Source organism: Nicotiana tabacum, chromosome 9, assembly GCF_000715075.1.
Source record: "Nicotiana tabacum cultivar K326 chromosome 9, ASM71507v2, whole genome shotgun sequence".
Classification (NCBI taxonomy): Eukaryota; Viridiplantae; Streptophyta; class Magnoliopsida; order Solanales; family Solanaceae; genus Nicotiana; species Nicotiana tabacum.
In genome coordinates this window covers 122566487-122628667 of record NC_134088.1, presented here as the reverse complement: position 1 = coordinate 122628667, position 62181 = coordinate 122566487, and the positions used below count along the sequence as shown (strand labels likewise).

General features: G+C 34.8%; 3 protein-coding genes across 5 annotated transcripts; 2 read left to right on the top strand and 1 right to left on the bottom strand.

Moving 5' to 3' along the window:
• Nucleotides 1–11700: 11700 nt before the first annotated feature.
• Nucleotides 11701–19807, bottom strand: LOC107763844 (stomatal closure-related actin-binding protein 1-like). Of its 3 annotated transcripts, none has more exons than XM_075222177.1 (13): nt 19504–19807; nt 18241–18535; nt 17885–18013; nt 17170–17262; nt 16617–16757; nt 16131–16199; nt 14977–15060; nt 14378–14555; nt 13799–13915; nt 13603–13661; nt 12659–12793; nt 12127–12276; nt 11701–12036 (listed from the first exon to the last, which is right to left on the bottom strand). In XM_075222177.1, exons 2-13 carry the CDS (start codon nt 18520–18522, stop codon nt 11992–11994), a joined length of 1482 nt encoding a protein of 493 aa, XP_075078278.1. In that variant the 5' UTR covers nt 18523–18535; nt 19504–19807; the 3' UTR covers nt 11701–11991. The 3 variants fall into 3 exon arrangements, with proteins under 3 accessions (XP_075078278.1, XP_075078280.1, XP_075078279.1); XM_075222179.1 differs by having other exon boundaries at nt 19508–19806; XM_075222178.1 differs by lacking the exon at nt 19504–19807 and adding an exon at nt 19264–19383.
• A 10973-nt stretch (nt 19808–30780) lies between these two features.
• Nucleotides 30781–35091, top strand: LOC107763033 (uncharacterized). The gene is made up of 3 exons (XM_016581440.2): nt 30781–31626; nt 33271–33434; nt 33539–35091. The coding sequence occupies exons 1-3, from the start codon at nt 31017–31019 to the stop codon at nt 34628–34630; spliced, it is 1866 nt and encodes a 621-aa protein (XP_016436926.1). The 5' UTR covers nt 30781–31016; the 3' UTR covers nt 34631–35091.
• Nucleotides 35092–46573: 11482 nt separating this feature from the next.
• Nucleotides 46574–49243, top strand: LOC107763032 (early nodulin-like protein 18). Its single transcript, XM_016581439.2, has 2 exons — nt 46574–46883; nt 48624–49243. Exons 1-2 carry the CDS (start codon nt 46685–46687, stop codon nt 49124–49126), a joined length of 702 nt encoding a protein of 233 aa, XP_016436925.1. The 5' UTR covers nt 46574–46684; the 3' UTR covers nt 49127–49243.
• Nucleotides 49244–62181: the final 12938 nt, after the last annotated feature.

Sequence of the window (62181 nt, the reverse complement as noted above, 5' to 3'; positions counted from 1 at the left end):
CTGAATCTGAGAAGAGGTCCGGTAAGAATAGGTACGAGCCTTATATGGGACCTTCGGGGCGAGAAGCTCGTTCCAAATTCTAAAACACGCGGGCTGATGACAGGTTCGCAAATAGAGATTCAGGTTCGTCATCGTCGAGATTCAGCAAATATTGAGGTGAACGCAACAGAGATGCTAATACAAACGCAAGGATTGGGGACTATAATTTTAACGTAAGTACATCCGAGTTGGTCGTTGTTTTAAGAAGCATGGGGGATAAGGTACGATGACCTAAAGAGATGAGATCAAATCCAAATAGAAGAAACCTAGACTTTTGGTGTGAGTTCCATAATGACCACGGCCATAGAACATCAGACCGTAGATTATTACAAGGTGAGGTGGAATATTTATTGAAGCAGGGCTATCTGACAGAATTGTTCAGCGAGAAAGGCAAACAAGCTTACATGAAAAATAGGCAAGAGCCCCCAAAACCTCCATCTCCAAAGAGAACAGTAAATGTGATAAACGGCGGAGAAGAAGTCAACGGCGTAACCTATACAGCTGCGAGAAAAACAACAAAGTTCACAATAACTCACGGGAAGCGAACTCGCCAAACTTTGGAAGACGGCAACATAACCTTTGATGATGCAGATGCCAATGGATTAATGATTCCTCACAATGATGCATTGGTAATATCTTTACTTATACATGATACTAATGTAAAACTAGTTTTGATTGACTCAGGTAGCTCCGTGAACATTATTATATTACGAGTGGTGAACGAAATGATGATGGGCGATCGTATAGTTCCAAAAGCACGTTCCTTATCTGGGTTTGATAACTCAACCGTTGTTACAAAGGGCGATATTGAACTAACCACATACACAGAAGGGGTCATCAAAGAAACAAAATTTCAAGTGATAGACACGGATATGATCTATAATATGATTCTTGGGAGGCCGTGGATTCATGATATAGATGTTGTGCCATCCACATTACACCAGGTTATCAAATTCCCTTCAAAATGGGGAATTCAACAAATTCGAGGAGATCAACAAACTTCAAGGAGCATCAATTCGGTGATACAGCCAAGTCAAAAAGATACGAGTGCAAGTCAAAATGATGCGGGTGTGAGTGAGAAAGATGCGGTAAATCAAATTTCAACAGAAACTATATCAAAACAAACAGACGTGGATTCCAGACCACATGTAATTCAAGAGCCAGAGGAGAACGAAAACATTAAAACAACAATTGAGGAGCTTGAAGTTGTTCCACTTTTCGAACAATGGTCAGATCGAAGAATTCATTTCGGAGCAAGGTTAAACCTAGAAAGGGGAGGTAAGTTAATTGAATATTTAAAAGCTAACGCTGATTATTTTGCATGGTCCCATTCAGATATGACAGGTATACCTCCAAAGGTGATGACTCATAAATTAAATGAAGATCCATCATTCATACCTGTCAAACAAAAGAAGAGGAAGCAAGGATCATTCAAAAATCAAGTGATCGATAAAGAGGTACAGAAACTCTTAAAGATCGGTTCAATACACAAGGTAAAATATCCTAATTGGTTAGCTAATACTGTGGTAGTTCCGAAAAAGAAGGTAAATGGAGAGTTTGTGTAGATTACACTGACTTAATTAAAGCATGCCCGAAGGATTCATTCCCTTTACCACATATAGATCAGTTGATTGATGTTACCATGGGTCACGAATTATTAAGCTTTCTAGATGCGTATTCTGGTTATAATCAAATAAAAATGGACCGCTTAGACGAAGAAAAAACTTCATTTATTACAAACAGGGGGACTTATTGTTACAAAGTCATGCCTTTTGGCTTGAAAAATGTTGGAGCCACGTATCAGAGGTTGGTGACCAAGATGTTCCAAGAACACCTGGGGAAGACGATGGAAGTGTACATTGACGATATGTTGGTCAAATCTACACAAGCGGAAGATCATTTTCAAGATCTTTCAACTACCTTCGAGATCCTCCGCAGATACAATATGAAACTGAACCCAGAAAAGTGCGCTTTTGGCGTAGCTTTAGGTAAGTTTCTAGGCTTTTTCGTATCTAATGGAGGAATTGAAGTAAATCCTGCACAGATTAAAGCTATTGAAGAAATACCCTATATACTCACAAGCAAAAAAGAGGTACAAAGATTGACAGGTAGGATTGCAGCTCTGGGAAGATTCATTTCAAGATCTTCAAAGAAAAACTTTAAATTCTTTTCAGTATTAAAGAAGCAAAATCAGTTTGAATGGACTGAGGAATGCCGACAAGCCCTCAAAGATTTGAAGGCATACTTAACAAATCCTCCCCTACTGTCTAAACCAAGGGATGGAGAAAGACTATTTGTATATCTTGCAGTTGCAGAAGTAGTTGTAAGCACAGTTTTAGTAAGGGAGGACAAAGGTAAACAATCTCCTATTTATTATGTTAGTAAATCTTTATTAGATTCTGAAACTAGATATCCTCATCTAGAGAAACTAGCTTTAGCATTAGTCATGGCAGCTAGGAAATTGAGACCATATTTTCAATGCCATCCTATCTCCGTAGTAACTGCATATCCATTAAGGAATATTTTACATAAACAAGAATTGTCAGGCAGACTAGCCAAGTGGGCAATAGAACTAAGTGAATATGACATTATTTATCAACCTAGAACAGCAATAAAATCTCAAGTTTTAGCAGATTTCGTCGCAGATTTTAATACAAAAATAATTCCTGAAGTAGAAAAGGAGTTATAAATTTTTACTAGAGCTAATCCAGGTACGTGGACTTTATTTATTGATGGCTCTTCAAATGTCAAAGGAGCCGGTTTGGGTATTGTCTTAATCCCACCCTCAGGTGAAAGTATAAGACAAGCAATTAAATATTACCCTATTACTAACAATGAAGCAGAGTATGAAGCTGTAATTGCAGGTTTGGAACTAGCACGAGAACTCTCTATAGAGCAAATCATGATTAAAAGTGACTCTCAATTGGTAGTCAATCAGATGCAGGGGACTTACACTGTTAGAGAGCCACGAATGCAACAATACTTGGAAAAGGCACGAGAACTAGTCAGGCAATTCCAATTATAGAAGATCGTGCAAATACCCAGGGAAGAAAACGCAGAAGCAGGCGCGTTGGCTAACCCTGCTTCAGTTGTAGAAGTAACGAGTGAAGAAAATGCTATTGTAATACATTTATTTCATTCAGCACTTGACCAGGATAAACATGAGGTAAGCTTTAACAATTTAACCTGGGATTGGAGAAACGAGATTGTTAATTTTTTTGCAGTACGGGATCGTACCTGAAGGCAAGAAAGAATCTCAAGTGCTTCGACGAAAAGCTGCTCGTTACTGCCTAATTCGAGATAATTTATATCGAAAAATATTTGGCGGTCCTTTAGTAAGGTGCCTTGGACCCAATCAAACGTTGATGAGGGAAGTACATGAAGGACATTGCGAAAATCACGCAGGTAAAAGTTCTTTAGTTAAAACACTAATCAGGGCAAGATACTACTGGCCTAAAATGGAAGAAGATGCAGAAAATTTTGTAGCCAAATGTGATAAGTGTCAACGATATGCCAACAATATGCATCGACCTGCAGAGTTATTACATACAGTTATTTCCCCATGGCCATTTATGAAATGGGGAATGGATATAGTAGGGCCTTTACCACAAGCTAAAGGAAAGGTACGGTTCTTATTAATATTAACAGATTACTTTTCAAAATGGGTAGAGGCAGGAGCTTTCAAACAGGTACGAGAAAAGGAGGTGAAAGACTTCATTTGGTGAAACATTATATGCCGGTTTGGAGTTCCAAAAGAAATCGTATGTGATAATGGCCCACAATTTATAGGCTTGAAAATCACTGAGTTCTTTCAAAGTTGGCAAATCAAACGAATAACCTCTTCACCTTACTATCCCGTGGCAAATGGACAAGCTGAGTCAACAAATAAGATTATCATAAATAATTTGAAGAAGAGACTAGAAAAATCGAAAGGGAATTGGCCTGAAGAATAACCAGGAGTGTTATGGGCTTATAGAACCACAGCAAAAACAGCCACGAGAGAAACTTCATTTTCGCTTGTGTACAGTTCAGAAGCTTTAATCCCGGTTGAAATAGGAGAACCAAGCATGAGATTCACATTGGCAACTGAAGAGTCGAACGATGAGGAATTAAGGACAAACTTGGATTTACTCGAACAAATAAGAGAAACAGCTTTAATACGGATGGCAACACAAAAGCAAATCATAGAACGATATTACAACAGAAAGGCTCACGTCAGGTACTTCAAAATTGGGGACTTCGTTCTTAAAAAGGTTTTCCAATCAACGAAAACAACCGGAGCAGGAAAGTTAAATCCAAATTGGGAAGGACCCTATAAAGTTTGAGGTATCGCTGGAAAAGGTGCCTACGAGTTAGAAACCATGGATGGCAAGGTTTTACCCTAGAGTTGGAATGATGTTCATTTAAAGAAATACTATTTCTGAGCAAAAGAAATACCCACAGTCAGGTATCGTTCAATTGCGATTTTTGTTTTGTACAGTTAAAATTATACTAACAATTTTAGATGATAGGCAAAAAGCTAGCCCGCGCCAAATGATGATATTAGACCTGAAGGACATGCGGAAGCAACATTATTCTCGGTCTAGGGTTGCAACCTTTTTTATGAAAATATAAAGGGTTAAGCAGTCATCATCTAAATTATATATACCTCCGAGTCCCGTATGTTTTTCCTTTTCAGGAAATGGACCACATGGAAGAAATAATCAAGTGCTCGAGATTTCATACTTCAAAGCTCAAAAACTTGGGGGACTATATATATATAAGGAAGGCAAAGAAGACTGGAAAAGTCAGAATTCAGGTCAAGCCTATGGTCTACCCAACAAATCAAAAGTTAAGAGCAAAGTCAAGAGCCAACAACGCAAGCGTGATTCAAAAACTTATAAAGAATACACTCGTGGATGTAAACTTCAAAATCTTACAAATGTTTAGGTTAAAGGCAATATTTAATCATGGGTTGCAATATATACCCTTGAATTTTGTAAAATCTGTTGTAAAAAAATAGTTACGAAAGAGTTATAGATGATACTTGAATACATGTAAAGTATTATACAATTTGAAAGTTCGAATGATACAAAACTTCCCCAAAGTTATCCAAAGAAACGTGTGTGTTCCTATTTCTTCTTTAGTATGTTTACACCATTATGAAGTTGAGACGGCTTCTTCATTAAGTGTCGTTTATAAAAGAGCCCTCTTTTATAATTCGTACATGTTCAAAAAGTCAAGGAGTATTGAAGCATTTTTAAATGAATAATAAAAGAGTAGAACAGAAACTCAAAATAAAATATTATAAGAGTAGAACAGAAACTCAAAATGAAATATTATATAAACCCGGTTAAAACTAAGTGTAAACTTAGTTCAAACCAAAGTATTTGATATTGAACCCCAAAACGGATTAGGGGTAAAACTTGCCAACCATTCCATAAATAAAAAAACAAATACAATAAACTTTCCAAACACAAGTTCATTACGGGGTAGATTCTAAAGTAGTACTATCAGTAGCGGGAGAAGTCATGATGGCATCAGCAGCAGCAGCAGAAGGTTCGACTTGAGCAGAAGATATTTGAACCCTAACTTCACCAGGAGTAAGTTTATCACCCTCGGGAATGCCGACCTCAGGTGAAGAAAAGTTTTGACTTTGCTGAGTTTTTCAATGGTTTCCTTAGTTTTTGCAATCTCAGCAGTCAAGTCAAAACCTTCCTGGTTAGCCTCCATCAAAGTCTCGAGGCGCGCGTTCAAGAAAGCCCAACCTACATCAAGAGTTGATTTATCCTCTCTCCCATTGCTCAATTTCGGCCTCCAACTCTTCTTTTTCAGTCAAAGCAGCATCATAAGAAGTTTGTAAAGGGGCGAGTGATCTCTCTAAGAATTGAACTTGGTTAGAATACGCACGGAGATCTTCTTGAGTTTGGGTGAGCGTTTGAACAAGATCCCAGGCGTAAACTTCTTTTTGGTTCAGTAGTTCCTTCAAGCCCCTAATTTCTTCAGTGGCTTTGGAAAGCTGCTCAGCAAATGAAGACTCGAGAAGGTCTTTATCTTTGCCCGCTTGACTGGATGAGGCTTTCTCAACTGCCAACTCTACTGACGATATCTTCACCTGCTGCTCCAAGGTACACTTTTCTTCCTCTAAGACTTCTTTCTCAAACTGAAGACCTTCGAATTGTTCCTTCCAGTTGTCCGCTTTGGTGCGACAGTCGTTCATTAACTACTCAGTATAGACGATCCTCTTCATCATCTCTGTACCAATCAGGTTGATCTACACAATGAAAGGAAAATGTGATTGTCAAATATAGATGAAAAGGAAATCACATGCAAAATAAAAAGCTAAGGCTTATACCTTTAAAGATGAATGTACAATATCATTCATCCACGTTAAAGAACTGTGGTTTTCCAATTTAGACTTCTCAACTGGGCCAATCAATGGTTTCAACCATACATGAGCTTGGCCAGATTTCTTCATAAGACTACCATCCTCAGGAACCTCGATGGTAACTCTTTTCATTACTTTACTGTTACTGGAAGAACCAACTTCAACATGAGAAGTTGTAACAAAAGGGGTAGTTAAGGGAGTCAAAATAGCCATGGGCGAAGCAGTGGTAGCAGCAACAGGTGCCGGGAACTGAGCATCAACTGGAAGAGATACAGAAAAAGAGGCCAAAAGGAGTTTCCTCAGAAACAAAGCCGAAGTCTTCATTATCAAACCCATGAGAAAAGAGCTGTTCAGTAGAGTCACGGGGTACAACAGGCATCTATTCATCAGAGCTCACTAAGGTAGCACCTTTGGGCTCGTGCATAGGAACAGAACTGGGAGAAGGAGTAGCTTCGTCATCCGAAATGACACGTCTCCTAGCTTGAGGCTTACGAACTAACGAGCCTTTATCACGTTCCTCGTCACCCTCAGAATTGTGTGCTCTATCAGCTTTTCTTTTTGATGAGGAACTCAAGATCATCTCTTGAGCCATCGATAGAGAGAGTCTCGAAGCGGCAATAGATGTGGCACTCACACCTCGAATGGAAAATCCTAGTAAAGAGAGGAGTTAGTAAATTGTTTATGGAAGTAAGTTAGAAAGTATAAGAGAAAGATACCATGAGTCTTCACTTTCCAACCAAACCTATTAGAAAGGTACTTCCAGGACCTTTCTTCCATAGGAGCAACAATTAACAATGTTTCTACCCAACCACGGAAGTTTGGAATCTCCTCAACAGCTTTCATGGTTGCTAAAAAAATAGGAAAAGAAAAACAGTCACGAGATTGCAGGTTCTTCACAAAAAAAAAAGAGAGAAGGAACAAATCTGAAAAGAAACTTACGTGCAAAGTTCCACTTTTCTGGAAAAGACATGTTCTCTTCACCCGCTAACCCACTTGTGGGAGCAGCAACAAATCGGGCATACCAACCACGATCCTTGTCATCTTCAGGGCTCACTAAAACTCTCTTACTCCTGGCCACGAGAGTAAAAAACCCAGAACGAAATAACTTGGGGGAATAAAGATGAATCAAATGATAGAAGGTGAAGGGTAAAGAGGCCAAGTTTGACAAGTATCTCAAGCATGCCACAGCTCTCCATACAATAGGGTCAATATGTCCTAAGCAAACGTTGAAAAAATAACAAAATTCTATAATGACTGGGTCGATAGGTGGTCTAAAGCCTAATGTAAAGGGATATGTATAAATAAAAGAATAACCAGCTTTGTATGAAGTGATCCTTTGATTTGCATTAGGGACTAAAATTGGGAAATCAAATTTCCAATGACATTCTTTTCGCACAAGATAAATCAAGCCCTCAGAAATCTGGAAAGGGTAAACATCAGCACGATCATGAGAAGTCATGGAAGTAACTTGATTTCTAATCGATTCTCTATCAGTAAAAAAGGAAAGTTTAACGGGAATAATTTCATCAACAGTGGGTTCATGAAGCGGTTCACTAGACTCCCTATTTCTGGCAGAAGATCTATGAGTTGAAGAAGCTCTAGTTCTAGAAGAAGGAGGCATTGCAACGTTGGGTTAAGAAGTAGAACCACGAACAGATAAAGATCCTAAGCTACGCAACCTACCGCCTCTTCTACTCCTAACAGGAGCAATTGAAGGGGGAAGTTCATCTACAATTACTACTCTGCAAGGATCAGGGTTCGATGAAGACATGGTTGTACTGTAAAATAATATGTGTTGATGTATAAGAACGATTATGGAAGAAGAATACTGTAGATTGAAGGTTTTCGTGAAAGCAAATGCACAAGAGGTATTTATAAGAAGAAGCAACTGTCATGTAAAGGGAGTCATGGTGGAAACGTCATAATGAAACAGTCACTTCGTGACTGACGCGGCCGCAAGAAAGCCCAAAAAACCGCTGAAGAATCGCAGACCCGATCGATAAATGCCACGTGGCACATGCATTAAATGGAAGTGACATACGACGCGTTGGTTCTGAAAAAGACACAATGTGTGCCACTTCCCAAATATTCAATTGCTGAATATTTGGCAAGTGGGGGGACTATCTGTATTAGTAAAAAAATAAATATTACACGCGGAATTATTTGAGGATGACAGGGCAAGATACGTGGATCACTAAGAAGATGACAACTTGAGTGTCGCATTAAAAGATTCACAATTTACAACAGGTACGAGTAAATCACTCACGAGACAAAAGGGTACGGTTGCTCGAGCCTAAATTGCTCAGTGAAGAGAAATAGGCAGGATGAATCAAGACAGTAAAGAGGGAAGATTCATGAACCTCTAATTAATGTGGAAGAAGAATCAGAACCATTACAAAATCTTCATAAACAGTTACGGTTGCCAATTATAACGTTTCATTAATGTCATTAATGCTAATAATGATTCGATCATAAAAGGGAAGAAATGTTATATTTGTAAATCCTATATAAGGGGAGGGAATTTCACTTGTAAAGACAGGCTCTAATTATTATTGGAATATAACTACTTTCTTGTGCTTTCAATTTGTCATTTCTTGTTCTAATTTTCTTTCTTATTTCTGAGAGAATATTGAATTACTTGATTATCAGTAACCCGAATACTTCTAAAAATAGGCTTTGACTGAGAATCAAATTCTTTGGTTAAACACATATAAAAGCAGAATAAAACAACAAGATAGTAAGGTAATCAATAATGAAAGAAAATAACGGTTAGTCATAAAAACCTACTACCAACAGAAAGCGAGACTACGTGCCAATACTATTGTTATGAACACTCTAGACTACCTACTCTACTACCCTAATCCCCGACCTCCATACCTTCCTATCAAGGGTCATGTCCTCGGTTAGCTAAAGTTGCGCCATGTCTTGCCTAATCACCTCTCCCCACCTCTTCTTTGGCCTACCTCTACCTCTCCGTAGGCCCTCCACTATCAACCTCTCACACCTCATCACATGAGCGTATGTGCTACTCCTCCTCACATGACCAAACCACATAATTCCCGCATCTTGTCCCCAATAGGAGCCACACTCACCTTGTCGCGAATAACCTCATTTCTTATCCTATCTAACCTGGTGTGCCCGCACATCCATCTCAACATCCTCATCTCTGCTACCTTTATCTTCTAGACATGACCGATCTTGACTAGCCAACACTCAACCCCATATAATGTCGTTGGTCTGACCACCACTTTGTAGAACTTACCCTTAAGTTTCGGTGGTACCTTTTTGTCACACAAAACACCGGAAGTGAGTCTCCATTTCATCCATCCCGCCCCAATACGATGTGTGACATCTTCATCAATCTCCCCATCCCCCTGAATAATAGACCCAAGGTACTTAAAACTTCCTCTCCTAGGGATGACCTGCGAGTCCAGCCTCACCTCACATTCCCCTCCTTGAGTCTCGCCACTGAACTTACACTCCAAGTATTCCGTCTTGATCCTGCTCAACTTGAAACCTTTAGATTCCAGGGTCTGCCTCCATACCTCTAATTGCGCATTGACACTGTCTCGACTCTCGTGTCTCGTCAGTCAATACAATATCATCTGCAAATAGCATGCACACGGCACCTCCCCTTGAACGTTGCGCGTCAGTACGTCCTTCGCCAGAGCAAATAAAAAAGAGCTAAGCGCCGACCCGTGAGTGGAACGCTTTAGTTCTACTTCTGTTCAGAGTCTACATGTGGTTGAAATACTGGATGAAAACCCCATTAAAGTCGAAGCATTGTGCAAATATGGCATGAATGTGTATTTCACTATCTTTCTTGTAAGGACTTCGAGAATGAAGTGATAAAGAGACGAAAGCTAAACGCTAAGAGTTTTCCTATCAAAGTTGTCGAGATGAAAATGATAATTTGATTTCAATAGATAGTGATACATACCTGCAAAACTACATTATGAGATCTTTGCATTAGGATTATAATATTCTTTTTTGAATCAAATTCTTCCTTTGACTAATTGTAAGTGTTATTTTACCCCAAAAACTGCATTAAAATTATTATTTTAGAAAATCAAGATAAATTAATTGCGTTTTTCAACTTTATTCTTGCTATTAATAGCTCTAAAGTGATTAATAGTACTTACTTTCTCATAGTAGTATTTAAATAGTCAACGAACATGTGGCTAATTTAGTAAAATAAACATTGTACTTAATAATTTTCATTGTACGCACTAAAAATTTACTTAAAATGGACAAAGAAAGTAATTTACTTCTCGAGCATTAACTCCTCAAGTTCATTTAAGTGCCAAGTAATTTCTACTTTGAAATAATTGGCTATTCTGTTCTAACTTTGACCAAGTTTAGAATGTGCGATCACCTTATATGATGAACTTCGCAGAAGTTTATTCTAGGTTTGTCTAGAATTTTGGGTACAATTTCTTTTCTCTAATATTTGGATAAATTTGGTGTATAACTTCATCATTTATAGATTTTAAGTCAAAACAGACTGTATAAAGAATCAGGTAGTAAGCTATCTCATCAAGAGTACGTCACGCCACAACCATTTCATTTTACGGACCGATGCCTGCTGCTTCATTTGGGAGAAAAGAATCATAGATATGCCGGTAATTAGAAGGAAGAACCGCCATAAAAAGATTTCTCGTATATCATCTGTAGCAAAACTATGAACGGGAGCTAGCAATCCGGACCGTATTGAAAAGGTTCCTGAGACACAGCATGGAAAAGTAACAATATTAATAAACGAGGTCCAAGAATGAAATTCGCACGTAAATATTAGGAAATGAAGTTTTTCAAAAGACCTACAATTTCTTGAAATTCACTCAAGTAAATATTTATTATCATTATTTATTTATTTATTTATTTATTTATTTTTGTACAAAACATCTAAGATGAGTTTAAATAGAATGGCACAACCAATAAGAATTTGTCCATGTTTCCTCAATCTGACAATATCCTATTATTTGACAAATATCTTAGGAGTATTAACCATAAATTGTTAGTCTATAGGCTTATTCGCACATTTTCAATATTTCCTTATTTATTTGACAAAAACTAATGAAAAATATAAAGTTTTAGCAGTTTATCCTGGTAGAACTACAAGGATTGCAGTTTTAGTTAGATTTTGCTAATATATTTAATACTCTATTGCAATATTCAAAACTTTAATGTGCGTCTAACCCCACACATAACATGTTGCACTCTTACCGGGAGACTAAAGCCTTGCAAAAAAACATGACTATAGTCTTTTATTCAGCTAAAACAAAGATGGATTGTCATTTGAAGAGCATAGACAATCATTAGAAGCCATTCCAAACTCAAAGTAGTGAGAAGCTCAATTACAATCACTTGTCAAAACAAAGAAACCAGGACCAAAGAATCATTACAATCAAATGGAGGCAGGTAAAAAAAACAATGCCTTGCTATCAAGATAGAGATAAAGAAGAAAAGAGAAGGTGGTGAAAAAAGCCACACAGCAATCAAGACTATAGCATATTCACTACTACAAAACCTATAGATACATCAGAGTCAGTATAATTACAACTTCTCCCGCGAAAATTTATAGTTTCTTAAGATCCAAGAGCCGCTCTATCATCCGGACCAGCTAGCATGATCTACAAATTAAAGTTACGTAAGTCGTTTTTGATAAAGATAACAAGAACAGCAGCTTTTCGCTAGTTGTTTAATGATAAGTCTATGCTTACATTGCAGTCATAGGCAAACCTTCTGGCCAGCATAATAGCTGCATTTCTTTCTCTCTCCGTTTCAAACGCTAATACAAAAGAAAGTCCTGTCTTTACTTGCCAAAATGCTGCCTGAGCTGCAGCATTTCCACCACCTCTGACTCCACATAACTGTGGTAAAAGGGCAATGTTACAAATGAGTTAGGGAAAGAGAGTTGGCAATTGTTTAAATGCTCGCGTATAAATCGCCTATTGTTTATGGACAAGTTTGTGGGCAGTCCTATCCTTTTGCTAGTTATACAACAAGATACTATTGTTCTTTCCGTTATTCTATAAGCTCTCACAACACTATCTCTAATTTACATAATAAAATACATGTTTTCGCCACATTTCCAAGAGCTCAAAAAAGCTTCAAAATACTTGGTTCATCTTCTTTATCCCCAACTTGAAAAAACTCTTTTAAGTATTTCAAAATTCTGATCAGCAATAAGTGGTCACTCAGTTCGATCAATACCTAATGAACGAAATGGCTAGGGAGTAGGCTCCTAAATACCTGCATTGAAGCGGAATAGTATTCTTTTGCTACACTTGTCTTCCCTTTACGAAGTTTCATTCTCATCCTTCCAATGTGTAGTACATGGATACTCTCTGATGTATGATCTGTTCCGTTCATCTGGACGACAACTACCTAGAAGACATCACCAATGAAGATATGCGTTAAAGGAGTTGGAAAAAGACAAATGCAACTACAATGTCAATAGACCAAGATGGAATCCTTCTTATTCTTATTCACATTCTCAGGTTTATGTTCTTTCAGAAATTGGAAAAAGTGTTGATGAATTATGTTATCGCCTTATTTAGAAACTTAAACTATTAAAGGATAACCACTTTTATTTATTTAATATGGCCAAATACACCCCATTCGTATGCAAATACATTTTGTTATTGGGTGGTGGTGAACCTTAAGCATATGACATTTGTCTACTTTGATACCATGTTGAAATGAGCGAAACAAGAGGAGACAATGAAAGAAGGCAATTGGTGGAATAGCCCAAGGCCTAAAAATCCCTTTAGCAGTCTTCACCCCCAACTATATAACTCAACATACTCACGCACATGTAACTTAGTTTTGGTGTTCATGCATGGAATTATAATGTGGACATACAAGCATGAGAACAGACTAACATTGATACAAGTATTTGAATGTGTAATCGCCTCATCTAGACGTTAATCTATTAAAGATTTGGCATTTTTATTTATTTAATTATGTTAACGTGTGCAAACGTGATGTGTCTGTAGGGAGTGCACAACTACAGGGCAGAAGGATGATTTAAATTGGTGAATAGAGAGAACACGCTGAGACGTCTTGGTAAAGACAATGCAGCCACGCGGAAACAATTAGAAGATACATAAAAGTAGGCGGTAAATTAATGAATAAAGAACTCAAGTTTCATTTATTCCTAATAAAAGTGCAAAATTAAATTGAAGGACACATACATTGAATTCAATGTCATGCCTCCGCACCAGAGCTTCAACATAGTTCCCTAAGCCTGCAGCTGTTAAAGGAAAGCCGTGTCAATCATTATAAAGGTATGGAAATATAGAAGTAATTTAAGCTAAGCAAATATCTAATTCAGGCCAACAGCTACTAGAATTGAACAGCACACAGAAAGCACTACATATCGAGACAAACCTGGATCAATAGCACTAGCAGTTGTCACTGATGTTATCTGGTCTCCATATGTTATCTCGGCTTGCAAAACTCGTCCAACGTCAAATGGTTCTGGAGCATAAACCAGTTTGGTGGCCCCTGAACTCAGATAGTTGAACACGTCAGAAATGGACAAAAGTTAATACTACACGTTAAATTGCAATGCAAGAGCACGTGTCACTTTAAAAAATGAGGAAGATACTTCATCAAGAAATATGAGGAACATATTAATAGAGAACCTTTAAGCCAGAGAGAAGAGCCATGAGCGGTTTAATTTTAGCTAAACATGAATATAAGAAGAAAACCATAATAAAGCCAGTAGGAATATTTCAACATGTACAAGCTCTCTAGTGTGAAGAACTGAAGACGGTAGGAAAATTTCAACATGTACAAGCTCTCTAGTGTGAAGAACTGAAAATGGCTATTTGAAAAGCTGTGTAAAAGATCATCCAAAGAAAAACCCATGACAAAAATTCCCTTTATCTTAATGCATGAAGTATCTAGAGAACATTGATTAAGCAGCATAGACAAACAGGGCAATGTAAACTAACTCTCAGCTACCTGAAATAGGTTCTTTTTTTCCGCCTTCACAAGCCAAGCGAAACCACTGAATTGAACATTCTGAAAGTTCTGGAGAAGCCAGAGAACAGGGCTGTATTTGCAAAAACGAGCCCAGGGCTTCTGTGCCATCTAATTCATATAACTGTGATACAGTTTCCTCTCCCATCTTCCTTGCCAGCTGACAAACAAGATGGTATATCAGAACTATTTTACTCTGATATTACAACTTTGCCTAGCATAACTTGAACTCTTACCAAACCCTGTTAGAGAAAATTTTATAAGAGACAATAAGAAAAAGAAATTGAAGTAACATTGTTTTGACTTATTTTCATCGACTGTATTCTCATCAATGTCTTGTGACTTCCAGTGTTTCTTAAAGACGTAGTACTTTCATTTCAGTCAAACTGCTGAAAACTAAGACTGCCCTTGTCTGTGGAACTGAGAATAGTTCCTAGAGCCAACAAATTTATTTATTTTCTTTAATATACACAAGTGCTTCCGTCAGCAACGCTATTCACCATACTCAAAAGTACCCATATATGAACCACATAGCATCTAAAGATACATGCATATACTTTTGAACTAGGTTCTGCAGATACCTCTTTCTGAAGCTGTACTGAATACTTGGCTTTCTCAGCAAGCTGCACTCGCAATGCTTGAAGCTCATGCTCCATGTCCATGACCTGTCAACAATAGCATCATGTATTAGATATGTCGTAACTCGAATTTATTTAGTCATATATTAGAATGTTCTAGATCACCATCAATAGTATAGGATACTCTTTCCAACTCTGTCATAATTACGAATCTTGGTTTTAGTAATTTTCGTTGTTCAATGACTGTCATTATTTCATAAGGTAAGTTTAGTATGTCAAAACTTGCTGAAGACTAAACTCCTAATATAGAGAGCTTCTTGTATATTGTCTACAATAAAACCTCATCCATGTCTTTATGAAATGAAAAAAAACTACCAACTCGCACATAAGCAATCTAAGGAAGTTTCCAGTTCAGAACTATTAAAAACATACAACATCGACAAATATTTTGTGCTTTTACTTCCTCTGGCACTGGAAAACTGGGCTTTTAGCAATTTCTGAAAGTAGCACACTTGGTCTTCAATTCTTCCACTGTGGCCGTTTTAGTGTTATTAGCAAAACCATCCTAATTCCTTTAAATGTTATGGTAACCCCGAATTTTAACTTTTCTTTACTTAGAGAGAATTAGAAAATATTGCAAGAGGGTAAGGAGAGGTATTAGCTGGCTGGAGCAGAAAGAAGTTCCCATGGACTAGGAGTGAGTGTGACTTGTGTGAAGTGCGATCAGCGGCGGTTTCTTTCGTCAAGTAAAATAAGTTCATGTTTTCTCAAGTAAATAAAGAAGTTCCACGTTAAAAGTGCCACATTTCTCTCGACTACAGAACATCATTTGGAAGTCTTTTTATTATCTTTGGCTGGGTTTTTTTTTACAATTTGGATAACATAAGGCTAAGCTCCAGACTATAGAAGCTAAAATATGAATGTTGTGTTATCTTGGGGATCAAAGGCACAAAAAGATGATTGAGTATCCGTAAAAGGTCATTTCCTAAGGCTAAGAATTCTCCTTCATATATATGCATATGTCGGCCAGCACATATATTAACCAGATATATGACCAAGAGTAAATAATATAACAAAATAGAGAACAAAGAAACATGTGGGAAATGTTGAATGGAATTAATGCAACATCACAGTAGAATAAGTCAATATGCAGATACCTTACTAGGCTGATGTAGCATTTTGATTCGCCTTGCCTCTTGCACTTCCTTCATTAATTCTTCCATGTCCTAAAATCCACCAAATTATATTAGGTTAGCAATGATCAAGAGACAAAAAGTTGTGGGCTCAAAACAAGCTGCTAATATTAAAGATTTAAAAAAATGTGAACTATAACCAGGGACGACTCAATAAAATTGCCTAAAGCCAAAATCTAATAAGATATAAACTTTTTAATATGTTCATGTATATTTTCATTTAAAGTTCACTCTTCTACGTTTTTGAGATGCAAAGATATAAATTAATCTTTTTAAGAATTAATACCTTCAAAATTTTCTTTTAATGAGATATATAAACAGCTGATTCAAAAAAATCGAGTTAAAATTGGAAGTCGTCATAACCAGGAAAAATGGACTTTATTTATAGGGTGAGATACATGAAGAAAATATTGACTAAGGGAGAAAAGACAATCAGAATGCTAGGAAAACCTGCTTTCCTGAGGCCCCGGACATTCGTTCATACTCCTGAAGAGCCTCTTCCACTCTCTGAACAGCTGCTCTTGCATTCTCAATTTCGGCCCTTGCATAAGCTCTTTCTTCCTCAACAAGTTTCTTAGCATCTTCAGAAGCCTGTGAACAAATTGCGTTTAAGATCATAATCAATAAGGACAACTCATAAAGACGAACATAGTCACTAGTTATCCCTAGAGATTGCTTCTAGATTATGACTTTTTAAGTTACTCGTACAATCTATTTAAAGCACATTAAAGAACTAACTACTTGGTCAATATCTGAAATTGGTAAAATTTAACGACAGAAATGATTTCCTAATAACACCAGTCTACTGTCAAAACAGCAATAGCTACTTTCTAAATAAGACCCTCTTATTAATTATGTCATTTACCATGAAACTATTTACTCAACAGACAGAATAAGCATCCTACAATCCAGGAAGCATAGTAGACTCGATTAAGTTTTATTCAGAGTCCATAATAGGAAATGAAAAACTCATGACCATTTCTCAACACATACTATGTTTTACCTGCTTCAGAAAAGTTGCAAGCTTTTTCACTTCGGTCTTTTCCTGAATCAGTTCTCCTTCCCTCTGACTTAATTGTACTGCTAAAGCTTCAACCTACGAAAAAAATCAAGATGACAAAGATATACTGCTAAAAAGGAGGGTCAGGAGAATTTTTCAACAGCAACTACTGCCAAATACGGGAGATTATTCACACATATTTTATTTTATGAGATTTATGTAGCATAAAAGCATAAGGAAATGCAAACTTGTAGCACTAAACTAAATGTGACAATCATAAATCACATATAAGCAATCATTCAAGCAACTTGATATTTCAGCTCAAAACCTAAAGTCATCAGTAAACTGAGGATGCTGAGAGTCAAAATATGAAAGTGTGGAACTGATCTGCTCTAGTGTCATACATAGTAGTGAGTAATGACAATCTTCATTTTTTATTTTTTTTATTTTTGATAGGTAGTAATGACAGTCTTCATTGCATATATACTCTATTTGTACATAATATTATTTCCAAATATTCTACAAATCACAAGCTATTTTAGCACCGACATGCAAGCATCAATAAGTAGCGTACCCTTTATCCAATGTTACAACTTACATTACGAAGTAGGTTTCAGATTCTCTCCTAGCAGGAATATTTATCTTGCAAAGAAGCATATCACTCAAAAAGGGCATACCGAACTAGTCAAAGAAAGCCTATAAAGGACACAAAACTAACCATTGCAATAGCTTCCTCCACATCATCCTTGTTTTTCCCCGCCACACGTCCTCTCAAATCTTCAAGTGCATCTCTGAGCTTCTTTAACAGCACATGCTTCTCCAGTGAAGCTGCATCTTTGAGTCTTGCCTGAACCCCACGTATAAGATACTTATAAGACACTTCTTTATGACAAACTCAACATTACCAACGGGGAGTTGGCCAAAAAAGGAACATATTCCATGTTCTTTTCTTATCCCTTTTTTAGTTTTAGATTATCACACGGGTAATTGGCCGATAAGGAAACTCCTGAGTTATAACTATGGAACTATCCATTCAAGAGTAGTGGAAATGCAAACTCATAATTTAGGCCGTACCTCATCAGACAACTTGGCGGCAGCAGCCAAACCCTTTTCAAATTTACTGGCTAGATCGCGAACAGAGAGTCGTTTTTGCTGCTCTAGTAACTGGGCAGTTTCTCGAGCAACCACCTCTTTCATTGTAAGAGCCGTAGAATCCTCCTTCACCTCCACAATCTGATTGTTAGCTCCTATTTTGTAATTTGGAAAGCGGCTAGAAGGGAAGATCACATCTGCTGATACAGGAGGAACAGCATCCCTTTGCATCGTATCGCCAAAATCACGAGTTACCCTTGTCATAACTCCAAATTATCTACACCAGAAGTCCTTAACCAATCAACCATAATCTACCAAAAGCAGTGATATATGGTCTATCTAACTTAAAACTCACACAACAAAAACAATCTGCACTGTTCATTTTTACAACTAAAAAACATGGAGGTTACTATCCACCAACCAAATATTACCTACATTACCAAAGTAATCCAAATTTAGAGAGTAAAAATCAAGTCTTTGGATCTAAAACTAGCAACTAACAGCCCAAAGATTACAACTTTACAGCAGTTCATGGCTAAAACAACCCAATCCCTGAAAATTACCTACATTACCAAATTAATCCAAATTTAAAGAGTAAAAATCAAGACTTTGGACCTAAAACTAGAAACTAACAGCCTAAAGATTACAACTTTACAACAGTTCATGGCTAAACCAACACAATCCCTGAAAACTACCTACATTACCAAATTAATCCAAATTTAAAGAGTAAAAATCAAGTCTTTGGACCTAAAACTAGCAACTAACAGCCCAAAGATTACAACTTTACAGCAGTTCAACGCTAAAACAACCTCATCCCTGAAAATTACCTACAATACCAAATTAATCCAAATTTAAAGAGTAAAAATCAAGACTTTGGACCTAAAACTAGAAACTAACAGCCTAAAGATAACAACTTTACAGAAGTCCATGGCTAAAACAACACAATCCACGAAAATAATTCACCAAAACATCAAAACCTAAAAAGTAACATTCATAAGTTCATACCCAAGTCGACTTTTAATTAACATAGGATTCCAAAAATAGCAAGAAAAATTGTTCCATAGCTAGAAAAATATTCCAAATTACAAATATGGAAAGTTTTCAAGAACGCCAACAACTTGATACCCTAAACTCCATATTTATTCACCAGAAAAGAGAGAGAGAAACACAACCACCAACACAAAGAAAAAAAAGAAGTGCAGTAACAAACAGATAACAAAAATAAAGTATAAAGATTGTACATACTCACAGATCATACAAGTATGGTGGAAGCAAAGTTATATCAGTTAAATAAAAAATTTGGGTCCTCTAAAAAAGTTGAAAAAATGGATTCTTGAATTGGTTAGCAGTATATAGCATGAAGGCTAGTCTTGATGATGTTTTTCAGACAGAAAATGTGAGGAGAGAGAGAGTTAGAGAGTTTATATGCTTTTTAAAAAGTTAAGGGAAAAAAGGCCACCCCAACCCCACCATTACCCAGGCCCCAAGGCCAAAGGTGGGGGGTGGGTGGGGTTAGGCCTGAATGGCTCTGTCTCCTAGGCAAATATATGGAGTAGTAAGTATAGCATCTTTCAATATGTAGTACTAGTATTTGTTTGGTAGCTACTTCAAAAGGGTGCTAAATTTGTAGTACTATTTTAAGTATTTTTGTTGTTATGTTTTTTATTAGTGTAAGAGTATAAATTTTTTGGTAGGTTTTGTCCATGGCTTAAAAATAAGATGAAAATTATTACAGAAATAAGCAAGTAGTCAAAGGGTATTTTTCTTGTCATCTTTTATATACAATGATTAAACTTATAGTACCTACTACCTAGTATGGTCAAAAAGGATTAGCTTATTTGGATTTCTACAAGTCTAAGTAAAATATCATTAAGTATTGTGAATTTTCAAAAAGAAAAAAAAAGTGGAAAAAGATCTCAAGTGAATTAGAGCTGTGGTCGGACATGAATTCATCTTGAAGTAAAATTTGAAATTTTTATTGACAAACACTGATTCCGAAAAAAGTAAAAATATTTTAAAAAAAAAATTTGGCCAAGCAGGCCGTAAATATTTCTTATGTGTTTTTAACATTTTGCGATGGAAAATCTGTAATTGTATAGTATGTTATGTAATTAAATCTTCCAAAAGATGATTGATTCATTTTTAATTCACTTTTTTTTTTTGTTTATAGAATTTGCCCTATATATTAAATCTTTCAAATTGTTTCATCTGTTTAAATATTTCAAAAAATGATCTTCATTTTTAATAATTTAACCATTGATTTCAAGAATCCTCAGTCTAATGGGGTTTTAGTGCTTCGTAGAAAGCTTAATTGCAAGGACACGGAACCTGAATAAATCTTCATTATTTAGCCACACCCTTGGTATATAAAATAATAACAACATACTCAGTATTATATCACACCATGGGGTCTGGGAGGGTAGTGTGTACGTAGACTTTACCCCTACCTTGTGAAGGTAGAGAGGTTATTTCCAATTGACCATCGGCTCAGAAAAATATAAGCACCAATTAAAAGATAGACAACGACGAACAACATCAAAAAGCCATGTAAAAGCAGCATAAAAACAACACAATAATAAGATGATCAAAATGAAAGAAAGCGTCGGGTAGTCATAGAAACCCAGTACCAATAGAATACGAGAGTGTGTACTAATACTACTCTTATGAATAATCTACCACATAATCCTCGATCTCCACACTTTCCTATCAAGGTTCATGTCCTCGGTAAGCTTAACTTGCGTCGTGTCTTGCCTAATGACCTCTCCATACTTCTTCTTCAGCCTACCTCTACCTTTTTATATGTCTTCCGGTGTCAACCTCTCACACCTCCTCACTGGTGCATTTGTGATGCTCCTACTCATATGTCCAAACCACCTAAGCCTCGTTTTCCGTATCTTGTCCTCAATGGGGGTCACGCGCACCTTGTCGCGAATAACCTCATTCATAATCATATCTAACCCAGTGTGTCCGCGCATCCATCTCAACATCCTCGTCTGTGCTACCTTCATCTCTTGGACATGGGCGATCTTGACAGGCCAACACTCGGCCCCATACAACATAGTCGCTCTGACCACCACTCTGTATAACTTACCTTTAAGTTTTGGTGGCACCTTCTTGTCACACAAAACACCATAAGCGAATCTCCATTTCATCTATCATGCCTAGTGGCGAAGCCACATGGTCACGAGGGTGTCAACTGACCACCCTTCGTCGAAAAATTGTACTATGTATATAGGTAAAATATTACATTTTAGAGGTATGTAACACATATTGTACACCCTTTGTCGGGAATTTTTTTTCACTTATTTCAAATTTGAATACCCTTGAAAAAATTCCTAGTTTCGCCACTGATCCTACCCGATATGATGTATGATATTTTCATCAATCTCCCCATCCTTTGAATAATAGACCTAAGGTACTTAAAACTTATGCTCTTAGAGATGACTTGCGAGTTTAGCCTCGCCTCCCCTTCCTTAGTCTCACCACTGAACTTACACTCCAAATATTTTCTCGCTACTTGGTATAGAAAATATTTTCGTCAAATAGCTATCAACATAGTCGTATATGTATTTTCAAAGTTTATATTATTAGTTCAACATTAAAAATATTAGATGTCTTATTATCAATCAGAGCATTTGATGAAAATTTAGATTTTCTTGTCAGTTGCTTCGTACATTTAAAACTTGTTATAATTCTCTCCGAACATTAACAAATTTGATTACTAATAACTAATGACAAAATAGAATATAATTGTGAATTACAAGGAATATAGTATAATTAAAAGAATGTGCTAGTTCTATGTTTACTGATTCAATTTAAGAAAATGTATAATAGAAAGGGTATATGACTTTCCAATATATTGAAAAGTTATCAAAAAGGTCTTGAAATCAATTATTTAATTAGGGATGTATACGGTTGAACCCACAAATTAATGACGAACTAAAAAACAAGAGTTAGAATGGAAATTCCAGAAAGTCCAAAATCAACCAAAACTTATATGGAAACAAATTAAAGAATTGGACCATAATATTAGTTGGGAACTCGTACAAAAAGGCAAATTTAAATAGTGGACCATAAATTTTAAAAATGTTACAATTGTGGTTAAACAAATTAAAGAGCTGGACCTAAAAATTGATTGACAATTCTTACAAAGGCAACAAAATCTCTTTCTAGATTGTGGAATTTTTACTAAATAAGTCAAGCAATTATGGTTAAGCCTTATAGCTAGTTGTAAATTGTAATACTCCAACAAATGATAAAATTATTACTAGACTCTCCATCAAATTGTATATCAACGACCATATATGTATTATAAAGATTTTTCAAGAATTAATTAGCTTATGACAAGTATCCCTTTTTATCCGAACTTAGGACTGATAATACGAGCAAACTCGCGTAAATGGATTAGTTTTTTATTAACTGATTGTCTTTTATAGAGTCAAAAATAGGTATAAAATAAATAATATAAAAGAAAAAGGTCACCGGGTTCAAACTTGTACCAAGTGTACTTATTGTCTCGAGCTTCAATTTTTTAAGATATTTCTAATTATTTTTTCTCGTTAATAATTCAATCAATCGTTAACTTCTTAATAATATTTCAAATAATTTTCAAGCATGTTATAGATTTTCTACTCATAGCTTTTTATTTATCTGTGCTTAACAAGTTAATTTTTTTATCTATTATTTGAAAGTACATCAAAACAATAGTATTCTTTACTTTTAAATTTTTTATTTTTGATAGTTGTGCGACGACCAAAGTTAGAGCTGTCAATTTCTTAGGAAGAATTTGTTAGGCAGTTGAATGTACTTAATTAAAGTAATTATGCTTAAATCTTAAATCACCTGTCAAATGGGCTCCACCTCTTCCAAATACCAATTTCCTAAAATACCCATAATATGTCTCTTATTTACTGAAATATCTCAACTAGACGGCTGACGTAGGGGCTCCCCATAATTTGCCACGTGTCCGCCGACGAAGGGGAACATACGAAAGACCGCACGCAAATTTGTTTTTCTCGTGAATTTTAGTAAACCAATATATTGTACTATTTGTTGTCTGTATCTCATTTAATAAAACATTTCACATTTTATTTATTAAATATTTAATAACTTATTTAATTGAAGTGATTAATTAATTGGAGATTGAAAATTTGAAAGCAGTCTTGAATGGGCGGTTTTCAAATTTGACTTCAAAAAGAGTTGCTTTTGTTTAATAATTCTCCACCACAAGTCATCTCAAACCTTTTAAAACTTTATTTGAAAAGTTAGGCAAGGAAAGAGGATGGAAAAAATATAAATTAAAGACAATAATATCATTTAGTTTATTAATATCATTATTATTATTATTATTATTTTTGGGCCAGCTAATTGAAAGGGCTAGCAGCCTTTAATTTATGCAATAGAAAGTTCTTCAGAATATGTTCGAAGAATTGCTCAATATTTGTTAAGTTAGTGGGGTATTTAATTGGGATTTGGAGTTATTAAGTCTTTTAAATTATAATTGTTTTTTTTTAACCCCAGAAAAACCCGCAACTGCTACGGTCTCTGTCACAGCCTCTGCCCTTCGGGTGAGCACTCTGTGCGCACTGGGTAAACCTCTCACTGTGTAATAGCCTGCCAAACACATATGGGATGTAAACCGCACTAGGCAAGCACCGTGCGACGGGCTCAGACCCAAAGGGCATTGAGGGGAGATCGAGCGCCGCCCGTGTGGACAACACCCTCCAAACCAACTGGCTCTTATTATACTCGTAGTCTCTAGAGGATGAGAACCAACTATGTAGCATCTACATCGAGAATTCAAGTATTGCATACGTCATTAGTCAGATCCTTTGTAGGAACTACCCGTAATAACGAACTTGCAAAATTGATCTGTTTATCATAAAGAGATTCGTCGTTCTTGACTCTGCTTCACCTTAATTATTATTTGGACAAGTAAAAGTTTTGTCTTGGTCCGAGTGGGGATAGCATTTCTCTTCTGCATGTCCATAGAGTATTGAAAAATCCAAACATCTCAGAGATATACAAAGAGGTAGTAACTTCTCGAACGAACCGCACTCCTTCGTATACGTCAGGAGTCCATTGATAAGAAGGGGCTGGGGAAAGGTTGAACCCAATTCCTACGGTAATGAATATGAGTGCAGTTTAAATTCCTGGGGAGTTATACATTTGTGTATTGATAAGACCGTTTACTATTTATTTAAGCTCAGTCTCTCCCCCGGATGAACCATATAGCCAAGAGAAACCATGAACCAGAATAGAAGAGTTTGCCCCACCCATGAGTAAATATTTCATAATAGCCTCGTTAGACCGTACATCTTTCTTGGTATATCCAGATAAGAGGTAGGAGCATAAACTGAAACATTATGAGGCTACAAAGATATTTATTAAATCGTTAGCACTGCATAAAAAATATTCCCTCTAGAGTAGTTGTTAATACGAATAAGAGAAACTATGTTATAGCCATTTCTGTACATTCAATGTACTATACGGATAGAGGAATGCATAGAGTTGAACATAGTAAAATAAGAAATTGAAAGATTTCGTTGACACTGTTCGTTTGGAAATTTTCCGAAAAGCTAATCATAGGTTCTTCTCTCCATCGGAACAATAGGGTTGTTATGCTCATTACTAAACTTGCTGAAGAGATGAAATATAACCAAGGTATATCTTTTTTATCATAGGTTGAATCGATCATCAGAAGAAGAATTAGGCCAAAAAATAGGATACATTATGGGAAAATCAAACTTCCATCGAGGAGAAGCAAATGAAAGGCTTTCATAAAAATTCTCATAGAATCGAGAATGAAGTTTTCATTCCGTACATGCTAGATCATGAATTAGTAACTGCTTCCAATTTTCAAAAAAAAATCCAATTTTGTCGAACTTTTCATTTTTGGAATAGTTACTTAATCTCCATGAATAGAATCAAACATTATTCCATGGTATTTACATTAGTATTTACATGAGGCTACCTTCACGGCACTATAATTGTTAATTTGATCATAGTTTAATTAATAAATGTACTCCCTCACGTCCCTTTAAAGCGATTTTTAAGAGTTTGATGCACAAAGTTAATTAATATTTTACTAGAAGACTTTATCTCTCTTCAATGATTTCTTTCCTGGATTTTTTTTTACTTTATTACACATTTATTGTATTTTAAAAGTCTATAAATACCCGTTTGTTTGTACATCCATTCTATTTCTGATGTTTGTCCTTCTCCCTACTATGTCTAAAGCTATCAATATAATTTGGAACTAAAATCTAAATCAACGTTGTATGGGCCAAAATTCGCCTAATGGCACTCAATGGTTAGTGGTGTTGCTAAAAGTAATTTGGCCGGGGTCGATAAGTAACTAATGGGACTCATCGCCTAGCAGTCAATCATGGCCGAGGTCAAGTATTAAAAGGAACAGTAACGGCTAGTTTAGTAACAGGACCTTTAAGAGAATATTCCGTTGGATATTCTTTATACTTATACTTTTAGGGTTAATTGGGAGCATGTCCCTATAAATAGAAAGGGATTCCCTGATAAGGGTGGCAAGTGGGCCGGGGCCGGTCCTAAGTGGGCTTCGCGGGCCCGGTCCTAAATGGGCTTCACGGGCCCGTTCCTATGCGGTCCGGTCCTAAACGGTCCCGGGTTTCACGGGCTTATTGTTGGAACCGACTCGAGACCGGGACCACGAACTAACGGTCCCGGGCCTAAGTGGGCCGGTCCCGGGCCTAAGTGGGCCTAAACGAGCTTAAGCGGGCCCAACAGAAACTTTCTATTTTTTTTTATTTTTATAGAAGTTAGAGAAAAAAATAGTAATAAAGATATATAAGCTATATTCGATTTATATACTATATATACATCTTAAAATATATATACATCTTAAGATATATAAGCTATATATATATATATAGTAAGATGTATATATAGTATATCTTAAGATGTATACTATCGAATATGACTTATAAACTATGTATATATATTATAGTATATATATAGTATATTATAGTGTATATAAGATATATATATATACACACACACTATACTATATATACATAGTATATAAGTCATATTCGATAGTATACATCTTAAGATATATATAATATATATAGTAAGATGTATATATATTATAGTATAGTATAGTATATACTATATATACAACTTAAGATATATAAGCTATATTCGATATATTCGATATACATATATATATAAGCTTATATATATATACTATACTATAATATAATATATATACATCTTACTATATTTAAGCTATATTCGATATATCCGATATACACACACATATATATATATATATATAAGTTTATATATATACTATAATATAATATAATATATATACATCTTACTATATATAAGCTATATTCGATTTATATACTATATATACATCTTAAGATATACTATATATACATGTATATCTACTATACTATACTATATATATATATATCTAGTATATCTAGTATACTATTCGATAGTATATATATAGGTTTATATATATATGTATATCGAATATAGCTTATATATCTTATGAGATGTATATATAGTATAGTATAAATATAAGATATATATATATATATATATATATATATATATATATATATATATATATATATATGTGTGTGTGTGTGTGTGTGTGTGTGTGTGTGTCGAATATAGCTTATATATCTTAAGTTGTATATATAGTATATATATACTATACTATACTATACTATACTATATATACATAGTATATAAGCCATATTCGATAGTATACATCTTAAGATATACTATATATACATGTATATCTACTATACTATACTATATATATATATCTAGTATATCTAGTATACTTAGTATATCTTAAGATAGTATATATATAGGCTTATATATATATATATATGTATATCGAATATAGCTTATATATCTTATGAGATGTATATATAGTATAGACTATAGTATAGTATAAATATAAGCTTATATATATATATATATATATATATATATATATATATATATATATATATATATATATATATATATATATATATATATACTATATATATATCTAGTATACTATGTATATACCGTATTCGATAGTATATATATAGGCTTATATATATATATATATGTATATCGAATATAGCTTATATATCTTATGAGATGTATATATAGTATAGACTATAGTATAGTATAAATATAAGCTTATATATATATATATATATATATATATATATATATATATATATATATATGTTTGTATGTATATCGAATATAGCTTATATATCTTAAGTTGTATATATAGTATATATATACTATACTATACTATACTATACTATATATACATAGTATATAAGCCATATTCGATAGTATACATCTTAAGATATACTATATATACATGTATATCTACTATACTATACTATATATATCTAGTATATCTAGTATACTATGTATATATAGTATATCTTAAGATGTATATATAGTATAGTATAGTATATATATAAGCTTATATATATATGTATATCGAATATAGCTTATATATCTTATGAGATGTATATATAGTATAGACTATAGTATAGTATAAATATAAGCTTATATATATATGTATATATATATATATATATATGTGTGTGTGTGTGTGTGTGTATATCGAATATAGCTTATATATCTTAAGTTGTATATATAGTATATATATACTATACTATACTATACTATACTATATATACATAGTATATAAGCCATATTCGATAGTATACATCTTAAGATATACTATATATACATGTATATCTACTATACTATACTATATATATATATATCTAGTATACTATGTATATATAGTATATCTTAAGATGTACTAATGCAAAAGTATCTACAAATATCCGCAATCGTGCTAGAAATAAACTGCCCTGTGTGACGTGAATTAATTATTCTATAAGCAATAATGCGCTTTTACATTATCCAATGACTGGTAACAGTAAGGTAATCACAGTCATTACCACTTCTACCAATATCAGTTGTAATAGCAAGACGATAATTTATATGAGTAAATAAATAGCGCAAATATTGTTCATATTCATGTTTATATTTATAAATATCACTCTTTACGGTTGTGCGAGGAAAACCTTTATAAGTAGGATTATAAACTTTTCTAATATAATGCACAAAGTGGGGGTTAGAAGGAAAACTATAGGGTAAGCACATAACAGTAACCATTTTTGCCAATTCTTTCCGATCTTTTTTTGGATCATAATATAAAATACCACCGGTAACAGTGTTAATTCCCAGTTAAAATTGATTTGACCCGGTACTAAGGTCAGCCTGACTAGGTGCACTTGTCCCCTCAGCCAAAGCTTTCATACGAAAATATCTAGCTTTATCTTGAGGGTGTAGCAATATGTGTCTAGTCAAACTTCCCGTCCCCCCCGACTTCCAACATATTGAAAAACTAACTCTTTGCCACAAGTTTTACACTTAGCCCTATTTTTTTCTCTTAGTTGAGTAAAAAATTGCCAAACAAGAGATGTTTCTGCCCGTTTAGAAGGTTGTCTAGAAAAAGTAGGGGCACTAATAGGAGGGTCAGACGGGGGATCATCTGGATTATTATTAGTTGGGTTAACTTCAGGAGCATGACTAGTGGGTGTATCGTCATCCGGTTGCGTTTCATCAAAATCTATTTCTTCATCATCATTTTTATCAATAGTTGGATTACCATAAAGAGCATTCATATATTAATAGTTTAATTGTTCACCGGGTGCAATATTATGGCAAAATTGACTCTCGGTAAATTGTAATAAACTATTATCGCTATCAAGAATAGGAGGTGTAGGACGGGTAACAGGTTTGGATCGGGGAGCCGGGGGAAGTGGAGGAGGAACAGATTGGCCACTAGATTCACCACTCTTCGATTTTTCCTTATTTTTACTAAACATATTTTTTAAGGAATAAGCCATCTTAATTAATCAAGCAAAGTAAATAAAACAAACAAAATTATAATATTAAAACTTAAGAGTTGGAACGAGTTTACCGAATTGACGAACAACTTGTTGGAAATTAATTATCGTTGAAGACTTCAATTCACCAACTTTACAATTGTTTCACAAATTGTAACAATAAAGTAAGCAATAGTAGCGATTATAGAAGTAAATTAGAGAGAGATTGTGATAGATTGATGATTTTGTAAGAAAAAATGAAACAATGATGGGGTATTTATAGTTGAAAATAGGGAAAAAGTGTAATTATAAAAAGTTTGGGATTAAAACAAAGTTGGGGGGGGGGGGAGGGGTTAAATGACTATTTTATAAATAGCCAACGACTATTTTTGACAGCCCAACTGCTATATTTTTTTTTAAAAAAATAGCCGTTAGGACCGTTTGGCCCGCTAAGGGTCCGGGCCGGTCCCGGGCCCTGACGGGCTAAACAGTCCCGGGCCTGACGGGTCCAAATCATAGGACCGGCCCACGGTCCTGGCCCGTTTGGCCCGCGGTCCCGGGCCTGATTATAACTTTCTAATTAGCAGTTAAAAATTAATTGTTATAAATCAGGCTAATTCTGAATTTCTAAAGAAATAAGATAAAAGAAAACATTTGAAAGGGGGTAGAAATGACACCGTGTAGCCATTCTAAATGGGTGCTATTTAAAAATTAGTAGTCTATCATTAATTTCAGTTTTTTAGTTCATTTTTTAGGACAAAAAGTCTTGAAATTAAGATTTTTAATTAAAATTTTCAGGACAAAATAAGTAATTGCCAAATCCTAAATAGCAGTCCTAAAAATGGCTATTTGTGTACTTCCCACTTGAAAGGGAAGCGGGCCACGAGGACTAGGCACCCTGAATAGCCCAATTCTAGTAGGGCTGCACAAATATAGTATGACCATTTTAGAGGACACACTTTAAATTCTGGCCTTGTTAATTTAGTTGATCAAATTTCTCCTTTAGAAATAGTTTGATGAATCTTCCTTCTTTTTTTCCAGACAAATTAGTTCATTGAGCTAATATGAGACAATATTAAAATAATTACACTAATTTGAACTTCCCCCAATTTACAAAGTCATTACTAAAATCATTATCAATGTTATTTTTATCATCAATATAAACGAATAAAAAATTAGTTTAGGTACAATGCTCAAGTTCGAAAGATTTACAATCATGACTTAAATTAATTATTAAATTAGTTAAAGTTAAATGCAAATTGGATTTACTAAATTCGCATCAACCTTTTAAACTAGATTATTCCCATTGTCTCAAATTATCTGTCGTGATTGCTAAATAGTTGTCTCAAATTATCTGTTATTTTAGAAGCTCAAGACAATTAATTTTATTTTTCTCATTTTACTCTTAATAGTAATTGTTCTTGAAGATAGTAAGAGCACATAAACATAGTTAATATTCAATGAAGAGAGATTATATTTTAAGATATAAATAAGGATAAAATAATTTAAAATCTCTTTTAATTAATATTTTCTTAAGGGGTGTGTAAAAGAGAAATACCATAAATAATTTGAGACAGAGGGCTGAAATTGTATCAGAGTAGAATATCAGATGTTATGCTGAGCTCAAAAAACAAACTCAGGGGACTACAATTGTAATTATGACAAAGTCTTGGGGTGCAAGTTGTCCAAGTAAAACTCCCCTTGATCTTCAGTATTCATACTCTTCTTCTCTCTTCTTCCACTCTCAAGCACAACTCTCAAGATCCAACATGAAAACTTTCTGTGTTATAAAATCCACAAAAACCTCAAAAAAGTGATGATACAATTCATCAAAATTACAATCATATGGCACAACCCAAGAAAACCCTGAAAAATTTGATCCCACTTTTCATTCTCCTTACTCTTTCTGCTCTTTTCCTCTTCTCTTTTCACCCATCAAACTTAAATTCCACCAAATCTTTCTCCTTTAACCCCTACAACAACCCCCAAACTCACCAAAACTTCACTTTCATCATCAAAGTTCTCACCTTTAATCGCTTTGAGTCCCTTTCAAGGTGCCTAAATTCACTTTCCAAAGCAAAATATGATAACCATGTTGTTCATTTACATATCTACATTGATCATTTTCAAGATTCCTCAAAAGGGTATGTGGAAATTGACCAAAGATTGAATCTTGCGAAAAAAATTCTTGATTTTGTTGATGGGTTTAATTGGGAATTTGGTGAAAAGTTGGTGCACTATAGGACTTCAAATGCTGGACTTCAGGCTCAGTGGTTGGAAACTTGGTGGCCTAGTTCAGATGATGAATTTGCATTTGTTGTGGAGGATGATCTTGAATTGTCACCTCTTTATTTTAGGTTCTTGAAAAGTTTGATTGAGAACTATTATTTTAATGTGTCCAATTATAGTCCTATGATTTATGGAGCTTCCTTGCAGCGGCCAAGGTTTGTTGCAGGTAATTTTGTTGATTTTTTTTAATTGCTATTGCTGCATTCTTTTTGTTGTTGTGAAACATTAGGAATCTAAGTGTTGCTTAACTTTTGTAGAAGAGATTACTTGATGGTGTATTTATAATAGAGTCAGCTGTAATTATATTTCAGTGAACTTATAATGCTGGATAGAGTGTAATTACTTCTAATTATATTTCTGAATGATGGGATCTCGTGTTCGATCCAAATGGCTGCAGAGAAGTTGGTCTTGATACAACTGTAGGAGTTGTCTCATTTGTATATTTATAATTTCGTATTGCTTCACAATGATTTTTACTTAAAACTATACTGAATCACCTATATATTTGTTTTTTGGCGTTGTCCCGACACTGACGAGCATCAATTAGGCCTTCATTCATGATACTCTACTAGGATCTGCAGCGCTTCAGTAGGCCCTAGGCACTGATGTTAGGTTAAAGTTTTAACCAATGCAACATACTATCCATAAACAGTGTACTCCCATAATATAATAAGGAAAGAAAGCGGAAAATTTCAAAAAAGGAAAATGGAAAAAGTGCCCCCTTTTGATTAGCCAGTTTCCAAGAGGGAGAATGTCTTATGAATCTCAGCCATACCCAAAATCGATTATTTTTCAAGCCGTGGAAACAACCTCTTGCAGAAATGCAGTCTAAGACTGCGTACAATAGACCCTTGTGGTCCGGTCCTTTCCCGGACCCTGCACATAGCGAGAGCTTAGTGCACCGAGCAACCTATGAACAGTTGTCACCTACATAACCTACCTCCCAGAGCAAGGGAAGAAGGTATCATATCACTTTTGAGCCCTTTTGTTAAACTGGTTCCTTTACAAGATAATGCATAAGGTCCCAGCCTGCTCTCTCTCTTTGGCATTCACTATTGGAAAAACAATTAATGGAAAAAGAACATAATTTAAGAATTAACTGCTATCACTTCCATTATAAGCAGATTTTACTATCAAGTGAGCATGTTCAATGAAGAGTGCTGAAGTCCAACATATTAGCTAGACGATTAGTTCCTTCGCAGTCTTCTCCATTTGGAGAAAACTTAACCCTCGATGCCCTTAATTGTCAAAACCAGATCTGTGTTCCTTGAGCTATTTAATATCTTTTTATAACACTTTCATGCAGATTGTCTTTTTTCATAATTTTAATCATCAAATTTCACTTATAGCCTTTTGAGCTACCCCGCCAGCATTGTTGATGTGATTCTATGTCCATAAAACGAGGTCTGTTAATGCTTTGCTGAAACCCTCATGCTGAGAACTTGGGATAAATGTGTGCTTTTCACATTACCAAGTGTGCGTTTATCATTTTGCGATTTGAAATTGCAGATATGACGGAACTCCTAGATCTATTGCAATTAGCCTTTTAACACTTCTAATATTTCACAGTTTTTGTTGCATTGCTTCCTAATATTTATACACCCTATAACTTACTCATTTTAAGTTTGTTTTTTTCCATTTTGAAGAATACATGTCCTTTATTGTTGTTTGATGGTTTATGTGTTGCTTAGCATAGTGGAGTACTTCTATCCTCGGGGAATCTTTTTCCATTCTTAAAACATCCTTCATAACAATCTCTACACTCATCTGCTACTCGAATTCAGATAATATAAATTGGTTTTGTTAACAGGTAAACATGGAAAGAAGATGCAGATTGATGATGGAACTCAACTTTTCTTGTACCAGTTGGTCGGCACTTGGGGTCAACTTCTGTTTCCAAGACCTTGGAAAGAATTCCGCATATGGTATGACACACACAAGTCCAAGGGATTGAAGCCAGTTCTTAACGGCATGGTATTGTTTCGCCTGAATTTTCTCTTCTAGTTTTATTTATTAGAGAAGATAATGACAAACCTATTATCTTGAAATCTTACGTTAAAATGTAATTTGTTTTGTAGGTGACTACAGGATGGTACAAAAAGATGGGGGAAAGAATCTGGACACCTTGGTTCATCAAATTTATCCATGCCCGTGGTTACTTTAATATTTATACCAACCTTTTGCATGAGCGAGCTTTTAGTGTGTCTCACCGTGATGCTGGTGTTAACTATGGGAAATCAGCTGGGCCAGATTCTTCTTTAGTGGACGAGAAGTTTTTTGATCTCACCCTTTTGAAGCTGCAGTCTTTGCACAATCTGAAATGGTACGATTTCTGTTTCAGAGAAGTCTTTCCTGGTAGAACTGTACACAGTTCTGATGATCTGGTCCCCGTTCTTCATGCGGTTCAGACATTGAAGACTATAATATTTGTGAACCTACAACAGGTGTCAGACTCAATTACTAGGAATCTTCTCTGCCACTTTGAAAGATTTAATATCCAAAACTATGTCTTGTTGGGTCCACAGTCGGATTTGCTTCTTGATCTTGCGAGAAGGGGTTATCCGGTGATTGACACAGATCAATTTTTTGACAGTATTAGGTTACAAAACTCGATCAACTTTGACAAATCGCATGAAAAATTGGGTAAAGAGATTATTGTGAAGGCCCATGTAATAAGAAAGTCATTGGAACTTAAATACAGCACATGGGTTGTGGATAGTGATGTGATTCCTCTCAGCGGTGATTCATTTCTTGATTCTAATGATCCGGCTAATGACTTTTCCTTGGGGAAGAACTTTAAACTTATCTTCATTAGAAATTCATCCTCAGCTTTAAAAGTTTGGGTTGATGATGTTTTGGACAAAGTTGTTGCTTTGGTTGCCTCTTTGAAGACAAGAGGTTCAATTGCGACAGGGGGAAATTTTGTAAATTTAGTCGGGAAGTTATTGGAACAAAAGAGAACTGCATTTAACAGGGTTGATGAAACTGATTTTAGTTTGAACATCAGTTATATGGATTCTAACCAAACCTCTTCAAGGAATGGAAAGAAGTTTGCCTTTTGGTCACCTGAGATAGGTTCAGAGACGATACAAAAACGACTTGAACAGTTTGCTATGTGGGTTGTGGATAGCGATTTATCTTGTAATGCAGTTGTTTGTCATCCATCATAGCGCGTTCTTCAGTGTATCTACTGTTAAAATTTTATGATTTCGGCCTATTATTTGATGGATCATACATGTTGGCGTTGAAGACAAAAAGAGTGGAGGAGAACAGAAAGCGCAAACTGAACTGCTACGTGTTTGAAGAATTTGTTCAACTGAAGGCATTCGTTCCAAGTCAACATTATGCGGTAATGACATTGTGATTGTATTGATAGGCCATATTTGGCTGCACATTTTTGCTGAAGACCTTTGCTAAAATCTTGAAATCAGTCGAGCATTTGCAGTTGGCTCTAGAAACCCTGTTGCTCAAATTTGCTAAAGGAGGCACAGATAAAATATCAAGGCTTTCATTTTTCTTTTACCTGAGAGGTTTCACCTAATTGTATGTCTTGAATTAGCTAAAATTCTTTCATATTGCCACTCAGAACTTTGGTTATTTTCAGAAATATATGTTGATGTTTGGCAGCCAATATCTCTTTGCTTTTCAAACTTCTGTAACTGAGTTTTTTGTGCATTTTGCCTGTGAAGCTTTGCTGGACCTGTTGTTTTTCTTCTTTTTCTTTCTTTTCCTTTTTAATTTTTTTCTAAAACCTTGGCATAGATATTTATTTTTGCGACAACTGTTTTTTAGTGCAAAGGATAAATTAACCGTTGGTTCCAGCATAAACAGAGGGCTAAATATCAAAATCCTATTTTTGTTGCTTTGTATAGATTAATGATCGTAAAATGTGATACGACATCGTTTGTCCGGAGAAAGATCATGAGTGAGAGGAGTAAAAATACTCGCACCTGGTGTATGCACCAATCCAATAAGTGCATGACATGTGTCTGGAGAAAGATCATGAGTGAGAGGAGTAAAAATACTCGCACCTGATGTATGCACCAAGCCAATAAGTGCATGACATGTGTCTTTTGCATATGATGTACATCGCTTAATTTTACCTAACCATGATAAATTAGCATAGTTTGGTGCATGCTCCTCACTCTATGATCCTTCTCAAGACAAATGAGGTTGTATTACATTGTATGATCATTTATCCAAGCTTACAAATTTGGTGCCAAAATCATCTTTTTTTTTTCTTTTTTTTTAAATGTTTGATAAAGAAGAAGAAAATATTTACTACTAACCTTTTTTGGGCCCATTTCTGGCCCAAGCCAATCCCAGCCCTTATATGGAGTAGAAATGGCATGGTATAGCCACTTTTTTAAGAGGTATTTACTTTTTAGTCAGTGTTTTTAATATTGAGCAAAAATAACCACTACTCTATTAAAATCGATACAAAAAGTCATTTTTACCCTTTCTTCATGAGTGATCTATAAATATTAAGGACGCCATGTCCTTAAGATTTACACAATACTCATAAAGTTAAGGACACTATGTCCTTAACATTTACAATGCACACATGAAGTTAAAGACACTATGTCCTTAACATTTACGCTGCACATATGAAGTTAAGGACATGATGTCCTAAAGTTTAACAACAGAAGTTGCAAACACAAGTTAAGGACATTACGTCCATGTCCTTAATATTTATACTGCACATATGAAGTTAAGGACATGATGTCCTAAAGTTTAACAACAGAAGGTGCAAATACAAGTTAAGGACATTATGTCCTTAACATTTATATTGCACACATGAAGTTAAGGACACCATGTCCTTAACATTTACGCTGCACATATGAAGTTAAGGACATGATGTCCTAAAGTTTAACAACAGAAGTTGCAAATACAAGTTAAGGGCATTATGTCTTTAACATTTACATTGCACACATGAAGTTAAGGACACCACGTCCTTAACATTTACACTGCACATATGAAGTTAAGGACATGACGTCCTAAAGTTTAACAGCAGAAGGTGCAAATACAGGACACTTTGTCCTTAATATTTACACAACACTTATGAAGTTAAGGACACTATGTCCTTAATATTTACACAACACCATGGATACCACGTCCTTAATATTTACACTGCACATATGAAGTTGAGGACATGATGTCCTAAAGTTTAATAGCATAAGGTGCAAATACATGGCACTTTGTCCTTAATATTTACACAATACTCATGAAGTTAAGGACATCGTATCCTTAATATTTACACAACACCCATGTCTAGCACATGGGTATTTTTGTCCGGGAGGGTAAAAATTTATTAAGCACTGGCTAAAGAGTAAATACATTTAAAATAGTGACTAAAAAGTAAAGATATCTCTAATTAGTGGCTCTGTGTGCACTTTCCCCCTTGATGGATTGGGCCAAACACTATTAGCCCACAATTAATGCGATGAGGCCCGACCCCGTAAACATCCTTATTCGGACCGGTTTCATTCCAATATTAAACGAGTCGTCTTTTAAGGCATATAAAGAGTGCTTTCCATTCGTTCCGTTCTGTTTGGACCGACTTCATTCCAATACTAAATGAGTCGTCTTTTAAGACACATTAATTATGACTTCTTGCATGCCATTCATTCGGTGAAATAGACCGAGATAGAAGAGAAGAACTTTTAACAAACATCAAACTTCAATGTAACTAGTTAGTATCACCTATATAGATTTTTTATGCATACTATTATGCTAGTAAGTCCACATTGATTTCATGAGCTAGGACATCTATTTATAGCTCGTTTGACAAAGCTACAAAATTCAGCTTATTTTGAAAAGCGTTTTTTCCTAAAAGTGTTTTTCTCAAAGTATTTTGGTGAGAAGCAGTTTTTGTTTGGCTAATTAATTTGAAAAGCCAACAATTAGTGTTTGGCCAAGCTTTAAAAAATTGTTTCTAAGTGTATTTTTCTGAAAAGTGCTTTTCAAAAAAGTGTTTTTTAAGAGAGAAACTACTTTTTTCTGTTTCTCCTAAAAAATACTTTTTTTTCCTTTCAAAATCTTGGTCAAACACCTTAATTTTAGAAGAAGAAAAAAAAAGTACTTTTGACAACAACAAAAAAACGCTTTTGCCTCAAAAAAAACTTGGCCAAACATGCGATTATTAGACAGTTTTTTCGCGAGCAATTTTAGGTCTACTTCATCTACTTTTGCGTCACTGAATATGAAGATGGCTTTTACCAATTAGGAGTGTTTGATGAGCTCATTCTTTCCTAATTTGCCAAGTTAATATAAAATCGTTTCAACGTATATGCATACAAAAAAAGTTGCTTACTGAAAAAGGCCGAGATAGAAGAGAATGTAAGAGATAAGTCGAATTATATTTGTATTCAGTTTTGGCTATTTACATGAGTTAAAGTAAATTCTCCTTTATAACTATATCAAGTCTAACTTTATATACCGATATTGTCACAATAATTTTTTTTAAAAATACAATATGCAACGTAAATATGAATTAATTAAAATTATAATATGAATATTGAACACGAAGTAGGAAATAAAAAAAATATTAACAAATTGAAGGACATAAGATAGGGGCGGGTCAAAAATATAGTATAAAATTATCTATATTATTTTTCGTACGTACGTGGAGTACGTTGATGGAAACCACATGAAATACGTACGTAGAGTAGTTTGGAGAAAAGCAAAGCAAATGATACAGCTAATAATATCACATGAATAAAACCATAATATAAAGATCTACAGCCGTATTATTCCACCGACACTCTCACTTTCATGCCAGTAGATAAGATTCTTATTAAATTATTCACAAAATATGATTGCTTTGGAGTTTGGAGTTAGACTCACCTTATTAATATATATAAATATATAATATATAAAAAGTATGTATTTTATATATAATCAGTATATAGTTTTTGCGTATTGACTAGTAAATATAATTATTTTTGTTTGATCGATTAAATATGTAACTTGCCCTAGTTATTAGGATGTGATTTGGTGGATGAATATAATTTCTTCACCCTTAATAGGTCAAAAATATTTCAGTAATAAGTATTTTCTCCTTTAATGGATCTTATGCGGTACGTAAGAGTGTACAAATCGAACTGGAAAAATTGCACTAAACCGAAAACTCAAACCAAATCGATTAAAAAAATTCGATTAGGTTTGGTTTGGTATTGCTTACAAAAATTCGAACCAAACCGACATATACATATATAATTTTTATATGTACTTTTAAGACTTTATATAAATTTTTTTAAAGGATGTCTAAAAATATTTGGGATTCTCTTGTGGGGTGTAATATTTAATAGAATATGAAGTGCTCCATTTTTATTAGCAACTTTAAATAATTGATTGTATGATCACTTTCTTATCAAGTGTTACTGAAATGTATCAATTTCTTTGTTCTTCAATATTCACATGTCAAATTTATTAAAGATATATTATTTAGGTATCATATTAATTTTTTATGTTTAATTATTGAATTTGGTTAACCTTGAAAGTGTACATAAACGAAAATTTTTTGTGAGACGACTAAAAAAGTAACTATCATGTGTTACTAAGAAAATTCTCCTATAAAAATATTTTAATAGATCGTATCTTTGTTAATTTTTTTAATTTTTACTAAACATATATTTACTTATTAAAAATTTAACAAAGTAAATTGAAATAATATTCATGTAACAAAAAAATCTGAAAACACTGACAAACCGAATCAATCTAAACCGATATAGTTAGTTTGGTTTGGTTTTAATAAGAATCGAACCAACCTAATCCATGTATACCTCTAGGACGGTACGAATCAAAGGAAATCAAAAAGAAAAAACTCATCTTTAATTAGTTTTTAATTTTAAGTTCAAATAAATATAGGATAAAACAAAATATACACAACACTAACTTTCCACGTCATTTATTTGAAGATCAACATTTCAATAGTGAAATATGCTTTTTCCTTTTGCTTGTATTTTGTTTTCCTTTTAATGTAGGTAGTGCTAACAAAAGGTTTTAGTAATTTGAAGTTTCTAAATAGATTAAAATTCTTATCATATTTCAGAACAAATAATATATTAAATTTTAAAATAATGAAAGTGTAAGTCATATAGTTTTTTATTTTTTGAGTGAATTTACATGTTAGAAAATACTCCATCCGGTCAACAATAAGTGATCATTTTATTTTTGGCACACCCATTAAGAAAAAATAAACACCGAGAGAAAAAAAATGTATTCACTAAATTAATCTTAATTAATTGTAACCTTGACACGTTGGAATATGTAAATAAGAAAAAATTTTGGGAAAAAAATTAATTTCTTCTTAATTATGTAAATAAATATATATTTTGGATTTAAAAAAATTAAAATAAAAACTTGTTGTGGGTCGGAGGAGTAGTAAAATACTTTTATTTTAGCAAAGCACGAGAATTCAGTGTACTTGACCGTCAGCAAGAAGTAATCTTGACTGAGATATTTTTTGGGAATATAAAGATAATGTTTTTTGAGTAATAAGTGAATATCAAAAGAGAAGAGGACACGTGACCCTTGAAGCACATGGAATGTTAAATTCTCTGCAAAAGTACAGAAAATAGTAAAGTGTTATGAAAATATTATATTGTGGATGTCCATTCATTACTCCGCTATTATTTATTTAGTACTCTGTTGAAATTTATCTACAAGCAGCTAATGCAGGCAGGTTGCAAGCAACTCAATAAAATAATTTGCAGCAGCTTCTTATTAAACATGCAGGTTGCAAGCAACTCATGCAGACAACTTACAAGCAGCTCATGTAGGCAGGTTGCAAGCAACTCAATGAAATAATTTGCAACAGCTTCTTATTAAACAGGCAGGTTGCAAGCAGCTCATGCAGACAGCTTACAAGCAGCTAAAAAAAAGCCTTGCAGCTGTTTCGTGAAAAGTTTCGCAGCTGCTTCCTTTCTTCTATAAATAGAGGAGTTTTCAGTTCATTATGAACATAACTTTGAAAGTTGAATAAAATATCAATCTCTCTCTATACTTGTCTTCAGTTTATTTCTTTTATAATCTTTATTTTATTACACGTTATCAGCACGAGACTCTACCATCTCAAGCAAATACTCCAAGGTACGAAGTTTCTTTTTCTAAATATATGTTTATCATGCATGTTCATCACGTCTTTCTAGCCAACTAATGATGCATATGTCATTTTACTTGGATGCGGTCTCGCAAAATTGGAAAAAAAATTGATTTTACTTAAAGTTATTATATGATCGCGAGACTACATATGTAGTTTATGTGATAAATAGTTGGGGACTATGTATACTTATACAGTTGCTATTTTTGTACTTATTTTCCTCCTTGATCGTTTAGTGAAGGATTAAAAGGTGAATAACAATGTCAGATCTATCTACACTCTAGCAGAGTTTATGATAAATATATAATTACCAACGGTGGTAATATTTCCTAAGTCTCGTTATGACTTAACTTCATGGTTCACTTGAATTCCAGCAGAGTACGGCCACCAGAAGCGGCTATGTTTTATATATCTCATTGTAACTAAATTTTGATAATCACCAGAAGTGTTATATGCCTATGACCACCAGAAGTGATAATTTAGGCTTGTTATGATTACAATGAAGATAAGTTAGAGAAAATTCTCTATATTACATGCATACATCGATTTGCTTCTGAAGTAGCAAATATCTTAAAAGAGGTTTGAAGAATCACAATTTGATATGATTATGCACGTTCAAATAATTATGTTCTATCTCCTGAAGGAAGAGAACTTTTGATAAATATTAATCCATTCCCTGAAGTGAATGTGATAATATTAATAAAGCCGTAAATATAAACGTACTCTTGATGTAAATATATTATAATTCACTTCCAGAAGAGTTAATATGATTGAGAGAATATATACTCAATATTCCGTATTTTAAATTTACTCCTAGAGAAGTAACACAATTAAAATTTCCTCCTGAAGTAGGAAAATATTATGAAGAGGTGTTTTCTTGTGCTTAAATAATTATTTTATATAGTTTATTTGATCATGATTTTCTCTCATGATACCAGAAGTGTCTGAGTAATATTTGATAGTACAAAATGTATCAACAACTCATGAAGAACTAACTGTTTGTCTAGAAGACACATGGCACCAGAAGTGTCTAATAAATATTAGACTGTGGATAATAAATGAAGGCTCTCGAAGAGCTTATATATAAATAATATGTCATTCATATTATATGATTATGGTCAAAACATATGTTGTAGTAAACCTGAAGTTTACTAATACAAATGGCTATCATATTGAGACTACAAATGACTGAAAGATTGAAAATCTTCATGTTTCAACAATCGTAGAGGATAAAATAATATGTATGTGAGAAGTGACCCGCCTTATTCTTTAATTTGTACTATATCATATATCACAGTAAACCAGAAGTTTACTAATGCAAAAGTGGTCACAGTAAACTAGAAGTTTTACTGAGGCAAAAGTAGCTACTGTAAACCAGAAATTTACTGATACAAAAGTAGCCACAGTAAATTAAAAATTTACTGATGCAAAAGTTTATGCCATAGTAAACCAGAAGTTTACTTAGAGATAGCACGTGTCATGATAAACTTGAAGTTTTCATTTGTCATTTTTAAATGAGCTATTTGAGAATTTAGATAAGCATATACTAAAGAACTAGAAAATTCTTCAAGAATTCTCTTGTGTTGCTTGTTCTCATAATAAATTGATTATACCAGCTAAAGTTGGGACTAAAACGCCTGAATTCTGGAATATATAAAAGGTGAATATGGGCCCATTCACCTATCATGTAAATCACTTATAGTTGCATATATGAGATGGTTACATGTATGTTTATTGTCAACCTGCAGTTTGGCATTTGAAATTGCCTTTCTCAATTAAGAGCATAATTTTCAGATTATGAAATCAAGATAGTTCATCTTGATGATGCTGGTTTATATCCAAGCTAGTTTAGCATTGAATACCTCCTATTAATGGCTAAACTATTGCTTATGAGAACAAAGCCTCATGTGTTGGTCTAAGATTTTATAAATTACATACAACAACACTTGTATGTATCAGACCAACAAAATATGATAAGTCATCCCCTCACAATTGGTTTAGGATCAAAAACCAAATATTTTTACTATCTAATAACTTTTGATGTGTGGTGTATGATTAATTTCTCTACCACAATGCACAAAGATATGTTTCCCAAAGAAGATTGGGAATATGAGTTAGTTTTCTAACATTTGGGGGATGGAATAAAATAGCTGAAAAATATGCTATATGAATCGAATTATCATTAATATGATCCTCGCTTAGAAGATAGTTCAAGTCAAATGCCAGAATTATTTGCTGATCCAAGATTAAATATTATATTTCAGCTGCAAATGCTCCTATTAAAATTAAAGTCCGTGAAGGATAGAGTTTACTGTACGCATGAAACGTGGTAGATCTATCGGTTCCAAAGGTAACAATCCTTGAAAAAAATAGGAGCAAATGATCAAAATGATCATAATAAGGAGGAAATAAGCTCTAGAAGAGCCCACGACATAACATTTCATGAAACTCTAGAAGAAGTTCAGGTACATGAAAATAAAGAAAGTGATGAGATCTCAACAAGTTATGTCGCTTGCGAACTGATACAAAATGATCATCGACGATATATTTGATACAATATAGTGTACAATATTGTAAAAGATTGTGAGGATCGGACCTGTAGTCCAGATACCTGAAGATGTCATGCCATTTAAATGTAAGTCATAACCTATATGACTCATTTGATTAATTTTATATGAAGATCCCTGAAGGATTTAAAATGCCTGAAGCAAATTCAAAATCTCGGAAAATGTATTCAATTAGATTACAAAGATCTTTGTACGGCTTAAAGCAATCTGGGCGCATGTGGTATAATCGCCTTAGTGAATATTTTTTGAAAGAAGGTTACATAAATAATGTTATTTGTCCATGTATTTTTATAAAGAAAATGACATCAAAATTTGTTATACTCGTTGTTTATGTTGATGACATAAATCTTGTTGGAACTCCAGAAGAGCTCCAAAAGGCAATTGAATATCTTAAGAAAAAATTTGAGATGAAAGATCTTGGAAAGACAAAACTTTGTCTTGGTCTGCAAATTGAACATTTAGCAGACGGGATCTTTACCCATCAATCTACCTATACATAAAAGGTCTTAAAATGCTTTTACATGGACAAAGTGCACACATTGAGTACACCAATGATTGTTCGATCACTTGAAGTGAATAAGGACTCGTTCCGACCTCCAGAAGAGGACGAGGAACTCCTTGGTCCTGAAACACCCTATCTCAGTGCAATTGGTGCACTTATGTATCTTGCTAATGCTACAAGGATTGACACAACGTTTTCTGTTAATTTACTAGCAAGATATAGCTCTTCTCTTACACGGAGACATTGGAATGAGATTAAGCATATATTGCAATATTTAAAGGGAACTCTTCATATGGGTTTGTTTTATGCTAACAAAGGTAGTGCAGATCTTGTTGGTTATGCAGATGCACGTTATTTATCTGATTCCCATAAAGCTCGATCTCAAACCGGTAGGGAATGCGTATGGTTGAGATTAGTGATTCATTTCATTCGAGAAAAATGTGGTTTGAAATGTGATAAAAGATCCAAAATTTTATACGAAGACAATACTGCATGCATAGCCCAATGAAAGTGAGGATTTATAAAAGGAGATAGAACGAAACACATTTCACCAAAATTATTCTACACACGTGATCTTCAGAAAAATGGTGATATTGATGTGCAACAAATCCGTTCAAGTGACAATCCGACAGATTTGTTCACTAAATATTTGCCAACTTCAACTTTTGAGAAGATGGTTTACAAGTTTGGAATGCGGAGACTCAAATATTTGAAACAAGATTTTCATCAGGGGGAGTGAAATACGCACTGTACTCTTTTTTTCCTTACTAAGGTTTTTTCCCATGGGATTTTTCTTGAAAGGTTTTTAATGAGGCTACTAGAAATGCGTATTATTAAATATGTGTACTTTTTTTTTCCTTCACTAGGTTTTTTCCCACTGAGTTTTTCCTAGTAAGGTTTTAACGAGACACATTATCTTTTAATGAACATCCAAGAGGGAATGTTATGAAAATATTATATTGTGGATGTCCATTCATTACTGCGCTATAGATAATCTTCCTGAAGAAGATTATCCATTTAGTACTCTATTGAAATTTATCTACAAGCAGCTGATGCAGGCAGGTTGCAAGCAACTCAATAAAATGATTTGCAGCAGCTTCTTATTAAACAGGCAGGTTGCAAGCAACTCATGTAGACAGCTTACAAGCAGCTCATGGAGGCAGGTTGCAAGCAACTCAATGAAATAATTTGCAACAATCTTATTAAACATGCAGGTTGCAAGCAGCTCATGAAGACAGCTTACAAGCAGCTAAAAAAAAAGTCTTTCAGTTGCTTCCTGAAAAGTCTCGCAGCTGCTTCATTTCTTCTATAAATAGAGGAGTTTTCGGTTCATTATGAACATAACTTTGAAAGTTGAATAAAATATCAATCTCCCTCTATACTTGTTTTCAGTTTATTTCTTTTATAGTTTTTATTTTATTACATAAAGTACCATTTGTTTTGAAATTTATCTGCAATTCTTGAATTAACACTTCAACTTCTACTTCTGTCTTTTGTTAACAGGAAAAAATATAAAATAATTCTGCCTAAAAGCAGAACGGTAGATTCTTTGCCGACCAACAAGTAGTTCTCTTTTATAAAGGTTTTTAATTTTAATAAAAGCATATACCCTATTATGTTTTAAAATGTTTTTCTCCATATTATATAATTTGATCATGTCTGGGTAAACCTCAAGATACAGCAATTCGTAAGTGTGAAACTATGGTGAAATGACGTGTTTAAAAACAAGATAGATCTAATATTACATTAAAAAAATTATTTCGAAAGACTTACAATCTATTGAAATTTATTAACACTTAGTTAAAACTAAAATATTTATATAAGTGATACCTATTAATGGTACTATATTTCAGTCAACTAAGCATATTTACTTTAAGTGTTTATGTTCTTTTAAGATCTTTTAATCCTGTGTGATATACTTATACCAATCAAAAATACTATAGAGAACTTCTATTATTATTATTATTATTATTATTATTATTATTATTGAAATGAGCTAATAGTACAATGAACTTGACATTTAACCAAACTCTACTTGCCCCAACTTAAATTTAATTTGCCCCAACTACTATACTATATTAGACAGTTGCCCACCTATTTAATTACTTCAAACAAAAACCTTAGTTCATTTATTTAATTTGATGTTTGAATTATCATTTTTCTAAGTTAGCTAGTAATATTTAGATAGTGAAAGAGCACATAATATGTATTAACTAGTTGCTACTTTTGATATTAAAAGTTTTATGTTCAAAGACATTATTAAGTAATAGAAAACGAGACATTCAAATTAAATAAGATGAATTGACTACACTTAATATTAGTTTCATGCGAGTTATTCATTCGCTTTGTTTGTATGTGTGTAAATATAAATATTTCCTTGATTTTTAATACTATTGAAAACACACAAGCAAAAAAATGACGAATGAGAGTTTAATTTTTATACATTGATAATCTAAAAAAATTACATTATCAAGTCATTAAAAAGATAATTATGGATGATCATCCTTAAAATTAAAAAGTGATTAGTTAGAAATTAAACCTAGAAAATACGTCAAATTATAATCGATTAAACTACATTGATAATATAAAAGTTTTTTGACATTATCCATGTATAACAAGACTTTAAACATAAACAATGCCTAAAAAAAGGTAGCTCGGTTCATTAAACTCTTACTACGCACGAGGTCCGAGAAAGGGGCGGACTATAAGAGTCTATTGTATACAGTCTTATCCTGTATTTTTACAATAAGTTGTTTCTACCCGTAATCTCCTGATCACAGTACAACAACTTTAATTACCAATTACGCGGAAACCCCTTTTCCAACATCACCAATGCCTCTAATTGGAAAAATCTGCAAAATTAAGAAGAAAACACAGCTCAAATAAAAAGAGAACCATTCTAGTAAATTTAAGAAAGGAACAAGGTCTTCTATATAAAAACAAAACAAAAGGCTTTTGCCACTGTGCCAGCACATTTCTTACTAATACATCTTTGCCTTTATTCTTCTTCTTCTTGGACTGTTTCTTTTCCAAAAAAAATTCCAAACAAAAAATGGGAGAGAGTTTTAACAGTAAACTTCAATGGTTTCTTCTTCTACTTTTTTTCTTCATTTCCTTTTCAAGATCAGCTGATGCTTACAAGAATTACACAGTAGGTGATTCTTTGGGTTGGTTTGATAATCTTCAAAAGCCTACTGTTAATTATGGAAAATGGGTTGCTGGCAAAAACTTTAGCCTTGGTGATTTTCTCAGTAAGTTTTCTTGATCAATCCGTTTTAAAATTCTTTTGGGGTCGTTTGGTACGCGGACTAAACTATCTCGGAAGTATTGTCTAGAGATTATAATCTCCGACAAATTTATCCCACCTGGAAGTTCAATAATCCCAATTCCAAGTTTGATAGGATAAGATGGAATATCTAGGATTAAGTCTATGAAAAATTTATATTATGTTTGGTTGATGGTACCGTCAACCAAATATAGTATAAATTTAATCAGACACTTTATCCCACCTTATCCTGCGTACAAACAACGACGGTCGTTTGGTATGAGATATGAGGTAGGATAAGATGTAGGATCAAATTTATACCTTGTTTGGTTGGAGGTATAAATTTATACCGCCAATCAAACAAGGTATAAATTTAATCATAGACTTAATCCAGAATATCTCATCTTATCCCATCTTATCCCGCATTATCCCATCAAATGTGAGATTATTTTATCCCATCTCTCATGTGGTATAAATTAGTACCTAGAATTATAATCCTGAATAATTTAGTTCGCGTACCAAACGAGCCCTTAGTTAAGATAACTCTATATTTCAGTGTCACAAGCACACAGAAAATCTTGATTGGAAATGGTTTATGGATCTTCCAATTAGGATATAGCTTATGTCTGCAGAAAATTTCGTGTACATGAGACTTATGAAATATTTATATTACCAGAGTGATAAATGATTTACATAAAGTTGCACCTAATGAATTTATCTTTGCACTTACTATTTTTGGAATTACCAATCTGTCACTTGATTTTTGGTGACTTTGGAATTTTATAATCATAAATAGCTGTATTTGTTAGCATTGTTTTAACGCAAATTAGCCAAGGCTATGCTGTTTTGATATGTTAGTTGTCGAAGTTTGTGTTATGATAAGGTATTGTACAAGTAACATGATAGTAGTGACCATATCCATATGCTTGCACATGTTCCGAAAATGAAGCCATTTCATCATTCTATGTCATAACCCCTCCCCCCTCCCCCACCTCCTATTTTTTTTTTACTGGTTGTTCGAACTAGCTTACGCGCATCTCAATTATTTTATCTGGTACATACTACGTTCTAGCCGGTGGCAGATCTAGAGTGTTGTTGCCTAATTCCCGGGAACCCAATAACTTTTGCATAGACGATGTATATCTATTAAGAAATTCACAAAATATTTATAAATATCTAATTGTGAATTAAGTTATTATTGTATATTAAAATTAAAATTACGGTAGGAACTCATAAAATTCAAATCCTGGATCCGTCTCTCATTCTAGCAGCACAGTTACCACTGTGTCATATGTTCCTAGTAGGCAGTGGTGGAGCCATTAGCACACTTTGGCCGAAAAATTATACTGTTTAACTAGATAGTTTTTTTTTAAATGTATATACAGTCAAACTTCTTTCCATTGCATTCATTCTTTATAACAACATTTCAGTATAATGGTCAAATTTATTTTCGAATCGATTTTCATTTCGTCTTATTATTACATGTTCTCTATAACAGTATTTTGCTATAGCAACAAAAAAATATCGGAACAAATGACGTTGTTATAGAGAAGTTAACTGTATATACTATACGTTAAATTCCTTTGATTTTTCGTATATTTGCTTCTTCATGTTTTGACTTCTCACAGTGAAAATCTTGGATCCAACGCTGTAAATCCTCCTATACTTTTGAATATCATAATTAAAAAATTTCTTCTTCTAATTCTTTTTTTGTTTAATAATGCAGTTTTCAACACGGACAATAACCATTCAGTCATTCAAACTTACAACTTTACCACATACAAAAGTTGTGATTACGACAATGCCCTAAACAACGATACTATACAATGGTCATCAACAGATCCATCATCAACTTCAGTTTATCCGGTTTCAATTGCCGTGCCACTTCTAAAAATTGGAACTACTTATTTTTTCTCTGGCGATTACGACGGCGAACAATGCCAAAACGGTCAGAATTTTAAAATAAACGTGACACGTGGTCAAGGATTAGCTCGGAGCCTCAGAAATCCGTCTGACGACGATTCAGAGGCTCCGATGAGTCCGATTTCCGGTGACGATGAATCGGTACCAGATACAATAGTTCCTGCTTCTTTTGATCATCCACATGAAGTGAGTGATGATAGTCCTGAACCTTCAAATTCTGTTTCACTCTCAACATTTTCTAAGTTTTTTGGTACACAATTAAATCGGATTTTTGTTGTAGTTGGTTTAGCTTTTAGTATTTGTTGATTATAGGAATTTTAATTTTTTTTTTCTGTGTTGTATTTACCCTTCAATTCATACCTATAGTACAGAGCGTAGAGGTTTTGGCATTAGACTATTGATTGTATAATATCACCGTTTATTTCTTTCAATTGTTAACTCTATATTCTTTTTCAATTTACTACATTTTGGAGTCGTTTGGTTTGTGACAAAATTGTGAATGTATTCTAATTCAAAGATTATTTATGTAGTGAATAATATGTATGAATTTGTTGTATAATGAATAATAATGTAGAAATGTTATAGTGGGACAATTTATATGTATTTTTACACTCTATTTCGCATAAAACAATCACACATTTATGTGTAACTAATGCAAGTGTTAGCAACATGGAATTTAATAAGGCCAATGGGACGATACGGTGATTTTTTTTTCTTGTACAACTAACCAAATATTGGAACTTATTCGAAATTTTAGTAGAAATGACACCAGGTAGTCACTCTAAAGGGTTGTTATTTAGGAATTAGCCAGTGCGTCATGAAATTCAGTTTTTATGTCACTTTAAAGGGTTGCTTTTTAGGAATTAGCCAGTGGGTCATGAAAATCAGTTTTTATGTCACTCTAAAGGGTTGCTATTTAGGAATTAGCCAGTGCGTCATGAAATTCAGTTTTTATTCTGTTTAATTTTTCAGGACAAAAATATTTTGAATTGTCCTAAAATTAAGATTTTTAGTTTAAAATTCGGGTCAAAATGACAATTAAGATTTTTAGTTTAAAATTCGGGTCAAAATAAATACTGCCTAATTTCTAAATAGCATCCTTAAAAATGGCTATATGTGCACTTGCCTTGAAATTTTATGTGATGATTATTTTGGCTAATAAGGTCAAATAAGGTAAAACACGACCCCTTGTAATTTAACAGAGAAAAAAAAAAGGAATACGGAAAGAATTATTACATAGTTTTATTTTGGTTCTTGTCTGTTTTTCTTTTTGTAATATTTATAGTTTATTTACTACATTTGAGAAGTGAAGTTAGTTAATCATTGATAATTGGTTCAATGATTACCAAACTAGTCAAGGGAGAACAAATGCATGTGACAAGGTTGGGTAATAAGTCCCACCTGAATAATTGGTTCAATGATTGCCAAACCAATCTATCTTGGCTTTTTGTTGGAACAATTTATTGATTAAATAACGACCTTAGTTTTAAAAAGATGAAAAATAGAAAAAGATTTACTAGCTTTCAAAGCATGATGGTCAAAGCATAACATTCTTAGATTTTGTGTAAATAATGCTTATTGTCTCTGTCAGATTGTCATAAAAGAGAAAGAGATCTTTTTTTCTTCCAAACGATACCCAATCAACTAATTTTATGGAGAAATAAAAAAATCATTTTCTTTAATAAACTTAATAGATGTTGAATGTGACACACTGAATCAAACTTATTGGTGTCATTGTATGTTACCATAGTGAAGATGAACCAAAATTGTGGTACTTATAATCTAGCAGAAAAATGAAGCTATAATGAAAATATGAGAGATCAAGATTCAAATTCGAATTTAAAAACTAAAGGAATTTTTTCCAGGGCATTGCATAAGTTCAAGTTCAACAAAGTCGTGCATGTGATCACTTCTTAAATAAATTAATTTATTTTGTGATATTTTGAATAAGTTCAAAATAGACTTTTATTGTGTTGGAATCAAATGCATCCGAATAGAGCAAAATGAATATAGACGACTAATGTAGCACGCTAGTTTGGGATTGTAGGACCAACCAACAAGTTTGGGATAGAAGCTTATTTGACTAAATCAAATTATAAGAACAACGAAAATCTCTTTCGGATCTTTACTCTTTTTAGCTGATATACAAAGATTATAAGCTAATCATATACGTTAGATACATATTATATATAAATTATACATATTTTATGTATTTACTGTTTTTCTTTAGTTTAATCAATTGAGTGGATGACTATTTCGGCTAAATATTTAAGAATCTTTAATCTTCTTTTTATTGTAATCTTCAGGGAGAAGTGCACAGTTAGCCACTAATTAGAAATGTCTTTACTCTTTAGCCACTGTTTAAAATGTATTTACTCTTTAGCCGGTGCTTAATAAATTTTTACCCGCCCGAACAAAAATACCTCTATGCTAGACATAGGTGCTGTGTAAATATTAAGAACATAATGTCCTTAACTTCATGAATGCTATGTAAATATAAAGGACAAAGTGTCCTGTATTTGCACCTTCCGTTGTTAAACTTTAGGACATCATATCCTTAACTTCATATATGTGCATTGTAAATGTTAAGGACATGACGTCCTTAACTTCATGTGTGCAGTGTAAATGTTAAGGACATAATGTCTTTAACTTGTATTTGCACCTTTTGTTGTTAAACTTTAGGACCTCATGTCCTTAACTTCATATGTGTAATTTAAATGTTAAGGACATGTTGTCCTTAACTTCATGTGTGCAGTGTAAATGTTAAGTACATAGTGTCTTTAACTTTACGAGTATTGTGTAAATATTAAGGACATGATGTCTTTAACTTCATGAATGTTGTGTAAATATTAAGGACAAAGTGTCCTGTATTTGCACCTTCCGTTGTTAAACTTTAGAACATCATGTCCTTAACTTCATATGTGCAGTGTAAATATTAAGGACACGACGTCCTTAACTTCATGTGTGCAGTGTAAATGTTAAGGACGCCATGTCCTTAATATTTACACATCACTCATGAATAAAGGGTAACGACGTCTTTTCGTATTAATTTTAATAGAGTAGTGGCTATTTTTGCTCAGCATTAAAAATAATGGATATAAACTAAATATCATGTTAAAAAGTGGCTATCCCACGCCATTTTTACGAAATCTTCGAGTGATTTTGGCCCAAAGTAAGAGGCTAAGAAGACTAACAAGCCCAATAGAAGACGAATTGGGTTTTCATTATTCAACGGGTGACAATGTCCTATTTCGACAGGCAAAAACATAATAGGCAAAATTTAAGAAAAAATTTCAGAAAAATAGCAGCAGTAGCTATTTTACACACATGGAAACTAAATAATTATATTCCTAGCAGTCACCTTTAAACCATGTACCTGTAATCACACACCTAATGCATTTATTTCCTTAATGAAAACGCTCATAGTACTTTTAACATTTTTTCCTATATATTTCCTCTTGAAACCAATCCTTAACTAGTGGCGGAGCCACATGCACCAAAGGGGTGTCAACCGACACCCTTTCTTCGAAAAATTATATTATGTTGCTCGGTAATGACACGCACACATACTATGTAATGACACCCCTAGATTTTTGTTGAGTTTATATCTTTATATTTTGACTCCCCTTAATGATAATCCTAACTCCGCCATTGTTCTTAACATATTTAAATGATAATATTTTTTCCTATTTTCATTGAAAACTAATTCATTCCATAACTGATTTTATACTTTCCATATATGGATCGTTTTACTTGAAAAAAGAGTAATAATACCTTTTTATACAACATAAACTCTAGCGAAAGTATACTATAGGCATATAAATTTTAATAAAATTAAATTCATAAAATAATTTGAATTATATTTTATAGTTCAAGATATATTAGTCCAAATAGATATTATTGGCTAATATAATTGGATTAATTATATATATCTAATATATATGGATTAAATAAATAAGTCTTAATCCATTGGGCTAAAGTGATGAGCCCACTTCATTAGGCCCAAGATGACATCTTCAAAGAGCCCAGTTGGTGCCACATTTGAAATGACGTGGCACGCCAAGTCAAACGGAAGAGCCAATAGGATCATGCCACGTATCAAAATGACAAGGCATGCCAAATCACATTAAAAGGCCAATGAAACAGCGCCACGTGTGCAAGTGACATGTTCTGGCCAATCAAATGCTGCCATGTCACACTCCAATTTGATTGGTCCGAAAGAGTTTGTTCTAATCACAACTCCTCCGTTCCGCAACTATAAATAGGGGTATTCATAACCTAGAGAAGATACCAGAAGTTATAACAAGAAGCAAGAGAGCTCGTGGATCAAACGCCGCAAATTTCTCTACAAGTTTCAAGCTTCAAGCAATCAAGTTCAAGTTCAAGCTCAAGAACGAAGAACTTCAAGCTCAAGAAATCAAGTTCAAGCTCAAGAATGAAGAACAAGTCAAGATTCAAAGAGTACGAGTTCAAATCAAAGTTCATGCTAGTTGAATTCAAGATCATCGTTCGTGGAAACAAATATAGATTCAAGATCAAGCTCAAAGGTCCTTGAATTTATTTACTATTAGAAAGAAGAATTAGAGAATTCATAGAGATTGTACACTCAAATATTTGAAATCAAATACTACGATTGTTGCTCTATTTTTCGGTCTCGATTATTTTCCTGACCGATCATTTCAAATTTTCAATCACCGAAGTTCAAGAACATTGAAATGGCTTCAAAGAAAATCAACTCCAGTTCAACTTCCACCAAGGCTGCTAATTCCAGGTTCTATGCTGTTGTGGAAAGCATCCTCGATGTTACCTTTGGAAGCTTTGGACCTGTTACGAGGAGCAAAGCAAGCTCGTTAGGACAACAAGCACCCCAAGTGACGTCTGCATCAACCTCTGTTTTTGGATCTTCATCCTCAAAAGGAGCAAGATCTTCCACAAACGTACCCAAAGGTGCAAGCGATGTTGCTGAAAAGATCAAGAAAACTCTTGCTCTGCTTGACCTCTCCGGATCCAAGAACTTGGCTGTGAAGGAAGATGACGATGCTTCAAGTGATGGATCCTCCCCACTTACACCGCGTAGCATGAGCCATTTGAAAATCGATCTGTATGACAATCCATGCTACTCCCCATCATCTACAACAATCATACAAGCCATGGTGATAGACAAATATTTCATCTGCGGAATAGCAGTTGGCGAACTTAACGGAAGCAATCGCTAGCTTGACCAAGTGCATGCAAAATCAAGATGCTAAAATCAATAAGCTAACAGACTGGGTGGGATTCTTGATGGAAGAAGAATCCACTCATGCACCTAGAAAGCTCCCAGAAGTTCTAGAGATTGATTCTTCCCCGATACGAGTAACATCCACTAAGGCTATCCCTGTCTCATCTGAAGGGATAATTCCCATCGATCAACCGAAGGAGTTCATTGAAGGAACTATTAAGAATAAATATGAAGTTGCTGCCAAGTCCTCCCTTACATACGCAAAGCCATACACTGCAAGGATCGATATGTTGAAGATGCCTGCTGGCTATCAACCTCCAAAGTTTCAATAGTTTGATGGTAAAGGCAATCCAAAGCAATATGTGGTGCACTTCGTTGAGACATGTAACAACGCTGGGACTTATGGAGATTACCTTGTCAAACAGTTTGTCCGCTCACTAAAATGAAATGCTTTTGATTGGTATACTGTCACACCCCAAACTCAGGGAGCGCGACCGGCGCTCAATCGAGGGAACCCGGCCGAGCAAGCCTATTAGACTTACTTCTACCCAAAACTCATCCTTGAATAAAGAGGATATGTACTCCTTTAATAAATCACTGAAAAGATTTTATTAACAACTTCCTTTTCATTCCCATTAGTAGCTTCATTCATAATTTCCAAAATATTGTGAGTTTATAGAATTAATGAAAAACATAATTTTTAAGTACCAATATTTCTAGTTCAATTCCTAACATCAACCATAACCAACAATCTGTCTACGGAGCCTCTAAATACAATAGAAGAGTAATATGAAAATGTCGGCAACAAGGCCGCGGCTATACCTCAAAACACTGTACATGAGAAACAAAAGATACATGACCCCGAAATGAAGTGGGGTTCACCAAATCAGCTGAAAAGAGTGTATTGCTATCATTGATCAATGCCACCTGCTTAAGAACCACCTGCATCCATTAAAGATGCAGCGCCTCCGGCAAAAGGGACGTTAGCATTGTCGAATAACACTAGTATGTATAGCTAAAAATCCTCTTTCAAAATAGAATGCCCATATAAGAAAAGGCAACACATAGAAACAGCAAGTCACAATCAACAATATCCAAATGTCCAGTTAAAACATAATAATTATCAAAATACAAACTTCATATATAATTTTGGTTAGGAGATTATTAGTACCGATATACCATCGTCTTTGTTAGCACGGAGTCCGATCACGCCCGATCGGCTAGGCTATCTCCCCATGAACAATGTGGTTTGACATGTGATGCGAAAGAAAGTTGTTACCAAGAGTAGTACCACCATATGCGCAATATGGCATCTGATCTCCACCCGATCAGCTAGGCCGCCTTCCCACATATGTCGTGCGGGTTGACTTTTCCAATTCACAAAGGTTCCAGTTTCATCCCAATTAAGGGGAATAATATCACAATTCACCCCTACACCGGCACGTGTAGTTTTAGATGTGGGCCTTATGACCCACCCTTCCTCGGTATTGCTAATGATGCTCCCAAAAATAGTTTTGATTTGATTTGCAAACAGAAATATCATAAATACAATTGTACTCACCTCAACATCTTTCACATTATATGAATTCTCATTAGTATTTCCAGTCATTCACAACGACAATATTTCCTTGGCTCATTAGGCCATTCACAAGATTCTTTATTCCTGGCACAATGGCCGTATTTCATATTCTACACCTTCTCCTCTTTCAATTTCAAAGATCACCATCAAGTATCAACATATAGGATATTTTAAAAATCATATACTTCAAATCCATTTGAAATGGAAACTTCAAACACAAATGGTTTCTTCCTAAAGAATGAAGCATACCAACCAACAATAGAAACACACATGAAAAATCATAAACAGTCAATACACCATTTACTCTTGCAATACTCTCCCCCAGAAATGACAATGTACAATTTCAACACATGAGTATATAGAACTCGAATCACACTGGATATATTTATAAATCAAAGCATTAGTTAAAGCAACTACTAATGGGCATGGATTTAGTACAAAAGCTTTTAGACAATTCTATCTTTTATTGAAACACGACTCAAAGCCATAACCTTTTAATCCGTAACCTACACTTTGAAACTTACAGAAACATTATGGAATTCAATTCCAAGAGAGAAACTTTAGCCAACATACCCCAATTGCGCTTCTTTAGACTATACAATTTTTCGGAACCCTTAGCAACCTCAATCTAATTTAGCAATATACAAATTGAACCCAAAATTAGAAAAACGTTCATGGTTCTAGTTCACTTCTTATTTTCCTACACTCTTTATCACATGCATGCAAGATAAACAACCCTCACACCCATGGACCATCTTATTAATACCCCATTATAGCTATGTTTGAAATTAAGAGCTGGGGTGATGAAGTCTTACCTTTTTGGATGAAGAATTTGGTACTCTACTTGAATATTTCCAAGCTTTGAGTGATGGTTGAAGATTAATTGATGGGAATTAGGCCCTCCCTCTAGAACCCTCTCTCTCACACACTAGAAATATGAGAAATGAGCTTCAAAATGGACTAAATGGTGTTTTAACGGGATGGGGGTCGGGTTTTAAATTAAGAAAAATGGTGCCCCGACACAGGTCTACGATCACATATGCAACCGCATAATGGTTATGCGGTCCGCAAAGTGACCGCAGAAATGGCCCTCAGGGGCCTGAACTTACGGCCCAGGTATGCGACCAGTATGCAGTCTGCATACTCATTCTGCGATCGCATAATGCACCGCAGAACTTCCTCCGCAAAAAACTCAAGAGGGATTATGCGATCGATATGCGATATGCATATCGATTATGCGATCGCATAATCGATCGCAAAACTGACCTCAAGTTGGCCAAACTTACTGCTTCACTATGCGGCCATTATGCGGTCCACAGAGTGATTATGCAGCCGCATAATGGGCCGCAGAAATGCGTTCTTCTGCAAAATATTTTTCTCTCTGTCCGTAGGGTACTGTTCAATCCAAAAAGTCCGAACCACGAAGAATTTCTACTAATATAATGTAGGGATCTATCTTGGCACCACGAAAATCCGAGTTTTTGGTTTAAATTTTTATGGGTCCTTACATATACAGACCTCGAGGCATAATCTATTGATAGCCGGGATCAACTAGAGCAAGAGTTCATCAATCGCTTTTATAGCACAAGGTGCACTGTGAGCATGGTGGAACTCACAAATACTCGTCAATGGAAGGGTGGACCAGTTATCGACTTTATTAATCGTTAAAGGAACGCAAGTCTCAACTGTAAAGACATGCTTAGTGAAGCTTCCGGCATAGAGATGTGCATCCAAGGCATGCATTGGGGATTGAGCTACATCTTGCAAGGTATCAAGCCTAGCATATTTGAAGAACTTGCAACTCGTGCCCATGACATGGAATTGAGCATGGCCTCCGCTGGACCTCCCAAAGGGAACGACAAGCAAGAAGTCAGGAAATGGAGCAAGTTTGTACCCAGGTCTGAAAACAAAAAAGCTATGAATGTCAACACATCACTTGTGAAGTTCACAACAAAGGTGAGCAAGAAGCAGAGTATGAAATCCACTGCTGATGTGTCGGCCATTGTAGAAGAACTCCTCGAGTTAAATCTCATTGAGCTTCCGGAGATGAAGCGGCCAAATGAAGCTGGGAAAACTGATGACCCAAATTACTGCAAATATCATCGACTTGTGAGCCACCCTCTGGAGAAGTGCTCTGTATTCAAGGACAAAGTTATGGACTTGGCTCGTGAAAAGAAGATCGTGCTTGAAGATGAGAAAGCAAGCGAAAAACAAGTCTCTATCACATTTGGCTCATTCAGTCCAGACGAATTATGTAGTTTTAAAGAAAGTAAAGATGAAGAATTACTGGAGAACAACAAAGTTGTAGATGATCAACCTGAGGATGATGAAGGTTGGACATTGGTGACTCGTCGTAGGCACCACAGAAGGAGCCCACGAAAAGAATCAGTAGAACAACCAACAAGGAAAATAATGGTAAAAAGACCAAGGAGATGGAATCCAGTTAAGCACTTAAAGAAAGCAAAAATGGAGGTGCACCACCCTAAAAAACCACGACATCCAGTGACCTTGGAGGAGTTTTTACCAAGTTGGTTCTGCACGAAGATTTCCCATGGGGGTATTGAGGCCCCTTGTTGCAATGGTGATAAAGGGAAAGAAAAAGAGTGATGACCTACCATTGGCACCATCTCCAGAAAAGCTCATCGAGTCTATCCATCAATAATTTAACACGTGCGAGGAAAACGTTACGTTCACAAGTGACGACCTTCTACTAAGTGACACTCTTCATAACCGCATGTTGTACCTGGTTGGCTATATGCATGATAAAAGGGTAAATCAAATTTTGGTTGATGAAGGATCCTCAGTGAACATCTTGCCAATTCGCACTGTGAAAGAAATTGGTATTCCCATGAACGAACTCTCGGAAAGTCGTGTGATTATCCAAGGATTCAACCAAGGGGGAAAAGAGCCATAGGTGCGATCAGGTTGGGAATCACCATTAAAGATATGCAATCAAGTGCATGGCTGCATGTGATTGATGCAAAGACTTCATAACAACGTCTTGCTCGGAAGGCCTTGGATACATGAGAATAAAGTGGTTCCATCTACCTACCATCAATGTTTGAAATACTACGAAGGTGAAGTCGAGAAGAATATAATTGTTGATGACGAGCCATTCACCGAGGCTGAGTCACACTTCGATGATGCAAAGTTTTACTTGAAGAACCGCATTGTGAATGAGCTAAAAGCTGATGATGGCATGAAAAGCAAGAATGACGACCCCGCAACTAAAAGAGCTGAGGTGATTGCTGGTAGAGCCAAAGCTGTTACTGAGGAGGTACAACCCAACGCGAATAAATCTCATAGAGGGGATATTGCGTCTTATGGCAAGAAAGTAAGTCCTGCACTCCAATATGTCCCTAAAAGAAAGAAAGATGAAGGCGAATCATCTAATCTCCAAACTAACATGCTAAAGGAGTTAACTCTTTCGGTAAAACGAATTGAGGCAGTAAAGTTGTCCTCAAAGCCACTTGAAGGGTTTGTAGCCCAAAATCATTTGCAGAATATGGCACTCCCTACAAAGCGAACAGATGAAGGTTTTGATCTTAATGCTTACAGGCTATTTGCAAAAGCTGGATACAATCCAAAATGAGCCGTCAAAGTTAGGGAAGCTCCCATCAGAAGATGCAACGAGGAAACCACATGAAGGTTTGGGATACAAGCAACCGTCACCAGTGCGCATCTCCATAAGAAGGGCGAACAACAATTATATCACTGTAGAAGATGAATATGTCGCTTCTAATAAGCCTTCTGTCTTTGATCGACTTGGAAAATCAACTGTGAGGACTTCTGTATTTGAGAGATTGGGTCAATTAAATAAGGGGAACAAGTTCCAAAGAAATATTCAAAGCATAAGAACACCCGCTTCGCCCAAAATCCAGAAGATCTCTAAGGATTTCCAAAGTTTGGTTCCTTCTAGAATGAGTCGACAAACAAAACTTGTGGTTTCATGCAAAGAAGTACTGAAGGAAAAGCCATATATTATGGTCTACACTAAAGAATGTGACGAAGATGAAGAAAGTGTTGGTTCTTTGTATCATGTTACTGTACGAGGCGAGATGGTGTTCCATCTTCAATGGAGAATAATGCAGAATTGGAGAATGTTTCACCGTGTTATCATATATCCTTCAACGATGGGGACTCTCAAGAAGATGAAGATGTGGAAGATGCTCTACCTGAACTTTAAGAAGGAGTGAAGACTACAGTTGATGCCTTAAAAGAAGTAAACCTTGGCACCAATGAAGAACCAAGACCCACCTATCTAAGTGCTTTACTAGAAGTTGATGAAGAAAGCACTTATATTGAGTTACTCAAGGAGTTCAGGGACGTCTTTGCTTGGAGCTACAAAGAGATGCCTGGCTTGGACCCGAAAGTAGCAGTCCATCACCTTGCCGTCAAGAATGGTGCTCGCCCTGTTAAACAAGCCCAAAGGCGCTTTAGGTCGGACTTGGTTCCCTTGATTGAAACCGAAGTTAACAAACTCATCGAAACTGGCTTTATTCGTGAAGTTAAATACCCAACATGGGTTTTCAAGTATTGTCCCTGTAAGGAAGAAAACTGGCAAGATTCGAGTATGCATTGACTTTAGGGATCTCAACAATGCGTGCCCGAAAGATGAATTCCCCTTCCTATTCCAGAGCTGATGATCGATGCTACTACTAAGTACGAGGCAATGTCATTTATGGATGGTTCATCGGGCTATAACCAAATTTTTATGGTGCAAAAAGATGAAGAGCTTACTGCATTCCGTACCCCCAAGGGCATTTATTGCTACAAGGTAATGCCTTTTGGCTTGAAGAATGATGGTGCTACTTACCAAAGGGCTATGCAAAATATTTTTGATGATTGTCTCCATAAGAATGTCTAATGCTATGTTGACGACTTGGTGGTAAAATCAAGATAAAAGAGCGACCGCTTGAAAGACTTGAAAATGGTATTCGAGTTGATCCGGAGGTACCAACTTAGGAAGAATCCATTGAAATGTGCCTTTGGAGTTACTTCTGGAAACTTCCTTGATTTCATTGTCCGACATAGAGGGATCGAAATCGATCAAGCCAAAGTAGATGCAATCTTGAAAATGCCTGAGCCTCGAAATATTCACGAATTGAAAAGTCTGCAAGGAAAGTTATCGTACCTTAGGAGATTCATATCAAACCTAGCTGGGAGGTGCCAACCATTCAGTCGCCTTATGAAGAAAGGTGTCCCTTTCAAATGGGACCAAGCGTGTAGCAATGCCTTTGAGAGTATTAAATCCTCCTTGATGAAGCCTCCGGTTTTAGCACCCCCTATACTTGGAAAGTCGTTGATACTATATATTTCAGCACAAGAAAGGTCTGGTGGAGCGTTGTTGGCCCAAGAAAATAGTGAGGGGAAAGAAAACTCTCTTTACTACTTGAGTAGGATGATGGCACCAAATGAGCTGAATTATTCGCTAATTGAAAAGTTGTATTTGGCGCTAGTCTTCTCAATTCAAAAGTTGAAGCACTACTTTCAAGCTCACGTTGTTCATCTTGCTTCTAAAGCAAATCCCATCAAGTTCGTGATGTCTTAGTGATCGACTAGCGAGATGGTATCTCCAATTTCAACAATTTGAGATTTTGTACATCCCTCAAAAGTTTGTAAAAGGACAAGCATTAGCAGACTTCTTCGCAAATTACCCTATACCTGATGATTGGGAGCTAACTGATGGACTGCCTGATGAGGACGCAATAGTCATTGAAGTTCAACCTCCATGGAAGATGTACTTTGATGGTGTTACACATTGCGGAGGAGTTGGTGTAGTATTTGTCCTACTCTTTTACGTTGACGCAACTCTGCTCTAACAACATTGCTGAGTATCAAGCACTAATACTTGGGCTTGAAATGGCTGTCGAAATGAAGCGGTTGCAATTGCAAGTCTTTGGTGACTCTCAGTTAGTAGTCAATGAGCTTCTAGGTAATTACGAGGTCAAGAAGCTTGAACTACACCCATATCATGATTACGCTAAAATATTAATGGGGTGGCTCGGTGATGTGACTATTCAGCATGTGCCAAGGAAAGAAAATAAGAAGGCTGATGCTTTAGCTGCCCTAGCTTCATCGTTAACCCTGCCTGATCAAGCGTAAGTTACTGTCTGCCAAAAATGGGTAGTACCGCCGCCAAATGAGGTTGAAGGTGAAGAAAACGAACTCAAGCATCTTGTCACTATTTCTGAAACTGAGAAAGAAGAATGACGACAACGCATTATCGACTACTTAATCTATGGGATACTTCCATAAAATTCGAGAAGAAGGACTGAAATTCGCCGTCATGCACCTTGTTTCCTTTACTACAAAGATACTTTATGCAGAAGGTCATTCGAGGGAATACACTTGTGATTCTTAGGGGAAGAAGAAGCACTCGAAGCTTTGTAAGAGGCACATTCTGGGGTATGTGGGTCACACCAATTTGGACCAAAGCTCCACTTCCATATAAAAAGGATGGGATATTATTGTCAAACGATGGTAAAAAATTGCTTGGACTACGCTCGAAGATGCAAGGCTTGTCAATTCCATGCAAATTTTATTCATCAACCTCCTGAA

Bases quoted from the DNA above. Each gene is read 5' to 3' on its own strand.
- LOC107763844 (XM_075222177.1), bottom strand. From the start codon at position 18,522: ATGACAAGGGTAACTCGTGATTTTGGCGATACGATGCAAAGGGATGCT. The intron at 15,061-16,130 runs GTATCTGCATAT...TATTGTTGACAG, and splicing joins TGCTACATCAGCCTAGTAAG to GTCATGGACATGGAGCATGA. The intron at 12,037-12,126 runs GTAAGCATAGAC...TTTAATTTGTAG, and splicing joins GGTTTGCCTATGACTGCAAT to ATCATGCTAGCTGGTCCGGA.
- LOC107763033 (XM_016581440.2), top strand. From the start codon at position 31,017: ATGGCACAACCCAAGAAAACCCTGAAAAATTTGATCCCACTTTTCATT. The intron at 31,627-33,270 runs GTAATTTTGTTG...TTTTGTTAACAG, and splicing joins GCGGCCAAGGTTTGTTGCAG to GTAAACATGGAAAGAAGATG. The intron at 33,435-33,538 runs GTATTGTTTCGC...TTTGTTTTGTAG, and splicing joins AGCCAGTTCTTAACGGCATG to GTGACTACAGGATGGTACAA.
- LOC107763032 (XM_016581439.2), top strand. From the start codon at position 46,685: ATGGGAGAGAGTTTTAACAGTAAACTTCAATGGTTTCTTCTTCTACTT. The intron at 46,884-48,623 runs GTAAGTTTTCTT...TTAATAATGCAG, and splicing joins TAGCCTTGGTGATTTTCTCA to TTTTCAACACGGACAATAAC.